Source organism: Trachurus japonicus, chromosome 11, assembly GCF_045865225.1.
Source record: "Trachurus japonicus isolate A0001 chromosome 11, Traja_1.0".
Taxonomy (NCBI): domain Eukaryota; kingdom Metazoa; phylum Chordata; class Actinopteri; order Carangiformes; family Carangidae; genus Trachurus; species Trachurus japonicus.
The window spans coordinates 11,515,563-11,586,738 of record NC_140917.1 but is presented as its reverse complement, the minus strand read 5'-3'; the positions used below and the strand labels follow the sequence as shown (position 1 = coordinate 11,586,738).

Genomic DNA, 71,176 nt, shown 5'->3' with positions numbered 1-71,176 from the left:
TATTTTTGAAACCACACTCTTTTGGCCTCCAGTTAAAAATAAAAATCCCGTCTACACCAACCGTGTGATAAAAAAATATCTCTGTCCACATGAAACCACAAAATTTGCCGCAAGCAATGTCATGCACATGCCAAAGCAGTAGGTGGCGATATCACTCCTAACAGAAAGGCCATTTTAGCCAATCACAAGGCTGGAAAAATTCATTACCGGAAAAACAACAATGGCGAACCGAGGCAGGGCGTGTCGTGTCAGTCCAAGTACGGCGATATACAAGCTCTTTTTATTGAGCAGTTGGTCACGTCCACAAGTCTCTGTGGATACACCTAACTGTTTACCGTCGCACACTGTGACGTCAAACAACGGCGACAAGAGATTCATTGCGGTTTTCCTGTCCACACATGACTGTTGAAACCGGACTTTTTGAAAAAGTTCACCCTGGACTCAGGTTACAAAAAACTCCGGTTTCAGGAACCCACAACTGCGGTTACGTGTGGATGAAAGGCCAAACCGTGCAGGAAAACACACAGTTTCAAAAATACCCGTGTTCATGTGGACGGCCCCTTAGACTCCTGGTCATTGATCCTGTGACTCAGGTGGATTTTCCATTCAAGTACAGTGAGGAAGGAAAAAACAAACAGTTTGGGTAAACCAGGAACTCAAGGGCAGAGTTCAGCTCAGAAGCGGCGGCAGCCCCTGAAAGTTTTAACAACAAACACAGAGAAACACACAGAAAGGAGAAAACCAGTCCCGACTCCCTTTAAAGGGTAAAAAAACAGCAGCTACGCAGCCGCTGGAGATTCTAATCCTATGTAAACAGGCTTAGTGTAAGGCAAGGAGGAAGAGGAGGAGGAGGAGGAGGAGGAGGAGGAGGAGGAGGAGGAGGAGGAGGAGGAAGGAGCTGGAGACAGAGGCTGAAGTGAACTTTAAGACGAGGCAGACAAGGAGGGATGAAGGTGTGGGAGGAAGACAGGATGATGAAGAGGATGAGTAAGCAGAAGGAGGCAGACAGGCGATGAGGAGGAGGAGGAGGAGGAAGAGGAGCAGGATGCAGATGGCTGAAAGGCAGACAGCAGAATTAAAGGGATCAGGCTCAGATACAAACTTCTCCCGAACACTTGAGCCGACAGTGAAACGCCTCACTCAACAACAAGCTGCAACCAGCTGTCGACTGTGTTAGTTTGTTTTCTTAAACATAGTAAATTGCGAACATACTGTCTCCACACTTAACACCCTGTGATCAAATGACTACGAAATGTAAAACTTATGAAATAGGCCCTACATTAATATTTCTTTCTTTTATTACTCCTGTTTTCCTATTTCATAAAATAAATAGGAATATTGTTATTGTGTTATTGAGATCACGAAACACATTTAATGATAATGAGAAAAGTTTTTCTGAAAAATCGGGGGATGAATAGTTTAAAAAGTAATTTAAAATGTAACTCAGCTCTCTCAAATGTCAATAATTTAATCTGTGATAATTTTTTTTTCAAAAACAAGTTTTCAGTTTGAATACTTTATCTAACATCAAACAAATATCATTAATTCAGTCCGTTATATCAATAATTGTATTCTTAACAACATGCGAGAACAAAAACTTGAAATTGGGCTTTTTACATAAATTATGTTGTTATAATATGAAAAACACAATCAAAAGTAATTTCTAGATTTTCAAATAAAATGTTTTTTTTCATAATTAGAATCAGTGAGATTTTCCAATTTATTTTAGAATTTATGAATTCATAATTTATGATGTTAAAAGATAATGGGCCCTAGTTTCCTCGACCGGGCGAAGTCTAAGTTCAGCGCAGCTTCGCCACGCCAACTAGGCGTGTCCAGGTCCATTTCGCAAGTTTGCTGGACAGCGCAGTCCGACTTACGCCAGCGCAAGCCCGCCCCTCGTCCCTCCTACCGGCGCAAACGGCAAAGGGGGAGGAGAGAGGGCGGGAGGGAGACAGGAGGAGGAGAAGTGGGATTAACACAGCCGATTCGGATCTTCACCAATCAAATGAGCTCCTCTCCTCACCTTTAACTGCGCAGCGGGCGATGCGCACTGCAAGTTTGTCATTTTATACTTTGACATCGACGGAGGAGACAGCGACGCCAGAGGCCGAACCTCTCCCAGGAGGAAACAGCTGTTTTGGTCCGGAGGTCCGAGCTCAGAGTGACCAATAATGAGTTTACTAATAATAATACTAATATCCTTAATCAGGTTTGATCTGATACACTGAGAACCCCTGCCCAATGTAAGAAACAACAACTAATAAACTAATAAAGAAACTCACATTTATTCAAACCCTGTGTAAGCAAGATGAGAGGTGTACACTAATCACAACATAAACAAACACCATGCGGGATGAAATCAGCGTAAAGGACGCTCTCTCTCTCTCTTTGTCCTCCTCTCTTTTTTTTCTGTGATGAGAGATGCTGAGTATAGGCTATACTGACTATCTGACACAGAGGCTATTGTGGTGGGCTAAGAGAGATGATGATTTGTGTTTTGTTTTTCATTACGGCCGCGTGACGACGTGGTCGCTCGCGCTAATGAATTAATAAGTAAATAAATAAATAAAGCGATCATCACAACGGCAGTCTCAACACGGCAGCGACATGCAGTCATCCACCCTCAGTCCTGCTTGGGACATCCACAGCTTTTCAGTGCCAGTTCGTCCCTGCTGTGTTAATTCAGGTGGAGCCATTGATCTCTGCTTTGATCTGACGTCAGATGTGACGGGACAATCTATAAAGATATAAATTCACATGTTGATTCCATTAGTTGCATTAAATAGTGGTTATTGTGGATATTTATTGCATTGAAATGTGTCTGGAACTGTGGAGATCTGCCTGTGAGGTCTTGGTGACGTGTGTGCACTGCAGGTCAGTCAGCCAAACTTCCACTGCACCTGCTGCGCTCCGCCCTGCGCTGAGAGTAGACCTGGTTGGAGGTGGCGAGCTTTCAGCGCAACCTCGGCGGGACATTTTCGCACGAAACTTCCACTGCACCAAGCTGAATCTGTGACGCCTCCCCCTGCTGCGCGGCCACGCCTATCTCAGCGCAGCGCGATCTACCAATCTGCCAATCTGACTTTGCGCTAGGCTGCGCTGGTCGAAACTTGCATTAGACCGGCTGCGTTACCTTCCGCCACCTGCGCTGCGCCACCAAACTAGGGCCCAATGTCTTTTAAAACCTTTTCAACAATTACATTTTTTTTTTGACAGAAAGAGTGTTTAACGATTGATTTCATGTTATTGGACTTACTAACATGTTTATTTCTAGATTGATTGAATCTAATACCTGGTGCGACTTGAGTTGAAATTGTTGAAAATCTCATAAACAAGATAGACTTCTTGTAATCACATTCAAAGCTGCAGATCTGGATTAACACCTGTTCCAACATCTCTTTGTGTGAATCTTACAAAATAAAAGCCTACATCACATAACATGGCCTCATGTTTCTTCCTTCTGTGCTTGTCTGGTGTTTGTGGTCAGATTTGTCTCACTCTCCTCCTGTGTGTGCCCATGGTTACTGAGACACAGCTGTGTGTTTTCCCTCTTGAGTTTGGCCGGATATATGAAAGCAGCTTTTCTCCTCTTTAGATGTTTTTCTGCTGCATGGAGTCAGACTGCGGTTCGACCTTCTGTGTTTAGCCACAAAGGCTTAATTGATGTCTCGCTTTCTCTTTTCTTTTTGTGTCTCGTTGCTCTCATGTTTATCTTGATGGATTTGGTTAAATTTTCTTACTTCTGTCTCCATTGTCTTGCAGATTTACAAAGAAAAAGAGACTGAAGAGGAGGAGGAGGAGAGGGAGTCTTAACCAACATTTTTTCTCCTCCACTTGCTAGTGGGTGGACGGAGCTTGTCTCTCTCCGTCTTGTTTCCATTTGTCCCTGTGTGCTCTTAAAGCAGGTGATAATTAAAGCCATCACTGTCGTCCTGGGGAAACAAGCTCCATTAACACACAGCAGAGTCATTTAGATGTGGGTCTAATGGAGCTGTTAAACCTCAGACTTAATGATCGCCACCTGTTGATGAAGAGCAATTTGTACTGGCTAAGCCCTCTAATATTTATAGCTAAGATGGCTGAAATTGAAATGCTACACTGCTGCGTTAGCTGTAGTGGCATCAGTCCATGCAGGCAGTGATTTTATTTGTCGGCCCTTTAAAATATCACGTAGGCATAGGGATCAGTGGAATTAAGTTTGATAAAACAAGAATACTGAATAGCAAATAGATTTGTTTTTCAGTTGGGGTTTTAAAACAACTTCACTCATGCTTTGGGCACAAACTAAATTCATCATCAGCTGGCAGAACAATTTGTGTACAAACTGTCCTCAAAAAGGGTGAAAACCGCTTTGCTTTAGTTAAACTAAAGTTCACTTCTGTTGACTGTTTAAACTTTTCTCTGTATGATACTGTACAGCCTTGACCTTACTGAGTACAGTAGCTTGAGATAATGTATAGGGTGACTCTACGCTCTATAAACACGGTACAGTAGACCAGAATCGATTTTTCCAGGTCTCAAACAAATTTCTTAGTATTTTACTCTGCTTACAGGACTTTACACTCTGCAGCATATAATAATTAACATTTTAGTGAGTTAAAGTAAGCCATAAATTAAGAAAAACAAACGTTATCTTACAGTGTAGGTGGATATTAAATAGCCACGGATTGTTACACACAAGGCTGACTTTGATAATGAGACAGTGCATCAAGGCCCTGTGCATCATTTGATTGATTAATTGATCGATCACGTCGGCGCACCTCACAGTCATTAATCAGACAGTCGGGACCTCACAATGTCAAGTAGAGACGGAAACTCAGTTCTTCACAAAGGAGGAGAGTAGAGATAAACAACCCAATCAGTGGAAATGCTAATGAAAACAAAAAAACAACAACAAACCACCACCTCTGCTAACCAATTTCCTGAGGGAAAAGTTATTCAACTTGTTCACCTGTGTAGTTGAAAAATAAATGTTGATCTGTTACTCTGGTTCTTCCATCTAAAACATGTTCTGCAGGATAAATTGTCTTTGCAGTGTCAAACTTAACATGAACATTTTCAAGTGTACACAAAATGAGATATAATCTACTTAGCAGCATGAAATTTAATGAGCACCTTCATGCATCATCAACCTCATTTTATTGCCCACTTGAACCTCCCTCTTGCACCACCTAGTGTTCACTCCTCACAGAGGCCCTAAGAAATAATAAACCATTCCAAAACCATATTTTAATCTCGAAGAAAAAGCTTACACTGCATTTACTGTCCCTGCATTGACAACAGTCCCCATAATGTGGTGCATAAACCGTGTCCCCGCGACGTAGGTGTACCAGAACACCGATGCAGCTTTAAAACATGGAGGAGTTTTTTTTTATTTTTACCCACCACTTAACTTACTACACTTACTACTGGAAGGCTCTAAGAATAAAAAAAACTTAAAGCACCTGAAGGAAAAACTAAAACTGCCTCAGGTGGCAAGTGTGTCCCCCACAGAGTAGGTGTACGAACTTTTGTGTGTCCTCACAGTTAAAGACTAAAATATACACACCTGTCCGCAGCCTTGACGCACAAGCTGCACCTTAAATAACAGCCTCTGCACAGATTTCCTTTGCCTCCTGCAGCAGCTGACAGCAGAGTAATGAGAGTTTTAGCTCTTCCAGGGAGAGACGACGAGCAAGAGAAGAACTGAAGAGATAAGACAGAGTGAGACGTCTTACTCTCAGAGAGCTCCTCTTTATTGTTCCCTCCTCTTTTATCTGCAATTTTCCTTCTTCCTGTGCTTTCGCAAAAAACAAATGTATTTCACCTGTCAAGCCTGTGAAGCTAAATTAAATTTAAAAAGCGCAGAGATGTTGGAGAGAGAAGTCTAGAGAGATAAAGTGAGTGTGAAAGACAAATGGGGGTGGGGGGTGTGGGACGTTGAGGGAGAGGTGGACTGGGTGAGGACAAGAAGAGAAAAGGGGGGATGTCGGGTGTAAGTTCGGCAGTGAGCTGCTGGGAGTGTTCGACAGCCAAGTGTTTGTGTGTGTGTGTGTGCGCAGACATACAGGGAGTGTGTTCACTGCATCGCTATTTTCACTAAGCAGTGTGTGTGTGTGTGCTTACGAGACGTGCATATGAATACAAAGGCAGTAGATGTGGTTACACTGTTATACTGTATATTAATGTGTGTGTGTGTGTATGTGTGTGTGTGTAATAAACAGGAATGTTGGTACTTTTGTCTTTGTGAGGACAATGAGACTGAGAAGAGATGAAACCAAACTCGATTCCTACAGAAAAGCCTCCACCTGTCTGATACGTCCCAGGTGGGAGGTGAGTCCCAAACCAGATACAACAGGTAACGTGGAAAACAAAAGAACATGTAGAAACCAAGGACGTTTTTTCATTTTTCAGAAAGAACAGAGAATAGGATTTTTTTTTTTTTTTAACAAAAGTGAAGACTTTTCAAAAATGTCCTTGGACATGTCCTTGGAAGTCATTTTTAGAAAGTTTTGAAAAGAAGACGAAAACACAAGACTTTGTGTATTTGAGAGGACATTTCAGAAAAAAAAGAAGACAGTTTTGAGTACAGGGATTTTTAAAAGGTCAAAATGACACAATCATTTTCTACCTTTTTTCAAAACTGTTTTTTTTTTTCTTCTTTCTTTTTGTTTTGTGATGACCCCCGGGCCGAGTTGTTGCAGATTAATACTGTAATAGGGAAATGCCGTATGAACCTCACAAGTACAGAAGTATACGTATGTGTCTGTGTATGTGTGTGTGTCAGAGTAGACTTAACATTCTCGGTATACGATCAGAGGATCTTTCTATCAGACGCTTCACTTCACACTGATCGGTGAAGACGACTGAAGAGCAGAACAACCTGAACCCGCTGACACACGCCGGGTGTCTCAGCCCGTCACACGCGGTGACTGCTGCTGCTGCTGCTGCCTGCAGGGCCGTTTTCAGCTCCAACCATTTCCTCCACATTTACACAGAAGAGGCAACGCCTCAGTGGAGCTGAAGTGGAGCAGGAAGCAGGGCAATTTAGAAAACCAGATTTAAACAGAGAGAGAGAATTTGACACAGTCATCGTCTAGAAGAAAAATGTATATGTAGCTTTATGTCATAATGTGTGTCACCATGAACAGTGGGGAAAATTTCAGGGGCAAAGTTTTTTTTTTTTTTAAAGCCAGATTTAACTTAGCCCTAATTTTTAAATTAAAGTTGGTTGGAGGCTGAGGTTTTTTTGTTTCATTTTAAATTTTTTTTTCTAATCACAACTTTTCAGGACTTTGATTTGGAGCCAAATTCATATTTTTAAGCTACACTTAAAAATACAGAACACAGAACAAAAAAACACATTTTCTTTTCCTTTTCCCCAGAGTTGAGTTTGTAAGCCAAATTCACATTTAAACAAAAAGAAAAATTGGTAAAAGGGCAAAAATTATCATTTCTTTTTTATTTTTAATCCAAAATATGTTAATTACATTGAGATTATTTTTTATTTGAGAGGCTCCAACCAGGTTGTGTGAATATTAGTGAAGGTTAAATAACACTGTGGCTCCATCAGATCTCCAAAACCAAGGTGTGAGTCATGTGGAGGCTCAAACATCCATCCATGGAAACTCATATTCAATATGAACATTAAAACCAGGGAATTCTCCAGCAGGCAACTTAACACTGACAAAACCTCTATTAAGAAATGATGAAAAAAAATAAAATAAAAAAAAACTATAAAAAATTCAGTAACTCTGTAATTAGAGATCCAGAAGTGGAGAGTATGTAGGCAGGCTGGATGTGTCATTATGGAAATGAAGCTCTTCAGTGATCCTCATTCTCGTGCTGATTGTGTCCTACTGGGCTAAAAACCAAAACTGCTTTTTCATTTTCAATCTGTGATGTGGGAGAGTCCCTGCCCAGGCCTGGAGTGCCCCCCCCCTCCCACCCCGTATTTAAAAAAATAAATAACCAAAGAAGGAAAAACAAAACAAAAAAACACTCCACAACTTTAACTAAAAAAAAAAAGAAAAAAAAAAAGTCAATATAAAGTTGCATTCATTGAGATTTCAAATCCACCTCCATCCAGCTGTGCTCCATCAGCATGGGGCTTCAGCGAGGAGGGGTGGGGTTGTGGGGGCGCAGAGCAACAGTCTGCTTCTGCTTCAGGAAGGAAAAAAAAAGAAGAAAGAAATAAAGAAAAGAAAGCATCTTTTTTTTCGTTTTTTGTTTCTGTGAATGTAATTCTTTCCCTCAGGCGGAGATTCGGTCACCCTCCCTGCAGAGACGACCCCTCCGGTGAGCCTGGAAAACTTTTAGATTCACTGAGCAGAAGATTCGGTCCCACTGAGGAAGAGGGTGGAGGAGGAAGGGTGATGGAGACTGATGGAGGAGAATATGACTTATCATTTGGTATAAAGCCCCTCCCCCCTCCTCTCTCCATCGCTCCCTCTGTTTCAGCATTCACACCTGCCTGCAGCAGAAAGCCCAGAGGAAAGAGAAAGAGAGAGAGAGAGAGATTTCATTTCGAAACATTTCTCTGCCTTCGGGGCGGGGGGTTTAGCTCCAAGGTTCAGACTCCCCGTGAGGAGTGCTGCTGACAGGAGAGACCCCCCGACCACATGGACGCCCATTACAGCAGAGTTTGTGCAGGTCGCCTGAGGGGCTCTGCTGCAGCTGCCGGAGGAGAAGTAACACAGACATGTCAGCGCAGCTCTGCTTCGTTTTTACAAATGTCGACACCACCAGATGTGTGATTTTAGATTGAACCCCACAGAAAACCAACGGTTATCATCGCTGTGGACATCGATGTGTGGGTTTCCTCTGATCAATCAAAATCAAAATGTCTGGCAACCAGACAGTTAATGTGCTGCTGCCACATGCTCATTTGATCTGCTGGCAATGCAATTATATTGATAGACTACAGGGCTGCAACAGCTAATCAATCAATCAATCAATGAAAACTCATGACCAATTGAAACTGGTTGCAGCTTCTCGGATGTGAAGACCTGTTGCTCTCCTCTGTCATACACTGACATGTTTTTGTTCAAACTAAACTCTTTGTGTTTCTTTTACACTGGTGACATGTTTTTTGTTTTTAGCTGTAAATCTACTGTCGGCGAAGATAAAAGTCTTCATTTGAACCTTTAACTTGATTTTTTTGTTTTTGTTTCATTTCATCAGGTGAATCTTCTCTATCTTTACTCTGGGATTTCTCCTGAGATAAAATCATGTCATGTCATGTTTGTCGAGTTGATGTTGGACAGACGACGACAACACTGAAGCCGTATAACAACACACCCACCTGTGGATCTGGCAGCTTCCACCACCAGCTCCGAGGTTTAGTCAGAATCCAGCTGAAGAAATGGTTCCCTCCTCTTTTCCTTCAGAGCTGCGACAGAGCTGAGTGCCGATCGGCTGCGTGGTGAGACGCCCGGCATTTCAGACATCAGCTGGCGCTGAAAGGACCAGTTACTAAGCAACGGCTGGGTCGGCAGGACGACAGAGAGTTGCTGGAAACCGACTTGTCTCGTCTCTGCAGTCAAACCGATTCAACACAGCCTCGCTCGTCGTTCGTCTGCGCTCCTGCTTTCAACTCTCCTGGGCCTCCTCCTCCTCCTCCTCCTCCTCCTCCTCCTCCTCCTCCTCCTCCTCCTCCTCTTCACTCAGAAACAACACTGCATTGTTCACCTGTTCCCTCAGTGAATGAGCAACTTCTTAAAGTCTGTTCATAAAAGTTAACAAAAAAGTTAAAACGACAAAAGGAAAAGCATCTTCTCCCTTGAGAGACAGCGACCCTAACATGCTGCCGTTGGGTGGCGGGCGGGCAGCGGGGGCAGGCGGAGATCAGAGACATCCCCCCTCACCTTTCACACTCTGACATTCACTCCATGTTCTCGCTGCATTGCTGCTGCTGAAACCTGCAGTGCTGCTGTCAGAGAGCTGCAGGGTGGAGGGATCTCTACAACCTTCACTGCTGAAAGATCTGGGCAAAAAAAAAAAGAAAAAAGAAAATCACAGCTGCTGCAGACAGGAGAGTGGCCTAACCTCCATGGCTGCAGTCGGAGGATTTTAACTGTTCAAATAGATTCACCGTCATGTTTTGTTTCAGTCTATTCATTTTATGATGAGGTTATTCCCTCTCCTGTCAGATCTGACACCAATCAAATCAAACTCCCAGTGAGTTTGTGGCCACATGCTGTTATCTGAACGTCTACTGATTTGCTTTTTTTTTTTTTTTTCTTCAGGTAATTGATTTTAATCACTGTCAATAATTTCCTTTTACACTTTTTTCCCCCAATTACACAGATTGTCATGACAGATGTTGTGTTTTTTAAATTTTATTTTGCCCAGATGTTCTGCCTGCCAGGCAAACTGAGGCGATGATCAGACTGACGACAGTAAAAACACAACGCACTTTTCCCACGCTGTTGACCTTCACATCTAAGCACGGACTCTCTAATATAACAATGTATATTGAGGTCAGTGATGCTAACAGTGTGTAGTGGTAAAAGATTCAATTTGTGAAACACTATTTCAACCTCAGACCAGTAGTTGTCAGACTAGGATTTATCAGGAGGGGCTTTTACCATGGTGATCATATTGGGGGTTATTTCTATTAGCAAATTTAATGATCTAGCAGCTACTAACCACTAAGATAATGTTATGTAGTAATGTAATGTTGACTTTCGGTTGCCGGGCCCCTCCTGTCAGCATGTGGGAGTGTTTTTTTTGCCTCTGGTGGCTGGAACAATGTGTGTGAATGGGTGAATGTGGCTTGTAGTGTAAGAGGTCTATTAAACCTTTAGGAGGAAATCAGCTCATCCACAGCCACAATGATAAAGTGAAATGACAAGTAGCCTAATTAAAAAGTGGTGAAGTTAAGATGTGAGTCTAGTTTTATTTTTGAAATTACCAAATTCAATTCTTGTTTTGTCGAGGCTAAAGTGTTTCTGTCACTGTTGCTGGGTCAGAACAGCTGGAGAGGTTACCGACTACAATCATTAGTTGTTATTCGCCAACCTTGCTGTCTGCTGGTCTGGTGTCGCTCCTCCAAAGGGAAATGTGCGCTCGTGTTTCTGCTCTACTCCGTCGGTGAGACCATCGCCTCGGTTTTACCTACTTCTTGTTAGGGTTGCTGCCTCTCAGGCTGCCTGTCAGGAAATTCGGTAGTCAAAGGTGTCCTTCTCCATGTAGTCCGTCCAAGTGGAGGAGGGCATGCTCCGATACGGGTCCAGGAGGATCCTGAAGCAACGGACGATCAGCAGGCCCAGGAAGATGAAGAGGATGAGGACGAAGACGAAGGCCGCCCTCTGTTCGAGCGTCAGGAAGGGGGCCGACGGCGAGGAGGAAGAGGAGGAGGAGAAGTCTGACTCAGAGGCGGAGAAGGTGCTGCTGTAGAGGTCGTCAGCCATGTTGGGATGGAGAGGGATTGGTCAGTTCAGACTGTCCTGTTCTTCTGTCCATTGAGAGACGATCATGTTTGTAGCCGAAGGTTGCTGAAAAACAAAAAAACAAACAAAAAAAACAACCACAGTTAATAAAAACACAACTTCTTCTGTCACAGTTTTATACAGGGAGGTGTACAACAGATTAAAAGAGGCACAAAGCACAGCAGAACACAACGGATGTGACAGAAAGTTGATCACCACGACATATTTTAATACTCGATGACTTAAGGAAAGATGGTGACGCTGTGAATATGGTCAACTTGAAGGCCATGAGATGAGGTTGAAACAAGGGGGCAGTTGTCGGTCTGAGAAGTGAAGCTCACTTCCGCGTTCAAAAAACTGCAATCCCCCCGGCTGTCGCTGGGGGCTGGCTCCAGAAGGGAGCAACTCCAATTGAGCCCCATGTTAAAATAGCCGATTTTACAGCTTTAAAAAACATATTTACAGCCTGGTACATTTCATTTTTTTGGTCTCAACCGATAGTTTCTACCCCCGCACACACTCTGAGGGGGGTGAATTTTTTTTAAACTCTACTGTTTTACTGTTATTAGGTTTAAAGTTCTGGCCAATTAGGGCGCAGAACCGTTGAGTGACAGGTCCGGCGACCGCTGCTACGAGGCCAGTGGGCGGGCTCTCGGCCGGCCAACGGCCGCACCGCTCCAAATATGGCAAGTAGAATCCAACATGGCGCGGTTCAAACCCCCGTAGTAGCGGCACAAAACAGACTCCCCCAAACCAATGGGTGACGTCACGGACGCTACGTCCATTCTTTTTACAGTCTATGGGTTGAAAGCTCCTGATAGAGACCGTGTTGTTCCTGAGGTCAGGGACACACCGTTAAAGGTGTACAGAAAAGAAAATTGAATTTGAGTCCACTCTGGGTCATAAAATTAGTGTAATAACTCATCTATGAACGATGTAGCCCAAACTTTGTGCAAAATTCTATTCTTGAGTAAATCCGGGATGAAAGGGTGGAATTTTTTTCTCGCATTGGATAATCAATTAAACATATCAATTAAACGTCTGAGACAACACACACACACCGAGCTCGGTCTTGCCCCAAGCTTTGAATATCCCGCCTGCTCGATAACGACCAATCAAATTCGTTTTCCTTACTCGGGTAAACTCGTGCGGCAACTCGTGACAACTCGGCACAACAAACAGGACAAATGGCCATTTCTGTACACCTTTTATGATTGTTTCTGTTATAAACCTGAACTGATGGTTTAGACCTCTATCCTGTGGGGAGCTTGTCTTTATGCTAATGCTGAAGTCGCTCTTTGTCTCAGTATTTACTGAGATGTGCTGTATTTGTCCACATGGCTCCTTGTGCTCAAAGCTGTTTCATAACTAAACGTCCTCAGACTCTGTCTAACTTCATTGTTCTCTCTCTCTTCTTCTGTTGTTCTGGTGCCAGCGGCCCGTGGGTGGGACTGTGGGAGTCGTCTCTTTTAAACACATCGTTCTGGATGAAGCTCTTCATTTGCTTCCCACGTGCAGATTGAAGCCAAACTCAATTGGCTTCAAACGCTGACAGGTCGTTTTCAGTCGTGTCTGTGAGAAGTTACATTTGGTGAAAATCTGCACTCTTCACTCTGAAGTGAAACTTTTCATTTCAGTATTGATGAGGTTTTACTCTATTGTTAAATTATGAGACTATAACATATGTATGATCAAACATCGATTTACTTCCACATCCAGCTGTTTCAGATCAACTGGATCATTCATCTTGACTGGCATTGCTGTCACTCGATCCATCTCAACTCATTATTATCAATCAATAGAATAGACGCTTGTACCTGGACATGAACTGACATCAGACTAAGTCGTGCAGTGACTGAACAAAACTAATTTGAATGTGTTTATCCAGCGATGAAAGACAGAGGAGTTTGAGCCAGCAACAGATGGATCATCTGATCATTTATCAGTCTGGAGATTATTCATTCTTGATTCACCAACAAACAAAAATATCTCATCCATGTCGTCTATTCGGTCCAGTGTTCTCTCTTCCTGTCAGGTTTCCCACCAGCCTGAGCTCGGTTTCTACAAATTGATGTGATCACAGGAAATAAAGCATTCCTCATACATTACATGTCATCTATAAACACAGTTATAAATGTTTAACTCTTGATTATAAGCTCTTCAACACACTCACAAGTCTAATCATTGAATGTACAAGTGCAGCATAAATGTAAATCTAAGTAGTTTCTTAATTAATTTACTCACACTTTATGAATGATCTTAGGAACCACTGACATCTAAATAACTGGTTAGTAATTGATATAATATTTGATTAATGATTGTATTTTCATATGATAAATGATGGGTTAAGGGTTTAACATTTATCAAACACATTATAAATTAGCTAAGTCATCCAGAGACATTAAAAACATTTACAAATGTGTTAAATGACATCTAATTAGTATCAATGTTGGAATAATTCTTTATAAATTATGACTTCATGACCAACTTAACTAATGCTTAACCTAATAGTGTGTTACCTATATAGTAAAGTTTGTAAATCTGAAATCTAATCAGTTTATACAATCAATAAATCACTGTCATCTACACCCAGCTGTAGATTTTGGTTTCTAATGGTCAAAGGTCATGCTCACAATGACCACATTTTTGCCATGTGAATGAAATTCCAGGTTCAGATTTGGCACAAACATCCATGTGGACTCAGTTCTGTCTGTGTTTATCACTGTTACTAGGACAACTAAGTGTCATTACACCTGCAGCAGCAGCAGTATTTCAGGGGACACTCAGGTTGGAGGACCAGCTGATTTTTTATTTATGTACATTTAACACATGGATACAAATTCTGGTATACAGAACATTTTTGTTATAAAAAATAATACACAATGTTGTTTTAGCAGCAGCTCTGTCTTGTGCCAGATCTCCATCATGCAGCATTGTCTGAGCTTCGACTGGACCTTTTAACCACTAGAGGTTTCTAGAGAATCAGCTGCACGATCTTCTACCTCTATGAAACATTGAAGCCTCTTTGTCCATCAGCAGTTGGATTTTCCTTGGTGTTATGTATCATCCGTGTTGCTTCCTCCCTCTGTCCACAGCTGGAGAACTGATAATAAAACCTGATGAACTGTGGTGATCGGTTGTAACGAGCCGACCGCAGGACGTCCGCGGAGGATCTGCTGAGTCTGCACACTTAAACTATCTCCTCCCTCCCTCTTTAATATTTCACTGCCGGTTTTCTTCTACATTTTTATTCAGTTCAGCTCCAGTATCTTCAGTCCTGCAGCAGAAAACCTTCCTGCAGAGTTTAACATGCAGCTTGTCCCTTTCCGTCTGGCCTGGAGAGACATTAATCCCTTAAAGCTGCTGTTTATCACCACTTATTATTTACAGATTAATTGGGAACCATTTTAAGCTGATTCATCATAGAAAAAAAAGGGGGAAAGACACACACACACCTGAGCACACACACCAGACACACACTGAGCAGTGCGTTCTCCTTTCTAATGCAAGAAATAAAGTCTCAGGGTCCCTCCAGGCTGCGGCTGCTGCCTCTGAAAATGCGTGAAGGTCTAAAAAAAAGTAATTAGATTTGATGCAAAGTGCGGAGCTGACCTCGGAGGTGTCAGCCTCGCTGGGAGAAGTCATCGCAGCCACCGGACCCGAGCCTTTGAAGAGAAATCTCCGTAAAATCAAAGAAATGTGAAAAGTTGAAGGGAGAAGTTTTCCAAACTCGGGCGATGTCAGAGCTTCGTCCGTGAACTCCTGTTTGTTGTTTTCGCTGTTTCACTCAGTCAGACAAAGAGGTGAAGAGTTTCTGCCACAGTCTGAGTCACTAGTAAAGGCTCACTCCACCAATTTCACACACAAATATCGGTTTACTGTTGTTTTAATGTTGTTGTTGGTGTTTATCTGTGGCTCTGCTGGAGCTTTGTCTTTGTAATGAATGAGCCACATGCAGGAAACGGTTCACTGGTTCAGGTGGAGATGTGAGCTGCTCCAGCGTTAACTCTCCGGCCGTGCTGCAGCTCTGTGAGGTTGACGCTGCAGGTATTTGAAAATGTTTGATCATTTTTTACTTGTTTATAAAGCTATTACTGGTTTGGGCCCAGCTCAGCTCAGCTCACACTCTCAGATCTTCTTAGATCCTCCGCTCCAGGCTTTTTAAACACACACAGTTTTATTTCAAACTCGGCTCCAACTCTGCCGAAAAACCCTCGGCCAAGACGTGTGGGCTGAAAACCTATTTATTTGATTTGGCTTTTAATCAAATCTCCCATATTTCACTATTCTAGCTGGTTCTGTCTCTAATTTTCTTTTGCATATTTTTTCATGTTCTGTCTCCCTATATTGTCTGATTTCACCGTCCTTAAATCTTTGCTTTGTTTTTACAAAATGCTATTTTATTTTTCTTTCAAAACATTTGACCTACATCTCTTGATCGATAAGTGCTCTATGAATTACCCAAACCCTATTATTATCATCATTAAAAGTCTGAACCTACATAGAAAACATATTTAAGCATCAACGTATTGTTTTTTTGTTTTGTTTTTAAATTCTGTCATGTTTGAGGGGAAAGAAAAACATGGACCCAAATGCAGATGGAAACGGAAAAGGGGTTTTCAAAGTCCAACGGAAAATAGCAAAGTAGGGCTTAGTCCCGGAAAGGCACAAGGAGGAATCAAATGGAAAATAACAAAGAACAACGCAAAAGCCCGAGAAACACAGAAACTCACTGGGGAACAAGAACGGAGGAACACCAAGCAGGAACACAAGGCTGGGAAACAGGGTGAACACACAGATGAGCAGATAGAGGACAATACGGAGGTAAAATGGGAGGAGGAGGAGTAACAAGGTACAGGTGGAGGAATCAACACAAGTGAGACACATTAGGTAGAGGAATCACAGGAGGAGACCACCGAAAAAAAAAAACAGGAAAAAAAAACAACTGGAACTATAGTAAGGACCAACCATAACAAATCCGTAATATAAATAGTTTGTGTGATTATTAAATTAAAATGAAGTTAAACATCTTAAATTTCACCTGCACAGGCGCTGCAGCAGCACCAGTCTGATTTGTGAAAGTGAGGATTTACATTTCAGTTTGATTCACAGCTGCACAGATCCTCACGAACAAACACACAATAACAAATACACACACTTGTACACACACTCATGTGATCTGTTTCCTGTTTCAACCTGTTGCTGCCTGACTGAGAAAAACATCTCACTGCTGCAGATCAGCCTCTCTCTCTCTCTCTCTCTCTTTGTGTGTTGATATTAATATTCAATCTAAAATCATCCACTACCTAATGTGTTTGAAGAGCCACTCTGTTTTAAGTCGTTAAGTCTCCATGAACTGATGAAAGTCAATGAAATGTCAAAAAAAATTGTGTGTGTGTCTATGTGTGTGTGTGGACCAAAGTGACCACTGTGCGTGATGTGGTTGCCATGGTTACTGAGGCCTCTCTCTCTCTCTCTCTCTCTCTCTCGCTCTCAGCCTGAGGACTGATTAGACTATGGAAGTTAGCAGCCGTCACCATGGCGACGCAGCACCTGATGTAATTGCACCATTTATCAAACTCAAAGAGGGTTTCCATCACAGTGGTCCAGACAAATAAAAACAATAATGAAAATTAGTGAAAATACAACTTTTACAGCAGGAAAACACACAAAAGCTTCTTCTCCTCCTGGTCAAAGTGGAGACTAAAATAAAAATAAACTTTAAAAAGAGGATATTAGGATATCTGAGGGGAGGAGTCTGATTTACTCTTGGAACTGTGAAGAGTATTTTTCTTATTTTAAATGGATAGTTCAACATTTTTGGCAAATTGGCCAATTGCCATAATCCCTATAGTCGTATGTGACCTGCACATTCACCACGCTGTGAGATGATAATGTAACGTTATGAGACAGAGTTGTTTTTGAGGTAAATTCATGCAAAACCGCTGATGCGCGGTCCCGTCAGGGGCAGTTTTCTGGCAAGTAGTCTCTGCATTTACCTCTAAAACAACTCCGTCTCGTAACGTTCTGTTATTATCTCATAGCGTGGTGAATGTGCAGGTCACAACTTGTCCACCAGAGCGTTTTGGAGTTGTTGGATTGAGTTTGATGAGGTAAACTAAGAAATCCCATTAGCCTCCGTAGCGTAACTCTGAGCAGCTCGCGGCTCTGCTCCGCCGTTGTAAAAATAGCTTGCACCAACAATTAATGGTAATGAACCCACTGATATGACTATAGGGATTATGGCAATGGGCCAATTTGCCAAAAATGTTGAACTATCCCTTTAAAACATCTGCATGTTCACTCTTACATATTTTTCCTGTCCACAATTTGAATGGTTTTGTTGCATCTGATCATTAGAGGCTTAGCTGGTGTAAATTAGAAATTACACAGTGACTTAAAGCAGAAGTAAGTGATATATTTGTGTTAATATCGTTTTTCCGTCCTGTGAAGTTGTATCAGTTCGATCTGGTACGAGTTCACGGGTTGGAAGTTACGAGTGGCCGTTATAGTGACTTTCACCGGTAAAACAGGTCGGAAAATAACGAGTGGGTTGCCTGGAACGCTACAAAGTCGTAAATTGTGACTTGAAGCTGCAATTTACCATTTCAAAAGCCTGCCTCGAACGCAGCATTAGCGAAAACGACCGGATCGCTTACTTCTGCTTTAAATGTGAACAGGCTGTCGGCGCAAAATTTCAGGTGGGAATCTCCGATCATGCCCGAGTGTTTTTACCTTTTGAGACCTGTTCAACACACTGTGAGCTTTGCTCATTAGCTGCTAATCGTAGGACGACTGCTGTGGCCTCTTAAGTTTTCAATGCACAAACTTACAATTAAACCTTTCATTTTTATTCTAAACTTGTACGAAACATTTTCACTTTTCAGAGTAATTTATCCTTGACACAAGAACTTACTCAGATGGACACTCATTATTTATTCTTATTGATGATCTGTCTGCAGATCTCAGATCGTGTAACTCTAGAGTTGTTATTAATGATTAATGACAGACATGATTAAAACTGTACAAATCATATGTGCGATATGGAGATGTGCTGCTGCTTTCAGTGCATCGTGGACATATAACTAATCGCCCTCCATGTTTTGTTGCTTAAAGAACGTCTCCATGCACCCGTCCCTGTCTCCTCAGTAACGACTTGTTGCTGCTTCACTTTATACAAAACAACAGTGAATGTTGTTTACTGTTGCATAAGATGTTTACTGTTACTGGAGGAGGAGAGAAGACACAGAGAAGAGTCCCGCTGTAATATGTGTTGGTGTAGAGAGAGTGGAGGAGGCAGAGTGGGCGAGAGAGGAGGATGTCAATCTGTGTTCGAGGGAGAGAGGGGGTTCTGCAGATTCTACATTTTACATGTTGTATTTTCTATTCTATTATTTCTGACATGCTCAGTGAGAAACATCGAAATAAACTGATCTGAACTGATGTGCTCTGATTTTCAAATCCTTTTTGAGCTGCAAATAATACCATGTTACAAACTACAAACTAAATTTCAGTTTCCTACCTAGCATGGAGCAGGGAAAGTCAGACAATAACAGAAAAAATATTGATCATACAGCCAAGAGGGGAAACAACGACAGCATGAAAAGACAAGACAAGTGGTCAAGTCAGGTTTCAATACATGTTGTGTTTTCACATGGAGGGGCATTATGAGACCAAGTTGGATGAAGCTAAGGCTAAATATGAGTATCCACACCCAGTTGATGCAAAATGATAAAATATTAATATGATAATAATCATATAGGTGTGAATCTAAAAACATAAAGTGGTGCAGACTCACTGCCCTAAAACTCCTCCCAGGGAGGAGTGCCAAGTCTCATCAGAGTCCGACTGTATCCCAGCCCTCCCTTTTTTTTGTTTGTTTGTTTGAGGAGCCTTCTCAACTCCTCCGTCGTCCTCCAAATCTAGCACTTTAATTATCAACTCCAGCACTTTACTGCCCAACTTTAGCACTTTAACCTACCACCTACTTCTGTGTCTACTGTAAATCACAATTGTCTTATGTTGTATTACTGTTGTATTATGATTGTGTTACTTTCTTTTTTTTTTTTTGATTGTTTGTTTGTTTTTTCCTTTTTATTCGAAAAAAAAGGGCACATGCCCCATGGTTTTAAATATTGTACTTAATGGGTATATTGTGTCTCCTTTAATCTGTTGCTTTTATTTCAGTATAGGGGGACTATCAATGGAAATTAGCCGTGTGGCTAGAATTTAATGCATTCACACTTGGAGTGTTGTTGATGTGCACTGTCCCTCTTGATCAAATATAGGAAATTGAATTGAATTGAGTATCAGGTGGTAAACTCAGGGCGTGTTAGCTTGTTAGCTCCAGGCACAGTTCACACATACACCAATCTTCAGTGTAGACGCATCCACAGCAGTCCTGTGACCTCTGACCTTTTTCTTTGGACATTGTGAGGCACCTTCTTTTGTGATGCACTCTGCATTATGAACTTGTTGTGAACTCGTTGTAGTGTTGTGTGTCCAGCAGGAGGCAGAGACTGTGTCTGCCGCAGAGAGCTTCACCTGCTGCAGCAGCTGATTCTCATGCAAACAGCAGCAGCTGATTCTGATCCTCAGACCAAACCAACCGGCCTTCAAGACCTTCAATACTGCCTCGGGCTGAACAGCCTCACTGTGACCGTATGCACGCGCGTGCGTGTTTGTTGAACTCTCTGCAGTTAAAAGTTGGATTCAGGCATCAAGCAAGGCATCAACACTGTCAGAGGGTGAGAGTGAAAATCCCAGAGGGAGAAACTGAGTTCATACAGTTCATGTTGTTGGAAAAAGATTCAGCTTCTTCTCTGTGTTATGGGATAAAAAGAGTTTCTGTGTTATTGTGTTTGACAGAAACACACTGAGTGAAAACATCTGCAGCCCCCGGTAGTACAGCAGTAATAAAGATGATGAATAGTTGTTTGAGACAGGATGGGACTCTGACATCTGCCATCACCGACTTTATTATATTTTATAGCTGCTCACTGACGATCATCTGCAGCTGTTTGATTTGACTGTTACTGTTGACTGAGTCTTAATTGTGTCCCCAGTTTGTCCACAGGTCTTATTTGTGGGAAATAGGTTGACATATGGAGAAAAAATACAAAACAACACCATGATTTGTTGTGTTTATGCAGTTTTTGTTCAGATTATTCTAACAGACACAAGAAGCACAAGTTTACAGCATCACTTTTGACACACTGGACCATTGCACCCTCTTAGAACGACTCGAGAACCTCTCTAAAACCACCATTATCTAACACCAGATATGGCGTTCCACAGGGGTCAATGCTTGTGCCACTGCAGAAAAATATCTTTCACTAATAGTCAATGAAAAACTACAGACCTGTGTTATCGTATGTGCAATACATTACTAGATCTGACAATATGATACAAGAAAGTTACTGTATTTGATTCTAGTCAGTAAAAAAAAGGCGGTCAAAATGTGTTATTCCAATACTTGAATATTGAGACTTAAATGTTGTTCATGTCTTTAGACTACAGCCTTTATACGCAGCAGTGGTTTGTTCTTCTCATTGTGGGGACTGCTTTCACGCAGCTGCATGTTGGGAAGCTTTATTTCACAGGTCTGCAACTTCCTGATAAGTGTCCTGAAAAAAATAAATAAAAAAAGCAATGTGATGCTACACGTTGGAGGAGAAATACAGACAATGTGAGGGGCTGCAGACAGATCAAGTTTAAACCTGTAACACAACATTCATATTCAGATGTTGTCTGTGAGGGTCTGATTTGCTGAACATGAGTAAATCGGCTGTGACAGCTTCATCCATTGTCACATGAACCTTGACAACATGTAAACTGTAAAAAAGCTGAATGGTGCCGCAACAAAACACAAAATGAAATTTACCTTCATTTTAACATGCAATGGATCCATTTTAATGCCAGTGTCACATTATTTGCAGACATTTCACATTAAAAGCCTGCACCCTTGTCCTGTCCTGACAGACTTTAAATGTGAAACATCTCTAGAAAAGGGTTCAGTTAAGTAGGAGTGAGTAGATTTATATCAATGGATCCAAAACAGATTTTGAATGTGTATCAGGAGAGCTGGATCTGATGCTGATCCACTGACAACTCCATTTCCTGATGATATTAGTATATCTTTACTTCACGGCATTGTGATGTATTGCGATGATTACTGTAGTTACTACTGAAGTAAATGAATGATGTGACTATTGATGATAATGGTTTAAGCAGCTGCAATGTTCTTTGTGTTTTGTGCTGCTGTGTTTTGTAGAGCCGTTGCTTGTTTCCCCTACAACTAATAAAAAAACACACTAGCGCAGGTTATTCTATCTCCTCAGCCATAATTTAAATATCAGTTTTCCTTTGAGAATTTCCTGTTCATCATCCATATTCACTTCATTCCTCCATATTCTTGTCCCCCCCCCCTTGGATCAGCAGCTGTTTTATCTCATTTCTAGGAGTTTTTATTCATTTAGCAGCAGAGCAGCTTCTGTTGTTTCTCAACAGATATTTGACTAAATTATTGATTATTTCTTCTGGCGTTTTTTTTTTCTTCCCTCACACAGACAAGGTTAAACTAAAAACAAGCAATGAAAAACAAGCTTAAACCTTCAGTGATCAACACGTACATGTTAAGTTTTGATTGATGAAACTGAGACAGCAGGTACATACACCTGGAAAATTAAACTTCTCGTTTCAAGGACTGTCTGAGATCTTTCCAGACTGTTTGAGGAACTTTAACAGCTGTTTCCTCTGAGGCCTCTTTGGACGACTGAATCACCAAGAGGCACAACCAGAATCTGGAGCTTCACACTACAGATGTATTTGAGCCTGAGCAGCCAGAGCTGCTGGAGGCCAAACACTCATCACACACAGCTGGATCATTCACAGTCAGCTAATTAATGAACCTGCCCCCCAAAAAAACAAAAAAAACTGCAGCACAGTGTCAACAGATCCCGAGGGAGTAATAAACTCGACCCTCCATCAACAGGAGACAGTTAAATGATCACCCCGCTCCCTGTCTGTTTCAGTCCTCTAAATAAAAAACAACCTACTTCCTAGTAATGTTGTTTTAAACCAGTTCAAATCCATCAGAAGTCACTGATATAAGACGCTTCATTTCAGATTATTTCCTGTGTCTGTGTCACATATGGGTTTTTCCACTAAAAATAAATATCAGAACCATTTTTCACAAGCCACAGATCCTCCAAACAGTTTTGTCAGAGCCATAGATGCAGAGAAAATTAACTATTTCTCATCTGCTCCTGTCTCCCAACATCTCAACCCTTATCTATTGGTTTTGGTTTCACTGCTGCAGTACGCTCATGTCAAACCATGAATTTAAAATGTAAACTGAAACAAAACTATAGCATTTCAATTCTTAAAGCAACTACAAAGAACTTTCAATTTGTGTTGACTTTGGTGACCCCTGTGGACAAAAGCGGTAGTGTTCTGCATTTCCCATGAGTTGTAGCGCGTATTGTCGTAAAGAGGCTTATCTGGTTCGCATGTGCCCAACCACTGCCTCCTGAATGTATAGAGCTAAATAGCTTTTCTTTCCACCAATGGCCTCATTTGCTGTTGGAGGTCACACAGAGACGTCAGCAGAAACGAGAGCCTTTTGCATATCCAGTTAAAAGTTCTTTGTAGTTGCTTTAAAAACATTGCTACTCTTATGATCATGCAGCCTAACTGATTTTGGAGGGAACACATACGTGTTATGAGACTGATTGCGTTAGTGACATGCTGTAAATGAATTTATGAATTGAATGAATGAATGAATGAATGAATGAATGGATGAATGAATGAATGAATGAATGAATGAAATGTATAGTATTCTATAAAGCCAATCAAATAAATATGAAATCTGACATGATATACAACAACCTTCATTGCTGCAAGCTTGAATTGGACATTTTTTACGACCATTCACCTGTCACTATTTCTTATGGATGGTTTTAATCAGGTTGTTTTTTACAACAGTGTTTGTACTGGTCTCTTTCATTTCAGTTCATTTCTTTGCCTCAACAATGACTCTCCTTTCCTGTTACGACTTGAAGCAGTTTTGTTTTGGTGTCAAATTAGGGATGGTTAAATTGAGATGCATACTATATACGGTGGACCTGAGGGTTTATAATACATTACACACACAACACAAACAAACACAATTGTTTCCAGTCGACACAAAAAGCTGAGAGACTCGGTCTATGTAAGAAGACACTGTGATGAAATGGTGTCGGGGTTTATAAGGAAGATTTACAGTTCATATGATTATGTGTGATTAACAAACTCTTGCTACACGATTGGTTCATAGATCGGTCAACTAGAATCAGGCCTCATGTCACAGATCTGTGATTGTTGTATATTTTTTAATACTGACATTCTATCTTTAAACAAATTTGTCATCATCTTCACCTTCTGACATCTCAATCTGCGGCTGTTTGACTTTTCATTTTGGGGGGAAACTGAGATGTAATTCAGCAGGATGAAGAACAATGAGCAAAACTCTGGATTATTCATGCCGTCAATTTACTGCTCCACTGTCCTTTCACAACAGGGAGTGTGTGTGTCTGTGTGTATGTGTGTGTGTCCTGCTTTCATGCAAGACAGAATTCAATTAGGAGATGATGTAGCTCCACAGAGTCTCCAGTTTGGATTTGACAGTAGAGTAGATGATGGTGTTTTATTCATGCAATCAATTTACTCGCTCATCACACACGCACACACACACACCTTGTACACACACACTTTGTGCACGCACACCTTCAGCTTAACACATCACATTCACTTGTTTTCTTTGAGAGAAAGCACAGCGAGTGTCACTGATGAAACAAAATGGAGACGTTCACATTCAATTCCAGTTCAACCAGTTCAATATGAAACAACCAGTTTGATTGGTTAATGGAGACTGTTGTTGTATCGTGACTGTTCTTCATAGCCGTACAAAGACTCATTTACTTTGCTTTTCACAGCTTTCAATCACGTCTCACTGCCTTCTTCAGCAGGTAGCAGCTTAACATACATTTCTAATTGTGCTGTCAATAAACAGTCATGGAGCACCATCTCCATGACAACTGAGCTGGCCCCACCCACTGAAAAAAGGCTAGTAGGTGTCCCTTCACTTATCCTGTTATGTTTATATCCACTGTTTGTCCTGTTTATTTTCAGTTCTGATGATTTTTTTTACTTTATTGATCCGGTGACACAGAAACAGTGACTGATGACTGATGTTTCAGTGAGAGCAGAACAGAGGGTTGAGTTTCGAGGAGAGAAATCCAAGCTTCCCTGTGCCGTGTGAACAGGAAAACATTGCATTCGATCCGATGTGTAAGCAGTGAACAGTTACCACACTGATTAACCATTCGTGAAAATAAATAAATATAAAATAATAGAATAAAAAAACAAAAAAAAACAAAACAACACAGCAAAAAAGATGCATGCTCTTTGTGATTTGTTGAATTGATATTAATCATTATATAGGCTACTGCTATTTCAGTCTCAGTGTTGGCCATTGTGGCCTTCTTATGGTTGTATTGTTCCAACGGTTGTTTGTCCTTTGTTTGTTTTATTGTTGCTGACTTCTTATTTTTTTTGTTTTTTTTGTTTGTTTTTCTTTATTGTTGAGAACATGTTTGTTTGATGAATTCATGTTGTCTGTATGTTTGGACCCCCTCGAAAACGAGATGGTACATCTCAAGGGGTTTATCCAAATAAAGAAATTTCTGACAAAAAAGGAAAATTGATTTTTTTTTCTCTTTCTGCTAATTAACTAATAATAATAGATAAAATGAAGCTAAACATATTCGAAAAGGTAAAAAACGTATTAATTCCTACCCCCACTCTCTATTTCATTATAATCATGTATAATACCAATTATTATTTCATGTGAATATCTATTTCCCACCGCAGTGATATTTTCAGAATAAAGTTCAGCCCTCCGTCCTGCACAGAGAGAGAATAAGTCCTGGTTGTTTCACAGTGAGAGTCTGAATAAATACTGAGTGTACGGACTGTTCCTGGATCAGTACACAGCGTGCTTTTACAACTGTGTGTGTGTACTGTATATTTCCCAATATATCACTGTATGTGTTTGTTTTGCCTCACGGTGAAATCACTTCACACACTGTTGGAATATGTATATACATCCTCCTCTGAGTCTGTGTGTGTGTGTGTGTGTCTGTGTGTGATGTTCTTATTACAGCCTCGAGTCTGACAGTTGTTGTTTAGAGCTGCAACACTACACACACACACACACACACACACACACACACACACACACACACACACACACACACACACACACACACACACACTCTGCAGTGCGGTGAAGGTGAAGGTCCTTCTGCTTTACTGAATCTCCTCTTATTCTGTCAGTCTATAGGAAGTTGTCTAAACTTTATCGATCAGTGTTCGCGCTGACAGAGTCTCCAGGTGGTTTTTTAGTAAAGAGCTCCGCCCGCTACATGAAAGCAGGCGGTTCCTCACACAGCTGCTGCTGACAACATCTGGATTGAGAGCTCAACTTATACTCATCAACATTTAAACTGATGCATCACAGAGAAGCCAAAGGTCGTCACTCACTTGTCTACAGTCCTGTCTTAAGCCGATATAAAACCCAGGGGCAATGTTTTGTGCCTTTCATTTAGACGGCGGCGGCGTTTTTGGGGCTTAAAAAACACAAAAAAGTGAAGCCACTCTCTAGAGTGGAAATCTTAAAGGGATAGTTCAACATTTTCTAAAAACAGCTTGCACCGACAATTAAAGGTAACGAACCTACTGCTATGACTATAGGGATTATGGCAATGGGCCAATTTGCTAAAATGTTGAACTATCCCCTTAAAAACGCTCCACCATCGCGTTCCCGTCTACAGGGAAAAAAAAGTCTTGCTCCGATCTGCTCACGTTGCGTACGGGTTTACATCACAGGCATGCGTCAGCACAGGAAAATGACAACAAACATGTTGGAAACTTTTGCGTCACCGTATACAGTACTCGCAGATTTCCCCCCAAACAACGCTCGTCTAAATGCAGAATAAAAAGTGAGAACGCGACGCCACTTTTGCGTTTGCGGAAGGGTTTCTAACCCGAAACGCTACTCCCCTTTTGGGTGATAATAAATTATTGCTCTGGAGCTGTTGTTGGTGTGCGGACTTTCCTTTTTCTTATCATTTACCTGTGTTGTCCGGCGTCCAGCGTTAAGACTTGTGCGTGCTTTTTCGATTTCTTCTAAACTTGAATTGAGTTAAGCCTCGATGATCCAGAAACAAACTCAGACGTGAACATGTTAAAATCTACACACACTGATTAAACCTTTGATTTTAAACACAACACGTCCCAACTACCATCTGTCATCATCATCATCATCATCATCATCATCATCATCATCATCATCATCATCATCATCATTATCATCATTATCATCATCATCATCATCATCATCATCATCATCATCATCATCATCTTTCATTGGCTGCAAACGAACACAGCAACTTGAACGGCTTCGGTTCTGAAGGAGAGAAACTGAACATGAACTCTTTCTCACTCTCTCTCCCACGCACACATGCACGCACGCACGCACACACACACACACACACACACACACACACACACACACACACACACACACACACACAGAGATTACACTGAGTTTTTCAGGTAAAGCATCACTTCAGCACCATGTCTGTTCACCTGATGACGTCATGACCCAATTAGCATATCAAACATAGTGATGTGCTCTTCACTGTGTGTGTGTGTGTGTGTGTCTGTGTCTGTGTGCGTGTGTGTGTGTCAGAGAGATAATCGCAGCAGAGATTAGTGAAGTGTGTGTGTCTGGTTTGTCAGCAGTTGACACATGAACTTTGCTCGTCTCCGTCGGGAGAAGTCGGATTTGTCTCCGTCTGCTTCTGACAAATGGGAGCTGAATTTTGTTGAGGTGTGTGTGTGTGTGTGTGTGTGTGTGTGTGTGTGTGCATTAGACATTAGTTTACAGGTAGAGGAATTAAAGAAACATGAGGTTGTGTGACACTATGACGATTCATATTATTTACACAACATTATTTATGTGAACTCTCACAAACTGAACATGGACACATTCACCAGACACAAGGGACACACACACACACACACACACACACACATACAACGTCATCTGCCAGACAGATTGTAGCTCAGTGCCGCTCACCCACCTTCCTGCAGAGAGGGAGGAGCTGTGAGTGTGTGTGTGTGTGTAATGAAATCATCATCATCATCATCATTATCATCAGCGTTTGGGTTACGTAACTGTCATCGTTTCCTTCTTGTTACTGACAAAAACAATTTTCTGTCTCTGAGTGTGTGTGTGTGTGTGTGTGTGTGTGTGTGTGTTGGCGTCCAGCCGGCGCCTGGTTGATCACGTCAGACTGATCAATTGCAGGCAGAGATCAGAGATGTCCACAGATCAATAACCATTACTAACTGCCTGTGTGTGTATGTGTGTGTGTGTGTGTCTACCTCTTCTTTTGTTTTCTCTCTCAGATAAGACGGACAGATCACAGTGTGTGTTTTCACTTCCTGCTCATTTTGTGGTGTGTGTGTGTGTTTGTGAACAGTCAGTACGTTTACATGACACTTCAGAAAACCAAATCATTAACTTAATCTGACTATAACTGGACAACTGAAGTGCATGTAAACGCGCTAGTCCGACGAATATCGGAGTTCTCCAACCTGTCACCCAGATGATGCGATTGGAATTCAACTTTCTCCGGCATGTATACGACTTAATCAGAATTTAACTAGACAACGCATGTGTGCATGCTCCACACGCCTCGCGCTGGCGTAAGACCCCTGAACAAAAACATCCAAGAAAGCCGGTCGCAGAAGCTGTTGTTGTAGCGTTACGGCGTTCTTGTCTGCCTCTAGAAATCACCATGACCACGAGGGATATGGTGCACCTTATCTGCACAATAAGTAACGCACACATTATGTACGAGATGAACAAAGCTTAATGATTAACCGCCTCGCTGTTGTTTGAAAACGCCGGTCTGCTGTCTGGCTAATAGGTCAACTGGTAAAGGCGCCGTGTTAACCCGCTGGAGCGACGCATCATCGCCACCTGGTGTTGAGGAGGAGGACACGTTCCCGTCAGTTATTCCATTTTCTCAGTTGCATGTGAACTGGGAAAAGGACAGAAGTCCGATTAAGGCTCATTTATGCTCTACGTACGGACGAAATTGTATGCGTCCGTTTCAAACGTTGCTACCGTCACTGCTCACATACTTCCATGCGTCCTTTACGTTGGCATGGATGTTATCCAATACATCCACTAGGGGGCAGCTCAGAGTCAAAAGTTTATGACAACAAACATGGCGACTACGGAGGAGATCTTGATAATGTACATCATAAAAGAAGAAAACGGACTCGTTATGTGATGCGATGGTCGGTGAGCCCGTTAAATTAATCACAGCTGGAGGAGGAGAATTTTTTTCTCTCATTCAGCCGTCGTGTCTTCTTCTTCTTCTGTCTCACACTGGCTCTAGGCTCCGTATCGGGTTGTGACAGCAACACCGCCCCCACGGTTTCCGGTGGTACTGCTCCGTTTGGTGCGTATCCGTAAGCTTTGTGGAAATGGACGAAAAACGGACGAAATGAACGCAGAGTACGGACGAAAGGCTCCGTCCGTATCCGTATGCGTATTTAACGTTGAGCATAAATGGGCCTTTAGATGCCAAAATCGAATTTTGAGCACAGCTCGATTAAGCTGTGCATGTAAACGTACTGAGTGTGACTACAGGATGGAAAAGAGGCGGAACTTCTTCATCGTTTGTTCCATCAGAGGAAGATGAAAAATAGAAATCCAGCTGAGTTTATTTATACACAGTTTAAAGTTTTAGAGAAGACAAGCAACACACCAGGTTAAAAATGAGTGTGCATGTGAAATGTGTGTGTGTGTGAAAGATTTGTATTTGTCCTAATTAAACTATCAAATATTTATTTGCAGCAGTGTGAGTTCAGAGACGTCCTCTCTGTGCAGAGTCACTTCACTCCGACTCTGAGCTGCAGCAGAAACATCTCAGTCATGAAATCGAAACTGTTTCTATGACTCAACCTTTCGGTCTCTGGACGTTTGATGGCGACGCCTCCGAAACACTGACTGATCAATGGCTTCTGGACGACGGCTCACTGATGTAGAGACAGTGTTTTCTTAGGAGAGGTGGATGAATCAATCCCAAAATATCAACACTACAGATACGAGGATTTGTTTTTGAAGATGGATCCCAGCCTCAGTTTTTTTTTAATGTTTTATTATCACAGGCACAAACACATTGAGTGCCTGACATGCTGCGCATCCTAATAGAAGTTGATTGATTTATTGGTGGCACTGATAGGGCATTATATAACTCTTGTTATCGGCTGGCTGATGGTTGGCTACGTCGTATTATTGTACCAGATTCAGGATAAGAACCTGAAGTAATTTATATTTAAAGGGATAGTTCAACATTTTGGCAAATTGGCCCATTGCCATAATCCCTATAGTTTTAGGAGTAGGTTCGCTACCTTTAATTGTCGGTGCAAGCTAGCGAGCTGCTCAGAGCTACGCTACGGAGGCTCAGGGGATTTCTTGGTTTCCCTCATCAAACTCATAACGGAACGTTACGAGACAGAGTTGTTTTCTAAAACTATAGGGATTATGGCAATGGGCCAATTTGCCAAAATGTTGAACTATCCTCCAGCGAGAAGGCAATTTTAGGAGCAATGTCTACCGAGGTGGGTAACGTTAACAAGAGATTACGGATTACAGGGCGTGTTGGGGGTCGTAATGCCGTAAAGCAGTCCATGTTTCTCGCAAGACGAGGCGCTGATCTTGCAAGGTTGGATTTCGGGCAAGAGGTGGAAGGCAGAGAGCCTCCATTTTCCCCGTAACAAGTCATTTAACCAACACGATTACTCCAAAGATGTTAAATTAAGGTGCAAATCTTGCATAGTTCCTCTTAAAAAGAACTTGACATTGACATCATTTACCTGTTAAACTATACACAAACTAAATTATCTCTTATATTGTGGAAGCGGCACTCTCTACAGCTTCGGGTTGTCATGGTCTTTTCAACAGGGACAAAAAAAGGATCTGATTGAGTTGGGTGATTAAAATGTGTTGCATCACTCCTCTCCTCTCCTCTCCTCTGAACTGACTGACTGAAGTGTCTCTAACATAGAAATGTGGGGTATAACAACTCAACTCAACTTAAAACTACTGGTATTGTATCGGCCTTTAACAATCCACCACACCAAACCCACAGGTGACGTCCATTGATTCTGCCGCTCCATTGAGTGATTGCAAAACCCTTGTCAAATCATGTAGAGATCAATAAAGATTTAGTGCAGTGTCTGTATCAATACTAGTGATCCCGACCCTGTTTTACTTGGTACCGATCGATAGGAAACTGCAGCATCGCCCACCTCGACTTTTGTCTCATTCTTGTTCCAGATTCCTGCAGAGAAACAGGATCCACATCAACATCCAACGAGTATTTAACGACTCAGATATAAAAACACTCGATGAAAGAGCAGCAGGGAGTTAAAATGCTGCCATCATGACAATATGACTTTATCGCCATCACGTTCAACTTTAATCATCATCTTGAACCAAACACTGTGGCTGATGTGAGGTTTTCATGCTTGTTTTGTTTTTCTGTATCTTTTGTGTTATCACTTAGATCCATCAGAGTCGAGAACAAAGTCATACCTGTGTCCTCTGTGTCTCGTCTTGATTCATCCATAAAAAAAACCCCCAACTTTGATGACGCTGTTCAGCTCTAATCAACCGACTCTGAAGACTTTAACGAGAAAGTTACTGTCACCCTACAAGCGACTGGTTCCCAAAAAAACCCCTTTCTTGTTCATTCTTAACATGGCATTATTTTGAGAAATGTCTGCGTACACCCTTAACTGAAAACACTGTAGTACAGTACATATGCCAGGCCTGTAACGCCGACACACAAATACACAAAAAATGGAGAAGAAGATGCAGAAAGCTTGCCCACTGTAAAAACACTCCAAACTTTACTGTACTGTATTTTTGTTGTGTTAAAGGGATACTTCAACATTTTGGCTAATTGGTCCATTGCCATAATCCCTATAGTCATAGCAGTAGGTTCGTTACCTTTAATTGTCGGTGCAAGCTATTTTTAGAACGGCGGAGCAGAGCCGTGAGCTGCTCAGAGCTATGCTACGGAGGCTAATGGGATTTCTTGGTTTCCCTCATCAAACTCATCAAATACACAATCCAACAACTCCAAAACCTGCACATTCACCACGCTATGAGATAACAACAGAACGTTACCAGACAGAGTTGTTTTCGAGGTAAATGCAGAGACTGCTTGCTGAAAAACTGCCCCCGACGGGAACATGCATCAGCGGTTTTGCATGAATTTACATTGAAAACAACTCTGTCTTGTAACGTTCTGCTATCATCGCATAGCGCTCCCATGGCCCCCAAAAAATGCTGTTTCCATGTGGACGAAACACTGAAATGATAAAAAAACAGATCCTCCTCAACCCGTATCTGTGTGACTGGCCCAAAATGACTTCAGGTTATCACTGTACAGATGTGGTTTGGACTAAACAGCTGATACCATATCTAGTCTGTTGTAAAGCATTAACATATGGAAACAGATCCGGGAGCTACATTAAAACCACCTCTGCTGATGAATAGATGTTTCCTGACCTGTTTTCAAAGGACCACGAAGGTGCTACTGAGCCAGAGTTCAGCCAGATGTGACGCAGCTGGACCAGGTAGAAGCTGTTACAAAAACACACACCTGAACAGTTTGGGGTGTGTGTTTTTTCTGAGGGAAGGTTAATTCTGTGTGAATGAACAGTGGTCTCATCGATCCGTACAACAACAACACCACCACCACCACTGTGTCTGTTTCCTAACGAGGGAAAGCAATCGTTGCCACGGCGATGCCTGACAGGTCATCAATAAGTCATCTCAGCAGGTAGGCCGCTGGACAGCGACGGTGGAGAGACTATCACTGACCTCAGGAGAGAGACGGAGAGACAGAGAGAGGCTATAATGTTGAATATTTGGACCTTTTAAGACATTTTTATTTCTTTTTTACATATTAAAAAGTCTAGGTTCAGCTTGTTACAGACGCCACGCAAACTGTTTTTCTAATAGTGGACAGAAACTGATGATGATGATGAGTGTCTGTAGATGTTTTGGTGTCTCTCTCTGAAGCATCGGGTTGAAAGGACTTTAAAACCAGAACTCTTTGATAGTGTGAACGGCTAAATATAAAACACAGATGTGAGTTTTCAAAGATTTACAAAGCCCTTTAAAGACGCTGAATTATCTGTGATCAGCTCCTGTTTGCAGCATATCATGGGATGTGCAGACCAGACAACCATCATCACTGCCTCATTGTGATGAAGAAAAACCTGAAGACAGCAGGAACCTGCACGAAGAGCGGCTGCTTCCTGTGATTTCTCACCAGTTTTATGGGATTTCACCTGCGATGAGCATCACATCTGATGATGATGATGATGATGATGATGATGATGATCTTCAGGAAGTGTGAATCACACAGAATAAAATAATGTGTGTCTCGTGTCTGTGTCTTCAGATTTGACTTGAGTGTGATTTTTCACACAGATTGTGGCAATAAGCTGTTTTTAATGACACGTCCTCACACACAGTTTGCTATACGTCCTGATGCTAAATATACACTAACAACTATAGATTCAATTCACACATTTAACTTTATCTATTATTTCATTTTTTTGAGCATTAAATCTATTCATTAATCTGTTTTTCTCTGTTTTTGTAAAATTAAATCCAACCGTCTTTGAGTTTTGGACTGCTTTTCAGACATAATGAGAAATTATAACAACAGACTTCTCAGACATTGTTTTAATAAACAGTTTTAATGACAATAGCAAAATCATCTGTTGCAGCTCTAATTACCTGCGTTTGGTTTTAAGTGATTAGCATCTCTGACTACTTCTTTACTTTTTTCCTCCTTTTTAAAAAAAACTATGAATTCAAATTTTCCCAGACGCTTTAATTCCCATTTAAAACTGTCAGTCATGTTTTTTTTAAACAAGTCTCCGGACACCAGGATGCTGCACAGCTGAATATGTAATGCTGACATTTAAATACCACCTGTTTAGATTTAGAGGTGGTTTGAATTCAAATGTTTTTTTAATTATATATTTTTAGGGATCAAAAATTTAGATGAATAAAAAAGACATGAAAAATTCAAAGTCTCTAATCTGGGCTGCATCGATTTGGAAGCCGAACAGATTTTATATACTTTATTTTTATAGTAGCCTACATTTGTAATGTTTTGTGTATGATGTTCATGGAGACTCATTGTGATTGTCTGTCTCTGTGGTTGTTGTTTGATCTGGTTTCAGTTTGATGAACCAGCTTAATTTCCCTTTACTCCACTTTACTGTGATTACTTTCTCTGTCTCGTCTCCCTGCTGATGAAATCTTTTCTTTCTGATACCAGGAAGTGTAGAACGACTCCAACACCTCCCTTCCCTCCCTCTCTCTCTCTCCAACACTTCCTCTTCCTCTTCTGTTTTATTTTTCCTTCTATTTTAGGTCCTGTTGTGTTTCTCTGTTGTGTCTCCAGCCTCACTAAAACTAACCCTATGGTGCACAAGTCAATTTGTGTCTTTTAATTGTCTCATTTTGTGTCTCTTCATGGTTGTTTTGAGTCTCCCCCTTGTAATTACACTTGTTTCCATGCATCCCTCGATTAATGTCTGTGTGTCTGTCGGTTGCTTTGTCTCTCCAAAAGGCCGCTTTTGTCTCTAATTAAATACTGTACGGACACACACACAGATCCGTTTATGAGGGATCTAAATATAAATGGAGTTAAACAGGTCATTGTGGATATAAATATTCTGACAGCTCTTCACTCTCTCTTTCTTTCTCTCTCTCTCTTGTCTTTTTTGTCTTCCCTCCTTCCTGTTCAGTCTCAGGTTCGCACTGAGCGCGTGCGGCCCGCGCTGGGACTGCTCAGGAGGAGACGTGTCGACAGATTTAGCGTCGCAGCGGCTCGCCTCCTGTTTGCAGTCGGCCTGTTTTAACACTTTCACCTCTGATGGTGTAAAAAACATTTCCGTGTCGTCGTCTCGTGTGGCGCGTGAGGGAGAAAAGAAGAAAGCTTCTTCAACATCACAAACATCAACTGAACTCAACATGACACACGTCTCAGACCCGGGTCAGTGGAGAGAAAACCTGAACCTCTGTCACACAGATCAAAAAGGAAGACGTGAACGTGCTGATTCACTCTGAGTTTAAAGTTCACGTCTGCAGACAGAAAACATCCCGTCTTCCTCTTTTTTTCATTTCTCCTGATCAGTAACTCATCTATCAGTCTGGTTTCCTCTCCTCTTCAGGTTATTCTCTCTCTGTTTCCCCTTTTCTTGCCTTTAAAGTCGAGCTCAATTGTTCATCCTGCTGCATTTCATCATATGGCCTCACTATCTCTGATAGAGATTCAGGAAAAAGAGGATTTGGCCAAAATGTGTTTTTTTCCCCTCTTTTTTGATGAAACTTTTCCTTTCATCTCTTTCATCAGTGAGTGTGTGAAATTTGAAATTGTGAACATGAAAACCAGTGATGGAAACATGAATATTGAAAAAAATAAAAATAAAAAACTGTCACAATTTCAACAAAAACATTCAACTCCTCACATGAGGAGGTAATATTCTGCAAAACTGACATGCAAACACTTTTTTTTTTTTTCCGTCACCTGACGTTACACCTAAAAGATGGACTGCTGGAAATCATCGATATTTCAGTGACATACAGTATATATCATCACTCACTGGAAACAGATAATTCACATTTGTATTCGGGCAACTTTTCTAAAAAACGATAAGATAAAAATGAAAAACCAAATGTGTCTATTTTGCACAAACATGCAATGGCAACTTGTCAACTGTGTTCATCAATCCCCTCCGTGCATGAACCACCAGAAACCAGCAGATGATCATGTTTATCACAATCATCAGATGAGTCACAATCTAAAACCCCCAAATAATCGATTTACCTTCACTAAAGTCTGAGAATTAGTCCCGAGTCGTCCCCTTGAGCCTGTCTCCGCCCTGTTTACCCCCACGACCTCACTCCCAGAGACAGATCCATTAGTTCTACCACAGTGATTATGTTAAGAACCAGTTTATTAATAGGAGTTTGCTCCAGATGTTCTCCAGCTGTTTTCCAGAAGATCAGTGATTCAGTCAATTAGAGAGGAAGAAGAAAAAAGTCTGCAGGAAGACGGCAGCACAATGGCTGTTCTGATTAACGTCTTGATAACTGATAGATAAAGCATCAGTGCATCATTAATTAGCGTGAAACTGGATCTTGATATAAAATCTGAAGTAAAACTGATCATCAGACTGAAACAAACCCAACATGTCAACACCCCAGTCTCCAGATTCACAGAGGAAATCGAGTGACAAACACAAAACGTCTGCAGGTTCATCACGTTGAACTTAACACAACACAGATCTAATGCCTGTTTCATCCATCACATGAATGGAAAGCAGGTACAAAAAAAAGAAAAATCATTTACCAAGCTCCTGAATTTTCTGACAGTGAGCAAGCCTCTCTGCTGTGTCTGACAATAAATAGTAAAATACCAATAATCAATCATTCAAGCACAACCTGGGCCTGGAGTGGCAGCAGAAAATGGATGAGTGGATTATTCTCATTTGATGGATTCCACACTAGAGGATCTAGAAAAACAGAGCTGGACGTTTTCAGATAGTTTCCACTGAAACCTTGAACTAAAACATGACATAAGTGACATTACAGCCGACGGCAGGTTAGAGGGAACACACTGGAAGACGTGCGTGACGGAAATTTGAGACTTTAAATTCCTCTTTTTTTGTGAAGAAACAAACTGCTGATGCTCTGAACAAAGACTGGATGTCTTGAAGGGATGAGGCCAGTCAGTTTTTGAGTGAGAAATGTGAAACCTTCAGTGTGTAAAAGACGCCATCACACACACACCCATCACACACACACACACAGAGGTCTACGACATGGTTTACCTCCCTGCACCACCCTGAACCCTCACAGTCTGGACCCGCCGGACGCCTGACAGACATGATTCAGGGAACACGAGGGAATCAAATTAAAAGGTAAGTTGGGACTCACCCTGCAGCGGCGGTCTTGGTGCGGGAGGCGGCGGCGGCGGTCTCGGTCTCGGTCTTGGGGGGCGGGGGTCACTGCCTGCACTCCCACACGGCCGAGCACTGAAGCAACACTTTCCTGGAAGAACAAGTTGTCACCATCCTCTCATCCTCTGGTTTCCTCCACCTCCTCCTCAGAGGAGGAAGCAGCAGAGACACCGGTCAGTGAGAAGAATCCAAGAGTCCAGGATCCACAATCCGCTTTTTCCGCTTTTATTTTTTATTCTGTTGGTTTTATTTTGGTGAGATAAACAACGTCTTCCTCTGCTGCTCTGCTCTGCTCTGCTCTGCTCAGCTCAGCTCGCGCCGCGCCTTCTCTCTCTGCCTCTCGCTCTGCCTTTCGACAACAACTGCGAGGAGGATGCTGCCTGGTGCTGGCTGTGTCTCGTCGCCCGTGGCAACCAGTTGCTATAGCGATGGACCCGAGCTCATTGGGAGACGGAGGTGATGATGGAGACGTGGGGAGACCTATGGAGGGGTGGAGTGGGCGACGCTGGGTGGGTTTACTGGGGAAGTTCACTGAAGGAAGGATGGACTGGAGTGTGTGTGTGTGTGTGTGTGTGTGTGTGTCCATGTTCAGTTTGTGAGAGTAAACACAGTTGTGTTATTGCGTCACAATAGCCCATGTTACTGTAATTCTTCTACCTGTAAACTAATGTCTAATGCACACGCACAATAAAACCTAGTAATAAAAAGGTAAACACATTATAAACTTCACCACAACAGCTCAGACTGAGGGTCCGACACTGGAGTCAAACTGTCCCAACAACAGCAGCCAAATCAGTCGTCACCCCTAACCCTAACCCACCTGTTTGCAGTGCATCATGGGTGCTCAGATAATTATCCATGGATCACAGTTATGTTGAGACCTAGTTATAAATATTGTTATTTAATTTACATTTTAATATTTTACATTTAAAAGAGATCCCGAGGAGTTTGCCTTTGGTTATAAAAAAGTCTCATATTAATGTGGATGAATCTACATTACCCACTTAATGGGCCCATTTTTGATAAATATATCATTTTGTCTTTATAATCATTTTGATATTATTTAGTGGTCGACTCACCCAGCATTTCCTAGTTTCGGTTTCTCGGATGCTGCCAAATTGCTAGTTGGCATCGTTTATGGTCGGAACAACAGCGGTATCTGATCGTCTTCGAACCTCCGACTTTCATTCTTGATCAATGAAAACATTCTTAGCAAATGTTTTCGCTTTTGTCCGTCTTGCACCGGTCCAAGAATTTCACCATGCGCGCGGAGGCTCATGGGAAATGTAGTGTGAAAACACTCCCGCTTGCCAAAACTCCTCGTTGTCTCTTTAATAATTTATATGCCAGTGAGCCAAGAACTTAAAAAGTAAATACTCGCTATTTAAGTTGTATTTTCATTTTGCCTATATTTTTTGGATTGAGGTCGGAGTTCATGTGCTGTGACAGAATTGTTTTGTTTACATGTGTGCCACGAGTCTGTGTATGCCTCGTAGAAAAAGGAAATAGAACCGGGACAAATAAAGTTGCCAAACTGTGAGACGGTGTGTCTACTTGAGAGTGCAACAGTTATACTGAGTAAACCTTAAAAACAATAGGATTCTGGGTGAAGTTCTGCAGATACTAATGTTTTCTATAGTAAGTCGATCTGAGTTATGACCGCGGCTTATAGAAACACCTGTGTGCACCTTTGACATTTATTATGGACACTTCCTGTTCCACAATCTAAATTTAAGATGATTAAATGTTGTCAAACAAGTCTAGCAACTGTAGGAAACGAATCACAATAAAAACTTCAGACACACAACGGATATATGGCTACTGTAAATAAGTTAAATTAAGACTCAAACTGCTCTTCACTGTCGTTTCCATCAGACAAACAGGAGGAAATTGCGAAGCCGGTCCTTGGGACATTTGTCAGAGGTGGATTAATCCATATGTGGTGCTGGAGTGTGTATTAGGGCCAGCATTTGTGTGTGTGTATTGTTTCTGTGTAGCCTATGTGTTCATGGTGATGAAGGGAAATGACACAGTGAGACTTACTGGCGTTTTTTTTTTAAAAATAGTTTCTATAAACAGTGGAGCTCTGAGGCTTGGAGGAAGAAGATACCTGATGTGTGTGATCAGTTTGAGCCACAGATGATCTGACACCACTGTGACGCACAGCTGATTGTTATTGTCACGAGAAGTTGGGTTTTTTGTATGAATGACTACAGATCACAGCAGTGACACAGAGCTGTGTTAAAGCCTTTGTGTCAGAGCCCTCTGCTGGATAAACTCTGTAAATGCAGCTTAGACATAACTTTGCCACTCATAAACTTGTACTGATTTATCTGCACAAACATAACTTAGATAATAATAATTATAATATCAACAGTACAATGTTGTCACTGAACTAGAGTTTCACATGCTTGAAGTTGTTGTGTCGTCTTCTTAAAGAAAGCAGAGACACGTGACTGTAATCATTGCAAACCTGATATTATCCCAAACACACACCCAGTGTGTGTGTGTGTGTGTGCAGCTGTGTTATTACAGGATGTAAATGTTAATGCCTGCAGTCCTTAGTGATGGAGGCATCATTACAGCAGCTGCAACAAGAGAAGATCACAGCTCCAAGCATGTGTGTGTGTGTGTGTGTGTGTGTGTGTGTGTGTGGGGGGGGGGGGTAATTACCACCTGCTCTGTTGTGTGAACTGCAGCTTTGCAGACAACAGAGAGGAGGCCACATCTGATTTTACACTGAGAACAGAGTCTGACTGACAGTTCATGTATCAGCTCAGAGAGCAGCAGTGTTGGGGGGTGGGGTCATTCAAATGTTAACTTGTTGGTCACTGAGGTCAGAGGTCAATTTGATTTCTAATGATCAGGTCTTGAAGTTGGATTTGAATATTTCAGTGAGCTTTGAGCCACAAGCTAGCCTCGTAAACCAGCCGCTCCCGGAACTGCATTTCATTTCATTCTGAGGGAGAGTCTGGCCTCATCCCCACTCTAAGCGTTTGGACTGAAACCCTCAGAAGGCCGAGCCAATCAGCGTCGCCCGCTGTGATTGACACAGCACGTTGGCCAATCAGGGACCGACTGGTGCAAAGCCCCGTCACTACACCAACTTGCGGATTGGCTGAATGGGGTTGTCTGTCAACGCTACTACCAAAGATATTAAACCGTCTTTGCTACTACTCCCGCCCTGCTGCCGCCCACCCCAGACGCTTAGAATGGGGATGAGGCCAGACTCTCCCTCAGAATGAAATGAAATGCAGTTCCGGGAGAGGCGGGTTTACGAGGCTAGCCACAAGCAACTTGAATTTAACTTTGGAATATTTCATCTTAGCTCATGCAGTGAATAATAGAGGTTGAGATTTAACATGAACATATCACATGAAGAATTTCAGATGACTTTAAATGTCCAGCTATTTTCTTGAAGGTTCAGAGTTTTCACACAGACAAAACTGAAATTGTGATTGTTTAAAAAGTATTTCTGTATGAATAGAAATTATTTGCTTTTTTTAAATGTGAAAATCATTTGTTAATAAAGTCCATTGAGACAACAAATAAAAAGCCTCCACCTCTGTCTTTCCTGTATATTTTCTAGTTCAAAACTGTTGTAATGTAATGAACTATGAACTTTCACTGAAACCTGTCTGATGCCACGGTTGAGCTGAGGGAGGGAAGTGAAACACTGAATTGAAATGTTTCATCTTATCTGAGGACGACCAAGACAGACAGCATCCTCTGCTTCAACCAACAGGGTGGAGTTCATTTATTGTCGTATAAACTTGCCCCCTCCCCCCAGTTGGTCGAGTGGCCTCCACCCAGATAATTTTGACTTCCTCTGTTCATAAAAACCATCTGTGTGTGTTTTTTTATAAAGAACTTAAACTCGTGGTTGTTTTTGGAACAGAAATATTCAGAATCTTAGGGCCATGAATACACAGTCGTGTATCATCAGCATAGAGGGAAAACAATAGTATTTAAAACAATAGGAGTCTGGAAGTTAGTGTGATTCCAAGATGAGATGAGACCAGCTGTGGACAGTGCACAGAAATCAAGCAATGCAGTATTGCATGATGCAATATTTAGTATTATTGAAAACGAATCTGTTTGACGAGCAAGAGTTTAAAGGGATAGTTAAACATTTTGGCAAATTGGCCCACTGTCGTCATAGGAGTAGGTACGTTACCTTTAATTGTCGGTGCAAGCTATTTAGAACAGCGGATCAGAGCCGCGAGCTGCTCAGAGCTACGCTACGGAGGCTCATGGGATTTCTTGGTTTTCCTCATCAAACTCATCAATTACACAATCCAACAACTCCAAAATGCTCTGGTGGACAAGTTGTGACCTGCACATTCACCACGCTATGAGATAATAACGGAACATTACGAGACAGAGTTGTTTTAGAGGTAAATTCATGCAAAACAGCTGATGCGTGTTCCTGTCAGGGGCTGTTTTTCAGCAAGCAGTCTCTGCATTTTCCTTGAAAACAACTCCGTCTCATAATGTTCCGTTATTATCTCATAGCGTGGTGAATGTGCAGGTCACAACTTGTCCACCAGAGCGTTTCGGAGTTATTGAATTGTGTATTTGATGAGTTTGATGAGGGAAACCAAGAAATCCCATTAGCCTCCATAGTGTAGCTCTGAGCAGCTTGCGGATCTGCTCCGCCGTTCTAAAAATAGCTTGCACCGACAATTAAATGTAACAAACTTACTCCTAAAACTATAGGGCCTATGGCAATGGGCCAATTTGCCAAAATGTTGAACTATCCCTTTAAAAACATATTTTTTTTATTACACAACTGCCTGCTGGATTGGTGGACCTTTGGTATAATATCTTTGCACATTAACTAGATGTAGCACTTAGTATTTACACTCAGCTTGCACTTAATGCTGTTGAATGATGTACCTCATTTGTACATCTCTTTGATTAAAAGTGTCTTTCAAATGGATACATGGAAATGTATTATTTATGGTACATTGATCCAGTGAGATCTGCATGTAAGAGTTTCTCTCTGAAGTGCTGATGAAGCTCCATTAGGAAGTGACTGAACCTCCCACAGGAAACACGGGTCTGGACTTCTTCTCATCTCATTTCTCTGTCTGAGAATAATTAAGAAAACTTCTGAGGAGAAACCACCAGCTGTGACAAAAAGTGTAGTTTTGACTCTTCTGCAGCAGGTGTCAGTGTTGGTTCAGTGTGTAGAGTCAGACTGTCATTAAAGTGACTAGAAACTCATAATAAACAGATTACAGGTGATTCTCTATTTCATTGATTGATTATCAGACTTTTCTTTTCTGATATTCTCCATTAGTTTCACCACCATCTTCACAAATATCTGTGTATTTTGCTGTGTTACTGTTTTCTGTCTCAAATTCGTCATTCCTTTTTTTTTTTTTTTTTTTTTACAGTTTTTCCCGATTGCTAAAACACATTTCTCGAAAGCTGCTCTCCTTTTCTCTAAGCTGTGAACACAAACCCCAATTTTCAAGCTACATTCACAAAACCTCAGACTCTTCTTGCAAAACCAAACTTTCACATCAAAACAGTTCAATCTGTGCTCAAAACTGAACTATGTTGTCAAATCGTGCCCCGAGTCAATCAAAATTACAGTAAAAACACTACTGAGCAGTCACTAAACACTACCTAGAACACACCACCTAGAAAAACAATGCTCAGGACATGAAGCTGTAGAAATACATGTTTATTGTTCACTGTAGGCTAAATGCATGTTGCAAAACAAAAAACCTGTGCATTTACAGTACAGTAGCACTTCTCTCCTTCCCTTTCTTTCACCCTCCTCCCTCCCTCCTCACGTCCATTTCATCCCCTTTTCCTTCCTTCTTCTTTTTTCTTCCCAGTTCATCCCTCCCTCCCTCATCCTCTCTTCCTTCACCCTATCGTCTCTCATCTTCTCCTCTTCCTCTCCCTCCAGTGCATATAGCACTTGTACATAGTACTGTGTAAAAAAAAAAAAGTGCAAAAAATAGAAATCCTGTGCATTTTACACGTAGCACTTGCACAGTACAACAACAAACAGAAATCTTGTGCCTTTAGCACTTGTAGTATGCAGTAAGCCTATGTAAAAATAAAGTACAAAAATATACAAATGAGAAGTGCATAACTCAGCCACAGCGTAATTACTCCATACTGGGTCAGGCGGGCCACAGGACTTCATCCTGAACTGGCTTATACAGTATAGTATGTGCCCTCACATCATTGGACACAAGTGTGATCAATTTTGAGTTGTTGTGTTCAACCGGTGAAACCTGTGCTTTAGTTGTGTTTGACTTTTGCCACCTGTGCTCAGCATTATGCAACACAGGTGCATCACAATGAAAATGTGTTGGTAAGTTGTGTCTAAACAGGTGAAAAGTGCTGATGGTTTTGCCAAAAGAGTGACTGATTCAATCAGTGGGTTCAGGTAACTGAGAATTTGGTTCAGACCCTAGCAATTGAGAAAAACTGTAATGTGAGTCTGGTTTATACGTGACTGGCACCACTGGGAGGCGCTGTTGGTCTTCTCCTGTTATTGCAACCTGGAGGCAGAGAAGAGGAGACACAGCCAAACTCAATTCAGTTGATTTCAGTCATTCATTACCTCAACAAAAAGAGGCAGTTTTCACCTTTGTCCTGTTTGTTTGTTTGTTTGTTTGGTTCATTGTTAGCCGTATTATACAAAAAGTAGTCCTGAACCCATCTGCAGCAAAGATAGTAGTTCATAAACCAAGAGAAAGCCGGTTACATTTTGGTTTCAGAAGCAGTGAAAGGAGTGAGACTTCTCTCAGACTGAGGATCTTCTTCCCCTGAGGACGACTGACAGCAGACCGACTGCTCACACACAGAGATGTTCCTCTGTCTCCTTATTTACTGTCTCTCTCTCTCCGTCTCCGCCTGTCTCAGCGTGTCAGTGCTGCTGTCAGTCATTCAACCAAAACACACACACAAACAGATGAGTATATGTGTGAGTGTGCAGACCCTCAGCAGGAAATGATTGTTGTTGTTTTTTTGGTTGTCGTTTTTAAATAGCTCCTGTATCAGCACAGAAATCTATATTTTTTCTGTGGAGATTCCTGTGATAGATGCTTATAGGTGTTTATATTTACTAACTTTGTTACTATGAAGGGATTATTTTACACACGCACACATCATCACAAGAAATCATACTGAAAGGGACTGTTGGATAGAGGACCAGAGGCCCATGGAGTCAGACGGGCCTCTGTCTGAAGTGAGTGACATTGGGCTGGGTGGGGCCTTTTATATCTGTGCCCTGGGCCCCAATATCTCATGATTCACCCATGACTGATTGATCAGACAGAACAAGGCATTTAAATGGCAACTTGGACTCTGGGGGACCTGCAATGCATTTTCCACTGTTGGTTAGAACAGAGAAAATACTTTGCACATTAGTTGATTTTTGCTATTTTTAATCTCATTTTTCACTGGACTTGGACACTCACACACCACACAAACACAACCACTGAGGCAGCTCCAAAACAAACCAAAACAAACCAAAGTCAATGGAATTTATTAACATAAAAAAACAACCAGGAGACAAAATTAATATTTCAAGACACAAAATCAGAACTCAACAGAAACACAATCTCAGACAGAGACTCAGCAAGAACCACAGTCCCTATGCCTTGAAGCCTCTAGTGTTTAATTCCTTGGCCAGGTGCAAACCTACATTGTTCAGGCTTGATGAGGAAGCAGCATAGCTTCGTCCAATCACCAAATTTTCACCAACATCATTATCACGAAGGTCAAATCGCACTCAAGAACTGAGCCTTGTGATGTTACATAGATTATTATTGTTACTGTATAGTCATTTGACACAGACTTAAACAGCATTAGTGAGGCCAAAAGGAGTTTACTGACGTTAGTTTCACTGTTCACGGATGAAATCAGCTGTTAGAAGAAGTAGTGAAGTGATGTTAGAGAAAACAGACAGTAGGTGCTTTCAGTTTGTTCTCAGCTGCTCATAATTGTAATTAGGCTTGAAAACAAGTCAAAACATGTTTTATTTCAATGAAAATGTCAGTTGCCACATGGGGAGGATGTTTGTGTTGTGTGGAAGCTGAATCGTTCTGTCATCACAGCGACGATGTGACATTTCAGGACAAGAGGCTGCAGTTTGAACGATTTGGTGTAATTACGGCATCAGGAGGAGACAGGAGACGCAGCGGAGGTGAAATTGCCTCTGAGCTGAGCAGGTGAGGGAGAGGTTTCAGACGAGGCGTTCAGGGTCCTCCTATCTGTCAGGACAAGTGGAAATTCCTGTAGATGTTAATTTTAGGAACAAGAGGTGAACTGAAGTAGACATCATCGCATATGATTGGTGATCAAATCAAGATGGTTTGAGTTGTGAAGGAAAAAGATGAGGACAATTTACCAAAACTGTGGCTTTTATAGAAAATATTAAAACCATAAATTGGAACTGCGCCGGATTTATTGACTTTAATATTGGAGGGAAACATAAAATTGGCTGAAGGAGATTCTCTCTGGATCAGTGAATGACAACAGATTTATTTTATATCAATAGATTTAATCAGTTCAATCAAAAGTTAATGACTGAACTTCCGTGAAAATTGATTAGATCTGAGATCACAGACGGACACTGCATCAAAATAAATGTCTCAGAGGTGACAAATAGGTCCCATTTAAACTGGGGCAGTCTGGTCTGTCAATATATGAGCAGAGAGGAAGTGACTGTGCAAGTGAAGAAGAGAATAATGAGGAAGTTGAACTCTAACAAAGGCTGTCGGTTTGCCGGGATCTTTCTAAAAGTCACAGTGGGAAAAAATAGAAAATGTGAGGAAGACAAATCAATTGTATGGTTGCAAAAGTCCCCTCTATATCTACAGTGGAGGACAACTCTCAAATCCAGAGAGGACGTCATGATCTGAACCATGACCATAAACCTCCAAACAGAAAGACAAGGCTACAGTTCATTAAACCACACAGCTCTACACCTATCAAAATCAAAACTGGATTTTCCACTGAATATTATTACTAATTTATTGTTACATAATTATCATGCATGTTGTTTCAACGTAAATTCAACTGTGACGGCTCTACCACACTGACCACAAGCCATAAATCCAACTATACGACCCTATAGTGCGTACAGTAATAAACATGTGGGGTGTAAGAGCAGCATACCCACTTAATTCGCCATGGTATACTACAGTCATGGTTTGGTTAGATTGGGATAACAATGATGGCAATTTGGGATGAAATAATTGCTTCCTCAACACTTGACAAAAGTGGTTATCCCTCTGTTTTGTTGAGCCAACCATTCACCATCTCAATAATCATCTCTTTATATTAAGCCACCGCACTTTTCCCTTCGCTCCTGTCATAATAAGTACGGCCAGTAGATGTCGCCGAACAACAAAATGCAACTATGAGTCCTGGCAAACTGCTGCACAGACAACCTATTGCCTCTCAGGACAGTTTCCACAAACCAACCGCTGGACAAGACAAGTGTGTTTAACCCTCAGTCTTTGTTTATGTGTTGTTTTATTTGGATCTTTGCAAGTAGCCTACTTTTGAGTTCACAACACCCTTAAAATACACCAGAAAAGTAGCTAATGTAGTACAAAGGGCAGTAAACAAAGAGAGAGGAGTTTAGCTGTATTAGTTACATGATATTTCATGTGTGTTTGTATGTATCTGCTGTAGTATTAATGAACAGTGTAATAAAGCAGTGTTTCTAGGGAGCCGACCGATACCACAGTCAATAACCTCCTCATCTCCACAATAACAACAACAACACAGTGCTGTTATATCAACACTGAGCCGGACACTTCCTGTGTCTGCTGGATTATTGCAAGGTCTAATGTCTAGTGTTTGTTGTGGCTTCAGGACACAAAGCAGACACGGCTTGAAAGTCTGAGTGAACCATGTAAGAAGAATGTAGGCCTTGAAGAAAAGAAGGGAACAGCAACTTTTCCAAGCACAACAAAAAATATAAAGGGGAATTCATTTCCTTAGTAATCCATGGTGAATTTAACATCCTGTGCTTCATGTAGCACAAATGACAGCGATGTTCAGACTGCAGGCAAAAGGCCCAAGTTGGATTTTTTGTGGGGGTCAAGTGGCCTTTTCTTCTTCTTTTTTGTTGCTCTTGCCTGCCTGGATCTGATTTTTTTTCAATGTGACCACAGTGTGAACAACTAAGGCAGATTTGATATGACTTTTACTTCACTTTATATCGACATTTGTCACAGTTTTACTGTCCACATCACTGTCCCACCACTCCTGGCTTCATAACCGCATGCACACAGACCTGCAAAACGCCAAAACACAATGCTTGGCTCTCTTTTTTGTCGTTTGTTTCCTCCTCAGCACCTGCTGAGATGTTTTTGGGCTTCCATTGCACAGACATGTTGAAATAAAAGCGAAAATGCTAATTTCATCCATGTTTCCTGAACAACAGTGTGCTGCGCCTGACCTCGTTGTTATTATTCTTTTGCACATGTGGGCCAGTTTGAAACCACGAACAGTTCATACTGGAATCTGATATAGGTCACATTTTAAAAGCTAACGTGAACACCAAAAAAAATTGAGCATTAAGACTTGCAGTCTGAATGTAGAGGTGTTTCCATGTGACTCAAAACAATATTACACTTGCAGCTTCACACAACTTCACACAGTTGCAAAACCAAAATGATATGGCCTCTGACAGATTGTCACATTGCGTCACCTGTCTCTGCCCTTACCACTGTGTTGCAAATGCTGCTTCTGTAGTAACCTTGACAACAAGTAAAACTTGAGATTTTATGGTCTTAGGTTTAAAGAGGAACTTTTAATTATGAAGCCTTTCCAGAAATATGTAAACCTGTCCCACACTCGGGCTTTTCAGTCTATCAGCTTTTACCCAGATGTGATTTTGGGTTGACATTTTTCTGATTATCTCTGACAGTATCATCTTTAAATCTCTGCTCTTCCTACCCAGACAGCCTTCATCTTAATCTGAAAAAGAAAACCGTGAAATATAAAGTGATTTATTGTCTAACATAAAGCCCTTTGCAGTGGCAGCACACAGATTTCAAAACACAAACACTTTCGAGTGTCTCCTCCATTTCTGTCCATCACTCTAAATTAAATCTAAAGTCGTCTTTGACCTCAGTCTTTGTCGTCTTCTGCTCTCTCTCTCCTCCATCTGTCGTTCTTCTCAGTAAATTAAACTCACCTCCTTCACTTTTATCTTTCAAGTCCTCGTCCTCTTTGAGTGTTTTCTCTGAGCTGATTGGCTCTTCAGCAATAATGTCGCAGCAATGTGTTCAGATGTTGACTATATAGACGATGAATGCCATGACTGTGATCAAATGTAGATATTTAAAGCTTTCAACAGTGGATTAGAAAATGTGAAGTGAACTGAAGGAGAAATTCAGCGTCCCCCAGTGGTCAGGAGGTGTCAGCATTTTGTTGCACCATCATCAATCCTGCTGCCCCTGATGCTAATAGTAAAAGTGGTTTCAAAATGTTCTTCTAGTATCCTTAACTTCACATCATCAGTTCTCAGCTGAGAGCCTGGAGCTCACCTGTTTCACTTTATAAATGCACAAATTAATGAAAAGTTACAAGCACTAAGTGCATTTTATTTTTCTAACTTTAATAACGTGTTATTGCATTGTAGAAGTGAGATTTAATAAACTAACCGAGGGAGGATGTTTCCAATTTGTTCATGTCACAGCCAAAGTAAATAAAGTGCCTGATAAATAACTTAGATATGCTGATTTCTGTGTGTGTGTGTGTGTGTGTGTGTGTGTGTGTGTGTGCATGTTGATAGAGTCATAAAATAAGATGGCTGATTGTTTTGAGACATGATGGTCTCTTATCAATCTATTCCGCCCTCTCTCCCCCCCCAACACACACACACACACACACACACACACACACAGCAGAATTCAGTATATGAATATACTGACAGACAATTCAGGGACACATCTCTACTGTCCAACATTTATACGGTTACTGAATTTGAAAAAAAGGAAAAGCTTCAGAATGAGAAAACAGTTAAATGTTTATATCCTTTTATTCAGAAACCACAGGGACCTTTAATATGACTACAAAGCAAATAAAGACTTCAATATTACACACTGGAAAAGAAGCTCATGAGCCAGGTTAGGTATATAGGTTATATTAACAAAGCAGAATAAAAGTCTGATCATCAATCAGGACTAGAGAGGGAGAGAAAAAGAACAAACAGAACTACTTTTATCTTTCTACTACAAAATGAAATATATGTAGAATAAAAACAAAAACAAACAATACTGTACTGTACATGCATACATTTCAATATACAATAATCTTTTTTTTTTTTTTTGGGGGGGGGTTAATACAAACACAACGCAGTATCATGGATGTTTATGTTTTGTGATATAACCATCAGGATTTTGAATGAAGTTCTTCATCTCTCTCAATGGACACATTTATATTCCTAGGAAGTGACATGACAATATCAACAAGTGCTTCATGTCCATTCAGATGTCAGTGAGTCAGCAATCAGTTGAAATATGAAAATTGCAAATGCTGAAGGACCTGACTCAGAGAATCTGATCTGCTGCATACAATTTTCTTTTTGCTTTTATATTTAATGACACGACCGGTTCAGTGCTCAGCAACCTGCAGGTCCAGTTAGCGGGTCTCTGGTCTCGGTGGGAGCATCTCCTGTCTCCAGCGCTCTTTGTACGTTCTGCCAGAAGACCCCTGTGTGCTGTCCGGCCTGAGGCCAGCTAAGGTAGGTGCGTTTCTTTACCAGCTTCCTCATGCGGTGGTAGGGAGACAGCTTCCGGGCCGGGATCTCCTCCAGGAACAGCAGGATCAACACGTCCTTCTGCTCGTCAAACAGACGGAAGCTACAATAACAAACGCAGACCGGGAGAAGACAGGACAGACCAGGTTGGACCAGAACAGAATAAAAGTTAGATATGGGTCATGATAACCTGCATAAGTTTCATTAGGATTTTGTATCAGCCCCCACCTGGCCAACTGGATCTCTCTGGAGCACCATTCACTTTGCAGGTAGCGCTGGCTGATCACACAGATGGTCTTCCTGCTGTTGTAGATGGCGTCTGTAATGTTCTCTATGATGGGCTTACCTGTCGGGACAACAGTATGTAGCCGTCATCTGCGAATTCAAGGAACAGGGCTCATGGGCTCTAACTTTAAAGCACTAACTCATAGACCTGATGCTAACTTCATTAGCTACAGCAGATTAAATCTAACAGTAGAAGGGTTCCCCTTTTAGAGAAACACAACATCACGTCAGACACAGAGCCTGACAAATACTGGTAATGTTCATCAAACTGCCTCAAACACAGTATCAACAGAGTAAAACCGACCACAGCCTCAGTTCTGACCAGACCACTGAAGCCAACAGCTAATCCCGCCCCCTGAGCTGACAGAGATAATGAACATATCTCTCTCACTAGTTGTGTTTGAATTGTTTTCTTAAAAGGGATGTGAAACTCCTGACATTAAAGAACCACATGAAAAAATAACTGTGCTCTGCATTCACAATGTGACTGGCAGGAAGCAGATAAGAGTTAAAATAACAGGATGAGAGAAACGTTAAATGTTACAGTTGGAAGGACATGAACAAACAACTCAACAACAACCACTTAAGAAAAAATCTATTCACCTAAATTTAAAGACTATTACACAAAGGTTTCACACAGATTTTTGATTTATCGAAAATTGAACCTACAGTGCATCAAAATGTTTGACTGTAAACATACTGTATACTCGCACATTCTTGCTAAATACATTTTCAATGTTCATAAAAAAAAGTGACAAAATTTTGGATGTTGCATGACCAAATAAAATATCTGTATGAGTTTGAATTTTGCTGTCATGCGAACAATTGGGAGTCAATGCAAAAACTGACTTTTTAAAATCAGTTTTTCACTTACGGAGCCAATAATTCATTGTTGTGTTGATGTGTACCAACATCTCTATGCTGTCTAGATGCAATTTGTGAATTTTTGTGAAATTTTTGTCGTAATAACTGAATTTTTGAAGGCCATTTGAAATCTGCCTTTTCATGCTAACAGCTGCTTTCACACAGGTGATTGACTGGCTTAGTCAATTTCTGAAGCTACATGTGACATTTGAACTTGCTAATTATTGCAGTGAGATAGAGGATGGTTGTTGGTGTTGACGATTGTTCAAGCCTCGTGCAACATTTCCATATGAGAAATACTTTTCAAAAAGGTCCAGTCCCATGCCAGATGTCCTCACCTGGAAACCCAAGAAAATAGTCCTGATGGCAGCACTACAGCAAGCCTCAATTACAAAACTTTGAAAATTCATAACAAATCAACCCTATGTGCTACTGCTTTGGAACTTTCACTTTCAAATTTCCTAATTTTGCCTAAAATTGCCCGGCCCCGACCATTGTTGCACAGCAGCTATAATTACCAATGTTTTTGTTCAAAGAGATTCTTAGAGCTCTGCACTTACCAACTTAGTGCAGAATTATCAGTTATTGTGACTTCCCTACTTCTGAGGGTTTTTCGTGTTGTGTGTCAGACAGTGTTGTTTTCGTTAACGATGACGATGACGAAATATTTTCGTTGACGCCCCTTTTTTTCATGACGATGACGAGACGGTGACGAGATAAACACGGCTCTCTGATGACGAAAACATGACGAGACGTGTGAGTTTTCGTTGACGAGACGAGAACGGACGTAAATGTTAGTGGTAGGGCTGTGATCGCCTCTAAATTCCATACTATGGATTGTCATTACTCTAAGCTTCACATGATTTAGTTAAAAGTAGGACGACGCTGCTGAGACGAGCGGGCCCGCGGTGCGCCCGGTGCTTGTGTTTAGAGCGGCAGAGAGCAGCAGGTAGTGATCAGCTGCTCTGGTGACCGCGGTGCAGCCGCTCCGCGGCGCTGACGGGTGGATGGTCAGACGTTCAAAATGCACGACATTTCTGCTTATTATTCAATTAGAATCAACAAGTATCTGCAAAGCTGCTGCATCCTTGTGTGGTCACACCACCACCTGACATGCAGCGCATTCTGCTCAACACACCTGCCGTCACTCGACCAGAAGATATATGGACGTATTTTAAATATAATCCAGCAGAAAAAAAACTGAATGCACTACTGTTACCACTTTATCTGTGTGTAGGCTAATGCATAATCCTTAGACCATAAAGTATTTGCCATTGGGTGGAAACATTATGTGTAAAACCATTCCTTTATTGAATTAATTTGTTAAGACTTTTTTTTTTTTTTTTTTTTACCAAAACGGACTAAAACTAGACGAAAACCTTGTTGAGTTTTCGTCGACTAAAACTAGACTAAAACTATCACACATAGAAATGACTAATAAGTATTTTCGTCAAAAAGACTAAGACTAAGACTAAATCTAAAATGCCTGCCAAAAACAACACTGGTGTCAGACAACAAGCAAATACGGAAACTTGAGTTTACCTGGTTGGAAGTCTCTGTGGTGCAGACAGAGTCTCCAGCCCTGCTCACCCTCCAACACTGGCAGCATCTCTCTGTAAACCCAGTCCTCATCGTGAACGTTGTAGGAGATGAAGGCATCATAGTGATGTGGAGCACCCTTCCTCTTCTTTTTTGTGTCATAGAGGAAGGCCTGGAAAAGGTGGAAGGTGTAGACTATCTGCCACCGCAGAAAGTGGTAGATGAAGGATGAGTGCAGAGTTAGAAGCACCAGACAAGTGCTGGTAATGAAATAGAGGAAGCTGTAGTCTATCCAACAGGACTGGATGTCAAAGTCCAGCAACTTGTTTCCTTGTTCAGCCACAGGAAAAGAGCACATGTACTGGAAGCCATTAACAACCTGAGTTTGTTTGTTGCTCTTCACCCATTGGATGAATCCAACATTAGAGCAGTCACAAATGAATTGATTACTATCCAGATCCAGATATGTCAGCGAAGGTAGGAACTGGAAGACCGTCTCATTGATGACTGTCAACTTGTTACTGATCAGGCTCAAATGTCTTAGTGCAAACAGGTTGGCTTGGGCCAGAAAATCCAAAGATTGGAGATTATCGTAAGAGAGATCAAGAACCTGCAGGTTTGGGATTTGCAGAAACAATTCTGGGGTTAAATCCGACAAATCAGTCTCCCTGATTGTTAGATTCTTGAGCTGGTGGTTGTACCAAAATGTGTTTGGATCTAGCGCAGCAGTGTAGACATTTACAGCTGTGAAGACCTCCAAATGTTTCATGGCCTGGAACATGTTCTCAGGGACATCAAAGGGGAAGCCATAGTGATAGCCCTCACATATCACTGTGAAAACTTTTAAATTGTTTAAATTTCCAAACAGTCTTCGATCACTTTGAAGAGAACTGTTGAAACTGATACCGTCAGTATTGAAGTAGACTGTGAGGTTTTCCAACTGATGCAACTCACTGAATCTGACTTCATACACCAATGGAAGGGATACTGTCAGACTTCTCAAGTTCCCCATTCCGTCAAAAGCACTGGACTTCACTCTTTCGATGCTCTTGGACACCACATCTAAATATTTCACAGACTCTAAACCTTCGAAAACCCCTTTTTCAAAGATAGATACAATATTTTTGTTCAAATACAAGACTTCGAGCCTCTCTAGACCTGTATTGAAAGCATCTCCAAATGTCCACAGAAGATTGTCACTCAGATCTAAAACTTTTAGCTCAATAAGATTTTCAAAGGTACACCCGTCCAGTGTGGAAAGGCGGTTGATGCTGAGATCGAGATATGTGAGGTGTGTCGTGTTCACAAAATCCTCACAGTCCAATGTGGTGATATGATTACCATGGAGATAAAGGGTCCTTAGAGAGGAGAGGCTCCTGATGTCATTGGGCACTTTGGTGAGTACGTTTCCGTTCAGATTCAGGGACCTCAGTTGTTGCATTGATTGTATTGAACCGTTAGACAGTTCACCCATGTGCATACATGACAAGTCAAGGTCATTGAGCTGAGAACAAGTCATAAGTTTGTCACCAATATTAGGAGCATAATTGTAGTACAGCTCCAGCCTTTTCAGTGTGGGTATTTTGCAGACTGTAGTTAACAAACCCTTTTTGAGCAATTTATCCACATAATTTAGTCTAAGATGCATGAGAGAGTCAAGACTCTCCAGGACATTTTGAAAGTCTTTCAAAGGCAATGCAGGTCTTCCAGAAATCAGCTGTGTGATGTTCCTCAGTAAACTCTTGTCAGGTATGTCCCATTTCAGTCCAGTGTCTTGGCCAGAACTGGAAATGTCTATCATCTCAAGGTGGGGAAAGATTGGTGTTGTGATGCTGAAGGTTTCCATCTTATAATTGTAAGAAATATCTAACACCTTAATGCTTGAGGGCACATTTAGCTGCAGATCTTTGGACTGAAAAGAGTAAAATTGATTGTAACTGATGTTCAACATCTGAAGGTGAGGTAGCTGTAGGATGGGCTGAATGTCAACCACTTGTTGCAGCTTGTTACTGTCCAATATCACAGTATGTAAATTTTGCATGAAGCTAAAGGCTGAGGGATGAATAAACTGAATTTCGTTGGATGCGAGGTTAAGCATGGTGAGGTTGGACAATCCCTGAAAAAGATTTCCTGTCAGTTTCGTGAGTTTATTTGAGTCCATGCTAAGTTTTGTCAAAGCCATCAAATGGATGAAAGATCCATCATCCACATGAGCAATGCAATTAAAACCCAGCTCCAAATATTTCAGCTTTGACAGGATGCCAAAATCCTGTTTGTTGATCTGCTCAATACAATTGAAGGTAAGTTTTACTGAGCTCACATTTCTGGGGATGTCATCAGGGACAGATTTGAGTTTATGTTGTAAACAGTCCAAAACTACATCAGCTAAGGGATCTTGAGAATACTGGATGTTACAGCCTTTCAGAAAATAAGCTACATAAGAGTTAAGATTAAGCAGGACAGATAGAACTAAGACAAGCTTCGTCTTTGTTAAGTTCAACGACAGACTTCCCATTGTTGGCGTCCTCAGGGTCATCATAGGAATATTTGTTGAGTCACAATGAAGTGTTTCTGTTACTATCAATGTTGGTCAAATCAGCAGATCTGCAGAGTATAAACATATATACGAGAGGTTTAGGTTATTTTAGCTTTGAAAACAGCTAACCTGCCCCAAAATACTTACAGACAGGCTTACTAACAGTCATTTTCATTACTGATTAATTTTGAATTATTAGGTTATATAGTGGTAATAATAAATATGAACATGATAATGAAAACAAACATACAGTATATGTATAGCACCTCATTATCATTATCAAAACATGTGTAGAGCATTACTGTAAAACTAGGTGGGAGTAACAACATATAGGATAATTGTTGAATATATAAATGCAATTCTGCTATCTAGTAAAACTTCAGGGGCTATGTTTATTTCATTTATTCATCAGTATTTAGAGACTTGACACACCTGGAGTGGACTTTTGCTATACTCAACTTCTTTTGCACAAATATTTGCAAATATTATAAACAACTGGGAACAAGAAAAATAACTATACATCAGTATGTCAGCAGTTCCCCCCTCTACAGTAGCTTCAATTTTATCTTCATATTTAGTGTCAGCAATGCCAAAGGTTAATAAATTGCTGGTAATACTCACAGTTCATCTTCAGAGTCGGTGCTGAACACATCTCCTCCTCTGAGAGCAGTTAGTGAATTGAGAGGAAGAGTAACCGTCACATCGGATGTCAGCCATTTCACTTCCTTTACATTTCACTTGTGTCCTTAGTCTTAAAGCCAGCCTCTGTCACTGGATAGAATAAGTCATTGTCTGAGATGTTAGAGCAGACAGACTCAGAACTGCTCACAGATTTCTTCTTCAGTGCTTGTGGTGGATCAGTGGCCTTCAGTACAAAACAGAACAAGAATGAGATGCTTCTAGTCTAATTTCAATACTAACAGGAAGGAAATAAATAAGGGTTGAACTGATCTGAGAGTAACGGAACTGCTGTTCACACTTAGATATTTTAGAAAACGTGTTAAAGACTGTGCATCTGTGTCAGTGCATCTGGACAAACCTTGCAGTGGATACGCTACAAAGACGTTTAATCTTGAAATCGAGATGATTCCTATTAATGTTCAATCTTTTTTAAGCCCCAAAGAGACTTACTGTGATCTGGGAACATTGCTTTACAAACCAAAGAATGTTATAGGCAAGTATTTTTTGGTGGGTTTTTTTTTTGGCCTTTTTCTCTCTGTCTGTAGTTGTTTCAGTTAATTGTATCAGGACCATCCACCATCGTCACACAGATTTCAAACCCCAACACTTTCAAATGTTGGAAGGGATACTGTCCACCATTCATACCATTACTGAGGAGTACAAAAGGAAAGGCTTTAGGATAAGGAAACAGTTAAATGTTTTAATCTTTTATTCATTAATAACCTTTGATATAATTACTACAGCGCAAATAAAGATTCCAGTATTACACATTGGAAAAGAAGCTTACAAGCCAGGTTACTACCGTACCTCTTTCTATCACTAAATGATATGTAGAATAAAACAAACAAAACAAAGTAAAACAATACATAGGTTACTTTTACTCTCCAGCAATTTGTTTGTGTGGATAAAATTCATATAAACACAACAGTGTACCGTGGATGCTGAGACCATGTCATATTAAAGAAAACCCCAAACAGCAGGATTCCCAATGAAGTTCTTTTAAGTGGAAACCTGGAGGTTTATTCTGAAGGGCCGATAGAGATAATGATATCTCCAGAAAGTAACATCACAAGATCAACAAGCGATTCATGTTCATTCAGATCTGAGTCAGTCAGGACGAGATAAATCAGTTGGTAATGGGTAAAAATAGAATCTTTACAAATCCTTAAGGATCTGACCAAGAGAAACTGATACATTTTCTTTTTCCTTTTATTTTAGGTGACATGTCCTGTACAGTGCTCAGCAACCTGCAGGTCCAGTGAGAGGGTCTGTGGTCTCGGTGGGAGCATCTCCTGTCTCCAGCGCTCTTTGTATGTTCTGCCAGAAGACCCCTGTGTGCTGTCCGGCCTGAGGCCAGCTAAGGTAGGTGCGTTTCTTTACCAGCTTCCTCATGCGGTGGTAGGGAGACAGCTTCCGGGCCGGGATCTCCTCCAGGAACAGCAGGATCAAGACATCCTTCTGCTCGTCGAACAGACGGAAGCTACAATAACAAACGCAGACCAGGACAAGACCAGAGAGACCAGAATGAAAGTTAGGTATGGGTCATGAAAACCTGCATAAGTTTCATTTGGATTTTCTATCAGCCCTCTGAACTTATTCATTGAGCTCTGTTATAATCTGTGTGAGTGGTGCCCCCACCTGGCCATCTGGATCTCTCTGGAGCACCACTCGCTCTTCAGGTAGTGCTGGCTGATCACACAGATGGTCTTCCTGCTGCTGTAGATGGCGTCTGTAATGTTCTCTATGATGGGCTTACCTGTAGGGACAACAGGATCAGGGCTCACTGGGTTCTGACTTAATAGCACCAACTCATAGACCTAATGCTTACTTTATTACAGTAGCTACAGCAGATGAAATCTGACCGTGACAACATAAGATTGTACATTTTTACATGACCCAAAAGCTACACTGAAGCTGATCAACATGATACCCACAGTTACCTTCACAGTTACATATAAATTACCTGCATGTGTCCAAAACCATCAACTGACAGAGCAGAAAAACACTAACGTGTTTCTGCTCTCAGTATTATTGATAAGAATGGATCAAGAACACCTTTTTTCTTTGGAAAACTCTGAGCAGAACGAAGTGACACATTTCCCATCCAAAGTCTTTCACATCCTGTTCACCTGTCAGTGCAGCTTCTTATCCCTGAATTCAATGCAAACATTAGTCTTGCCAGTCTGATGTTCAGATTATTATATTACCCTTCTCCATACTAGAAGAATCAAGTAATCTCAACATCTAAGATACTTAGAGATCTGCACTTACTAACTTAGTTCTTGTGACTTCCCTACTTCTGAAAGATTTTTGGTGATGTGCGATTCATAATTTGCAGACAACAAGCAGATAAGAAGACTTGAGTTTACCTGGTTGGAAGTCTCTGTGATGCAGACAGAGTCTCCAGCCCTGCTCACCCTCCAACACTGGCAGCATCTCTCTGTAAACCCAGTCCTCATCGTGAACGTTGTAGGAGATGAAGGCGTCATAGTGATGTGGAGCACCCTTCCTCTTCTTTTTTGTGTCATAGAGGAAGGCCTGGAAAAGGTGGAAGGCGTAGACTATCTGCCACCGCAGAAAGTGGTAGATGAAGGATGAGAGCAGAGTTAGAAGCACCAGACAAGTGCTGGTAATGAAATAGAGGAAGCTGTAGTCTATCCAACAAGACTGGATGTCAAAGTCCAGCAACTTGCTTCCTTGTTCAGCCACAGGAAAAGAGCACATGTACTGGTAGGCATTAACAACCTGAGTTTGTTTGTTGCTCTTCACCCATTGGATGAATCCAACATTAGAGCAGTCACAGGTGAATGGGTTACTATCCAGATCCAGATATGTCAGCGAAGGGATGAACTGGAAGACCGTCTCATTGATGACTGTCAACTTGTTACTGATCAGGCTCAAATGTCTTAGTGCAAACAGGTTGGCTTGGGCCAGAAAATCCAAAGATTGGAGATTACCTTGAGAAAGCTCAAGAACCTCCAGGTTTGGGATTGGCAGAAACAATTCTGGGGTTAAATCCGACAAATCAGTCTCTCTGATTGTTAGAATCTTGAGCTGATGGTTGTACTGAAATGTGTTTGGATCTGGCGCAGCATTGTAGACATTAACAGCGGTGAAGACCTCCAAATGTTTCATGGCCTGGAACATGTCCAAAGGTACATCCAAGGGGAAGCCAGAGTGATAGCCCTCACATATCACTGTGAAAACTTTTAAATTGTTTAAATTAGTAAACAGTCTTTGATCACTTTGAAGAGGACTTTTGAAACTGATTTCTGTACTGAAGTAAACTGTGAGGTTTTCCAACTGCTGCGCCTCACTGAATTTCTCTTCATACTCCAATGGAAGAGATACTGTCAGACTTCTCAAGTTTGCCATTCCTTCAAAAGTCTTGCGTTTTACCCTCCCAATGTTCTTTGACACAACATCCAAATATTTTACGGACTCTAAACCTTGAAAAACCCCTCTTTCAAAAAGAGATACAAAGTTTTTGCTCAAATCCAAGACCTCGAGCCTCCATAGACCCGTACTGAAGGCATCTCCAAATGTCCACAGAAGATTGTCACTCAGATCTAAAACTTTTAGCTCAATAAGATTTTCAAAGGTACACCCGTCCAGTGTGGAAAGGCGGTTCATGCTGAGATCGAGATATATGAGGTGTGTCGTGTTCACAAAATCCTCACAGTCCAATGTGGTGATATGATTATCTTGGAGATAAAGGGTCCTTAGAGAGGAGAGGCTCCTTATGTCATTGGGCACTTTGGTGAGTGCGTTTACCTCCAGGTTCAGGGATCTCAGTCTTTGCATTGATTGTATTGAACCGTTAGACAGCTCAGCCATGTTCATACATGACAAGTCAAGGTCATTGAGCTGAGAACAAGTCATAAGTTTGTCACCAATATCAGCAACATGATTATAGAACAGATCTAGCTTCCTAAGCGTGGGTATTTTGCAGACTGTAGCTAACAAACCATTTTTGAGCAATTCGTCCACATAATTTAGTCTAAGATGCATGAGAGAGTCAAGACTCTCCAAGACATTTTGAAAGTCTTTCAAAGGCATTGCAGGTGTTCTAGAAATCAGCTGTGTGATGTTCCTCAGTAAACTCTTGTCAGGTATGTCCCATTTCAGTCCAGTTTCTTGACCAGAACTGGAAATGTCTATCATCTCAAGGTAGGGAAAGATTGGTGTTGTGATGCTGAAGGTTTCCATCTTATAATTGAAAGAAATATCTAACACATTAAGGCCTGAGGGCACGTTTAGCTGCAGATCTTTGGACTGAAAAGAGGTAAATTGATTGTAACTGATGTTCAACATCTGAAGGTGAGGTAGCTGTAGGATGGGCTGAATGTCAACCACTTGTTGGAGCTTGTTACTGTCCAATATCACAGTACGTAAATTGGGCATGAAGCTAAAGGCTGAGGAATGAATGAACTGAATTTGGTTGGCTCTGAGGCTAAGCATGGTGAGGTTGGACAATCCCTGAAAAAGATTTCCTGTCAGTTTCGTGAGTTTATTTGAGTCAATGCTAAGTGTTGTCAAAGTCATCAAATGGATAAATGATCCATCGTCCACGTGAGCAATGCAATTAAATCTCAGGTCCAAATATTTCAGCTTTGACAGGATGCCAAAATCTTGTTTGTTGATCTGCTCAATACAATTGAAGGTAAGTTTTACTGAGCTCACATTTCTGGGGATGTCATCAGGTACAGATTTGAGTTTATGTTGTGAACAGTCCAAAACTACATCAGCTAAGGGATCTTGAGAATACTGGATGTTGCAGCCTTTCAGAAAATAAGCTACATAAGAGTTAAGATTAAGCAGGACAGATAGAACTAAGACAAGATTCGTCTTTGTTAAGTTCAACGACAGACTTCCCATTGTTGGCGTCCTCAGGGTCATCATAGGAATATTTGTTGAGTCACAATTAAATGTTTCTGTTACTATTAATGTTGGTCAAAGCAGCAGATCTGTAGAGTATAAACATATACGCAAAAAAAAGAATAGTTTAATAGTTTTTTGTTGTTGTTCTTTTTTAAATCCATAGCACTAAAATATACATAAAGTGGGGGTCAAAGAGGTCAGCCTAGGTTTAGGTTATCTTAGCTTTGAAAACAGGTAACCTGCCCCAAAATACTTACAGACAGGCTTACTAACAGTCATTTTCATTACTGATTAATGTTGATTTATTAGGTTATATAGTGGTAATAATAAATATGATAATGATAATGAAAACAAACATATATGTATAGCATCTTTCAGTCAAGAAATTATCTGCACCCATTGCTCCTTATTATCATTATCAAAACATGTTTAGAGCATTACTGTAAAACTAGGTGAGGGTATGACAGAATAACAACATAATTGTTGAATATATAAATAAAATTATGCTATCTAGTAAAACATCAGGGGCTATATTTACTTCTGCCGTGGTTACTTAACCGTCTAGCCTATCTATTCATCAGTATGTAGAGACTTGACACATCTCGAGTGGAGTTTTGCTACTCAACTTCTTTTGCACAAATATGTGCAAATATTACAAACAACTGGTAACAAGAAAAATAACTATACATCAGCATGTCAGCAGTTCTCCTCTCTAGCTTCAATTTTAACTTCAAGAGTTTCAGCAATGTCAAAGGTTAATAAATTGCTGGTAATACTCACAGTTCATCTTCAGAGTCGGTGCTAAACACATCTCCTCCTCTCACTCCGCTTTTTTCCCCACAAGAGCAGTTAGTGAATTGAGGTGAAGAGTTATCGTCACATCTGATGTCAGCCATTTCACTTCCTTTACATTTCAGTTGTTTCCTTAGTCTTAAAGCCAGCCACTCTCACTGGATAGAATAAGTCACTGTCTGAGATGTTAGAGCAGACAGACTCAGAATTGCTGACAGATTTCTTCATCAGTGCCTGTGGTGGATCAGTGGCCTTCAGTACGTGACAGACCAAGGTGCTTCTAGTCTAATTTGAATACTAACAGGAAGGAAATAAATAAGGGTTGAAATGATCTGAGAGTAACGAAACTGCTGTTCACAGTCACCATTAGTAAACATTTTAGAAAACAAAGTTACAGCAGGTGTTAAAGACTGTGCATCTGTGTCAGTGCATCTGGACGAACCTTGCAGTGGATACTCTATAAAGATGTTTCATCTTGAAATCTAGATGATTCCTGTTAATATTCAATCTTTTTTAAGCCCTGAAAAGACTTACTTTTTTGAGTTTTTTTTTGTCTGGTCTTAGTCTGTCTGTCTGTAGTTGTTTCAGTTGTGTCAGGACCAAGGGGGGAGTTGAGGGTTCTCCTAGTGAAGACCACTTCCGCATTCAAAAAGCTGCAGTTCTCCGGTGGCCTCTGGGGGCTGGGACCAGAAGTGAGCTACTCTCCATTGACCCCCATGTTAAAATAGCCGACTTTACAGCTTAAAAAAACATATTTACAGCCTGGTACATTTTATTTTTTTGGTCTCTACTGATAGTTTCCTCCTCTGTGGGGGGGGGGGGTAGTGTTGTTTAGGCTTAAAATTCGTACATAAATGGGGGCTGGGTTACGTTGAGTGACAGGTTCGCAGACAGTTACCGGCCGTTAATTGGTTGCTTTGAGTTCAGTGGGCGGGTTCTCAGCTGGCTAACCGCTGCACCTCTCCAAATATGGAAAGTAGACTCCCACTAAAATCCAAGATGGCACAGTTCAAATGCCCGTAGTAGGATCACAAAACAGACTCCCCCAAACCAATGGGTGACATCAAGGTTGCTACGCCCATTCTTTTTACAGTCTATGGTCAGGACCACCTGTCACACAGATTTCAAACCCCAAACACTTTCAAGTGTCTCCTCCATGTTTCTGTGCATCACTCTAGTTCAGGGGTGCTCAATCAAAATTCACTTAGGTCCAAATGCTGAACATTTCCTCAAGTGAAGGTCTGGAAAATATGGTGGCCCCTAAGGGACATATTGGGGAGAAAATGATGGATGAAAAAGAGAAAAGAAATGCCTTTGTTGTTTTCTGTAATGTTTTCTTTTAGGGCAATTTACTTCTGAATCCGTTTGGCCCGGTAACAAAACAAACACAACAAAGAAGTTTGTAGACTTTTATTTTGAGATTGGTGTCAAACATAAAGACATTAAATCAGTTTCACACAAGTCACAAAAGTATACAGTTTCGTGATAGAAGTATTGGATTGAAACAACCTCTATGTCGATGATATGTAGAACAAAACAAACAAAACAAAATAAAATAAAACAATACATGGGTTTTACTTTTACTCTCCAACAATCTGTTTGTGTGGATAAAATTAATATAAACACAACACTGTGCCATGGATGCTGAGACTGTGATATTAAAGAAAACCCCCAAACAGCAGGATTCTCAATGAAGTTCTTTTAAGTGGAAACCTAGAGGTTTATTCTGAAGGGACGATAGAGATAATGATATCTCCAGGAAGTAACATCACAGTATCAACAAGCGATTCATGTCCATCCAGATCTGAGTCAGTCAGGACAAGATGAATCAGTTGGTAAAAATAGAATCTTTACAAATCCTAAAGGACCTGACTCAGAGAAACTGATCTGCGGCATACATTTTCTTTTTCCTTTTATTTTAGGTGACATGTCCTGTACAGTGCTCAGCAACCTGCAGGCCCAGTAAGAGGGTCTATGGTCTCGGAGCATCTCCTGTCTCCAGCGCTCTTTGTACGTTCTGCCAGAAGACCCCTGTGTGCTGTCCGGCCTGAGGCCAGCTAAGGTAGGTGTGTTTCTTTACCAGCTTCCTCATCCGGTGGTAGGGAGACAGATTCCGGTCCGGGATCTCCTCCAGGAACAGCAGGATCAACACGTCCTTCTGCTCGTCAAACAGACGGAAGCTACAATAACAAATGTAGACCAGGACAAGACCGGGCAGACCAGGTTGGACCAGAACAGAAAAAAAGTTATGTATGGGTCATGATGAACTCCATAAGTTAAATTTGGATTTTCTATCAGCCCTCTGAACTTATTCATTGAGCTCCGTTATAATCTGTGTGAGTGGTGCCCCCACCTGGCCATCTGGATCTCTCTGGAGCACCACTCGCTCTTCAGGTAGTGCTGGCTGATCACACAGATGGTCTTCCTGCTGCTGTAGATGGCATCTGTAATGTTCTCTATGATGGGCTTACCTGTAGGGACAACAGGACCAGGGCTCACTGCGTTCTGACTAAATAGCATAGACCTGATGCTTACTTTATTACACTAGCTACAGCAGATGAAATCTGACAGTTGTACTTTTTTTTTTACATGACCCCAAAGCTACACTGAAGCTGATCAACATGATACCCACAGTTACCTTCACAGTTACAAATAAATTACATGTGTCCAAAACCATCAACTGACAGAGCAGAAAAACACTAATGTGTTTCTGCTCTCAGTGTTATTGATAACACTGGATCAAGAACGCCTCTTTTCTTTGGAAAAATCTGAGCAGAATAAAGTGACACATTTCCCATCCAAAGTCTTTCGCATCCTGTTCACCTGTCAGTGCAGCTTCTTATCCCTGATGGTCTGGATTCAATGCAAACATTAGTCTTGCCAGTCTCATATTCAGATTATTATACTACCCTTCTCCATACTAGAAGAATCAAGTAATCTCAACATCTAAGATACTTAGAGATCTGCACTTACTAACTTAGTTCTTATGACTTCCCTACTTCTGAAGGTTTTTGGTGATGTGTGATTCATAATTTGCAGACAACAAGCAGATAAGGAGATTTGAGTTTACCTGGTTGGAAGTCTCTGTGGTGCAGACAGAGTCTCCAGCCCTGCTCACCCTCCAACACTGGCAGCATCTCTCTGTAAACCCAGTCCTCATTGTGAACGTTGTAGGAGATGAAGGCGTCATAGTGATGTGGAGCACCCTTCATCTTCTTTTTTGTGTCATAGAGAAAGGCCTGGAAAAGGTGGAAAGCGTAGAATATCTGCCACCGCAGAAAGTGGTAGATGAAGGATAAGAGCAGAGTTAGAAGCACCAGACAAGTGCTGGTAATGAAATAGAGGAAGCTGTAGTCTATCCAACAGGATTGGATGTCAAAGTCCAGCAACTTGCTTCCTTGTTCAGCTACAGGAAAAGAGCACATGTACTGGTAGGCATTAACAACCTGAGTTTGTTTGTTGCTCTTCACCCATTGGATGAATCCAACATTAGAGCAGTCACAGGTGAATGGGTTACTATCCAGATCCAGATATGTCAGCGAAGGGAGGAACTGGAAGACCATCTCATTGATAACTGTCAACTTGTTACTGGTTAAGCATAAATGTCTTAGTGCAGTCAGGTTGGCTTGGGCTAGAAATTCCAAAGATTGGAGCTTAACTTGAGAAAGCTCAAGAACCTCCAGGTTTGGGATTGGCAAAAACAGTTCTGGGGTTAAATCCGACAAATCCGTCTCCCTGATTGTTAGATTCTTGAGCTGGCGGTTGTACTGAAATGTGTTTGGATCTGGCGCAGCAGTGTAGACATTTACAGCTGTGAAGACCTCTAAATGTTTCATGGCCTGGAACATGTCCATAGGTACGTTCAAGGGGAAGCCAGAGTGATAGCCCTCACATATCAATGTAAAAACATTTAAATTGTTCAAATTATAAAACAAGTTTTGACCACTTTGAAGAGGACTTTTGAAACTGAGTTCTGTACTGAAGTAGACTGTGAGGTTTTCCAACTGATGCACCTCACTAAATCTGTCTTCATAGTCATATGGAAGAGATACAGTAAGACTTCTCAAGTTCCTCATTCCATCAAAAGCCCTGGATTTTACTCTTTCGACGCTCTTGGACATCACATCTAAATACTTCACAGACTCTAAACTTTGAAAAACCCCTCTTTCAAAAACAGATATAGAGTTTTTGCTCAAATCCAGGAACTCAAGTCTCTGTAGACCTGCACTGAAGGCATCTCCGAATGTCCAGAGCAGGTTGTCGCTCAAATCTAAAACTTTCAGATCATTAAGATTTTCAAATGTACACCCATCCAGTGTGGAAATGTGGTTTATGCGCAGAACGAGATTTGTGAGGTGTGTTGCGTTCATAAAATCCTCACAGCCCAATGTGACGATATAATTTTTTCCTAGATCAAGGATCCTGAGGGAGGAGAGGCTCCTGATGTCATTGGGCACTTTGGTCAATAAGTTATATTTCAGATTCAGGGACCTCAGTTGTTGCATTGATTGTATTGAACCGTTAGACAGTTCAGCCATGTTCATACATGACAAGTCAAGATCTTTGAGCTGAGAACAATTCATAAGTTTGTCACCAATATCAGCAACATGATTGAAGAACAGATCTAGCTTCCTAAGTGTGGGTATTTTGCAGACTGTGGCTAACAGACCTTTCTCAATCCATTTCTCCACATGAATTAGTGTGAGATGCATCAGAGAGTCAAGACTCTCCAGGACATTTTGAAAGTCTTCCAAAGGCATTACAGGTGTTCCTGAAAACAGCCGAGTGATGTTCCTCAGTAAACTCTTGTCAGGTATGTCCCATTTCAATCCAGTGTCTTGGCCAGAACTGTAAATATTTATTATCTCAAGGTGGGGAAAGATTGGTGTTGTGATGCTGAAGGTTTCCATCTTAAAATTAGAAGATATTTCTAACAACTTAATGCTTGAGGGCACATTTAGCTGCAGATCTTTGGACTGAAAAGAGTAAAATTGATTGTAACTGATGTTCAACATCTGAAGGTGAGGTAGCTGTAGGATGGGCTGAATGTCAACTACTCGTTGGAGCTTGTTACTGTCCAATATCACAGTACGTAAATTAGGCATGAAGCTAAAGGCTGAGGGATGAATACGCTGAATTTTGTTGTCTCTCAGGCTAAGCATGGTGAGGTTGGACAATCCCTGAAAAAGATTTCCTGTCAGTTTCGTGAGTTTATTTGAGTCCATGCTAAGTGTTGTCAAAGTCATCAAATGGATGAAAGATCCATCGTCCACGTGAGCAATGCAATTAAAACTCAGGTCCAAATATTTCAGCTTTGACAGGATGCCAAAATCTTGTTTGTTGATCTGCTCAATACAATTAAAGCAAATATTTACTGAGCTTACATCTCTGGGGATGTCATCAGGGACATATTTGAGTTCATGGCTTAGACAGTTCAAAATTACATCAGCCAAGGGATCCTGAGAATACTGGATGTTGCAGCCTTTCAAAAAATAAGCTTGCAATGGGTTAAGATCAAGCAGGACAAACAGCAGTAAGACAAGATACGTCAGCGGTAAGTTTGATGACATGGTTGGCGTCCTGAGGGTCATCATAGGAATGTTCTTTGAGTCACAATGAAGTGTTTCTGTTGCTATTAATGTTGGTCAAAGCAGCAGATCTGTAGATGAAACACATATAAAAGACAAAGATAAAAAAAAATATTCATCCTATAAAGGAATAGTTCCATGGCAATCCATTAATTCAGAGTACTCTGATTGGTGTAAAATATAAATATAGTGGCAGCCAGGAGGTTAGCCTATATTATCTTAACAGGTGGTTCAGACAAACTTACAGACAAGCTTACTGACACTCATTTTCATTATTGATTTTGAATTGTGACATATGCTACTGTGTTTTCTGTAAAATATATTTTAAATAATCATGATAATAGTAATAGCATCATTTCATTCAAGAATTGTCATGCAGCAATTTCTCCTCATTAACAGATATAAAATAACTCAAAAATCACGTTTAAGCATTAATGTGAAACTAGGTGGGATGATAATGAAATAACAACATGGGATTAATGGTGAATGTATACATAGAATAGTGGTACATGACAAAAGCTTTATAGGTGCTACCTATGTTGTGGCTTCTCAACCATCTAGCCTATCTATTCATCTATACGTAGAGACTTGCCACATCTTTACTGGAGTTGCACTACTCATCTCCATCATCATACTTCTTCTACACAAATATTTTCAAATATTCTAAACAGCTGGACACATGTAAAATAACTATACATCATCATATCAGTAGTTATAGTTTAACTTCATATTTAGCTTCAACAATGCCACAGGTTAATAAATTCCAAGTAATACTCACAGTTCATCTTCAGTACAAACTGAACGCATCACCTCCACTGACTTCTCTTTTATTTTGTCATAAGCAGTGACTGAATTGAGCTGAAGAGTTATCATCACATCTGATGGCATTCACTTCTCTTCCTCTACATTTACATTGTTTCCTCAAATCCAGCCTCTGTCATTGTTTAGGAGAAGTCATTGTCTGAGATGCCTGATAGCAAACCCTAGCCCCTGAGGGACATATTCGGGAAAAAAATGATGGTTGAAAAAGAGAAAAGAAAAACCTTTGCAAGATTTTGCAAAAATGTTTTCTTTTAGGGTAATTTCCTTCTGAATCCGTTTGGCCCATGGAAACCGGAAACACAACAAATACAACAAAGAAGTTTGTAGAGTTTTATTTTGAGATTGGTGTCACATTCACCCTTTTACACTCACATTCATACAGCACTGCTGACAGACAGGCTTTTTTGGGGAACTAATCATTCACACACATACAAACAGGACAAGTGCGGGTTCAGTGTCTTGCCCAACGACACTTTGATGTGCAGACTGGGGGAGCCGGAATCGAACCACCGACTGTGCAGTGTAGTGGATGACTTGTTCTACCTCCTGAGCCACTGTGATGAGACAAGATGGTCTCTTCTTAATCTATTCAATTATGACACACACACACACACACACACACACAAACACACACACACACACACACACACACACACACACACACACACACACGCACACAAACACACACAACCTTCTGCATTTTATAGTCCTTTATTCATTAATAACAGAGACCTTTGATATAATTACTACTGCGCAAATAAAGAGTCCAGTATTACACATTGGAAAAGAAGTTACAAGCCAGGTTACGTAGAATAAAACAAACAAAACAAAGTAAAACAATACATGGGCATAGACGTCGGAACTAGGGGTGCGGGGGGTGCGGCCGCACCCCCTCCCATCCGCCCCTCCCGCACTCCACCAGCCTCCCTATATCCACAGAATTAGCTTAAAAAATAAAAAATAAAATCTGAAAAAACTGAATTTGTCTGACTTACACTTATCTCATATAACGCAGATCTATGCTTTTGATGTGATATGCAGCCTGCCTGGCTCCATACAGCAGCCTGGCATCTGGCATAGTGGAGTCAGGCTGCTGTAGCGCTTCACTCCCTCCATTTCAGTCGAAAACGCTGTAGTACATACTCCAGGCCTGTGTGGAGCGTGTGTGGCGCTGTAGCGCTGCCACACAGAAAAGAAGACAACAACAGAGAAGAAGACAGAAAGCTTCCCCGCAGTATTCAAACTTCAGACATTAGAAGTGGATTAAATGTTGACTGGGAGTCGTGTCAGTGCAAATATGACGGTCGATAATGATTTAACGGGCGAGATTCAGCTGCAGTGTTCGAGGGACCGAGTTAGTTAGACGCTAAGTTACGTCCATAGCTGTAGGGGGCGCATGACGTCTGTCCGACTACCCATTTCTCCGATCATACATTTCTTTATTTTTGCGTCCATTAGTCCGACCTCCCACTTCTCCGACTTAAGTAGCCCTAACCCTTAACTTTACCCTAAACCTAACCTTAACACTGTACACTGGGTAGTCGGAGAAATGAGCCATTGGACTTTTGGGCAGTCGGACTGATGTATGCTCCCCAGCTGTAGGCTACACAGCGGTGTGTCTCGGTACATGTAGAGCGGTGGGGATATGACATCATCGTTTCAGAAAAGATCCGTTTTGGGTGTTTTCGGACCACAAATGTGCAATGCTTCATAAAAGAAAAGTCCTGGGGTCTCATTTATAAAACTGTGCGTGGGATCGTTACTAAAAGTGTACGTACGCCCAAAAGCCAAGTTTTGCGTGCGCCAGTAAATATTCAGACTTATAAAACCCTGCGTACGCACACTTGCAAGCAAACTTCCCTTTATAAATCACAGAGTTCCTACAAGTGTGCGCAGCTGAATCCGCTTCACGTTCCGCCCTGTACACGCCCTGTTTTAACCGTAGATGGTCAATGCAAACCACCACATGAATGCGATCTGCATGTCAATGAGTCTGACGTGCTGTTGTTCTGTCAGTGTTGTGAATTAGCTGCAGGTGTGAAAGTGGCGACGTGACATGTTGCTGCAGCTGTTAACGGCGTCAGCGGCTCAGAGCGCACGCGGTGTTGTTTTAGTGCGCTGCTCTCTCACATGCTGGACCCGGTTCGGCACATAGTTACAACAATGACAACAGTTCTAATCTGAAACGAGTTATTAACCATTCATCATGGTCTCCCTCCCTCTCCCTCCTTTCTCCTCCAGCGGTGCCGTGGTGCAGAATTACGCACGGGGCTCACCGCTGTATTATTTACAGTAATTAGACTGATCGATAAAACTTTGAATAATTAGCGGAATCAGTTACATTCTGAGGAATGATCAAACATGACACTTCTCTTGATAACAAGAAAACAGAATGTAACAATTGTTACTCCTCCTGCGCTCTGGGAGTGGACAATATGACGGAGAGACGGTGGTGATTAAATATAGAGAAGGAATTTTGATTTTGAATTTTATGTTAGATTCTAAGAAGATGTTTCTGAAACACCAGTCCGATGCAAAATAAGGGCGCTGTTGAATTAAATCACCGTGGCAACATGGATCTAACGCATACGGGTTGAAATTAAATGTGTGACGGCCGATAATAAAAACATAATCGTTCTTCTCAATCATCATTTCCTGAGTCTGACTTCAGTTCACCACCACACCGTCTGTGTCGCCAATTCCCCTTTTCCTCCAAACCATGCGTACGCATGGGTCAGAGTTTGCTTAGGGCTGCGCACATTCTCCCGTCAAGTTAGTTTTTTATAGATCACAACATTGGCGTGAAAAGTCACGTACGCCACTTTCAGCCCCGTTTTGTGCGTACGCAACGGTTATAAATGAGACCCCAGGTGCTTCAGCTGGCCTTTGAGAGAGACTGGACCCGGAAATGTCCAACCCAGTGGAAAGACGCTGTTCTTTAATGGCCACACTCGCCGCATACAACTCTTCTAAAGGTAACGCTAAGCCTCATTTAATGCATTTTGCCTGCCGTGGCATTATTTATATTGTTTAGGCTATATCTTAAAGCTGAGTGTGGTTTTGTCCTGTCTGAATGTATGCTGCATCTGGCTGTGTGGTCTAGTAGCTTCAGTTGTTTCAGTGATGCGCAATGGCTGCGTGCGTGCGTGCGTACAAAAGAGATGGCACACTGTGTGTGTGTGTGTGTGAGTGAACGAGGGAGCGGGGGGGGGGGGGGTAATAACCGACTCTTCCAACAAAAATCCCGCACCCCCTCTCAAAAATTAGTTCCGACGTCCATGTACATGGGTTACTTTTTTTTTTTTTAAGTAACATCACAACAATCGATTCATGTCCATTCAGATCTGAGTCAGTCAGGATGAGATAAATCAGGGTAAAAATGGAATCTTTACAAATCCTAAAGGACCTGACTCAAGAAACTGATCTGCAGCATACATTTTCTTTTTCCTTTTATTTTAGGTGGCATGTCCTGTACAGTGCTCAGCAACCTGCAGGCCCAGTAAGAGGGTCTGTGGTCTCGGTGGGAGCATCTCCTGTCTCCAGTGCTCTTTGTACGTTCTGCCAGAAGACCCCTGTGTGCTGTCCGGCCTGAGACCAGTTAAGGTAGGTGCGTTTCTTTACCAGCTTCCTCATCCGGTGGTAGGGAGACAGCTTCCGGGCCGGGATCTCCTCCAGGAACAGCAGGATCAACACGTCCTTCTGCTCGTCAAACAGACGGAAGCTACAATAACAAACGCAGACCAGGACAAGACCAGACAGACCAGGTTGGACCAGAACAGAATAAAAAGCTATCAGCCCTCTGGACTTATTCACTGAGCTCTGTTATAATCTGTGTGAG

General features: G+C 41.4%; 3 protein-coding genes and 2 pseudogenes across 5 annotated transcripts in view; all 5 read right to left on the bottom strand.

The window, feature by feature from the left end:
* Positions 1-10,631: 10,631 nt before the first annotated feature.
* Positions 10,632-37,072, bottom strand: LOC146978277 (cortexin-3-like). The gene is made up of 2 exons (XM_085790351.1): positions 36,574-37,072; positions 10,632-11,480 (listed from the first exon to the last, which is right to left on the bottom strand). The coding sequence occupies exon 2, from the start codon at positions 11,394-11,396 to the stop codon at positions 11,139-11,141; it is 258 nt and encodes an 85-aa protein (XP_085646477.1). The 5' UTR covers positions 11,397-11,480; positions 36,574-37,072; the 3' UTR covers positions 10,632-11,138.
* Positions 37,073-49,049: 11,977 nt separating this feature from the next.
* LOC146978276 (uncharacterized) lies at positions 49,050-54,553 on the bottom strand. The gene is made up of 3 exons (XM_085790955.1): positions 52,042-54,553; positions 49,579-49,696; positions 49,050-49,453 (listed from the first exon to the last, which is right to left on the bottom strand). Exons 1-3 carry the CDS (start codon positions 54,551-54,553, stop codon positions 49,213-49,215), a joined length of 2,871 nt encoding a protein of 956 aa, XP_085647081.1. The 3' UTR covers positions 49,050-49,212.
* A 1,426-nt stretch (positions 54,554-55,979) lies between these two features.
* LOC146978275 (uncharacterized) lies at positions 55,980-60,216 on the bottom strand. The gene is made up of 3 exons (XM_085790954.1): positions 57,625-60,216; positions 56,894-57,011; positions 55,980-56,735 (listed from the first exon to the last, which is right to left on the bottom strand). The coding sequence occupies exons 1-3, from the start codon at positions 60,155-60,157 to the stop codon at positions 56,495-56,497; spliced, it is 2,892 nt and encodes a 963-aa protein (XP_085647080.1). The 5' UTR covers positions 60,158-60,216; the 3' UTR covers positions 55,980-56,494.
* Positions 60,217-62,591: 2,375 nt separating this feature from the next.
* Positions 62,592-65,853, bottom strand: LOC146978274 (uncharacterized; annotated as a pseudogene). Its single transcript, XR_015037069.1, has 3 exons — positions 63,999-65,853; positions 63,282-63,399; positions 62,592-63,108 (listed from the first exon to the last, which is right to left on the bottom strand). The product of XR_015037069.1 is annotated as an uncharacterized LOC146978274 (transcript).
* Positions 65,854-70,818: 4,965 nt separating this feature from the next.
* LOC146978273 (uncharacterized) overlaps positions 70,819-71,176 on the bottom strand; it is a 3,490-nt pseudogene continuing 3,132 nt past the window's right edge. The window contains exon 3 of the transcript XR_015037068.1: positions 70,819-71,059. The product of XR_015037068.1 is annotated as an uncharacterized LOC146978273 (transcript). The remainder of the gene's footprint in view (positions 71,060-71,176) is intronic.

Coding starts and splice junctions, on each gene's coding strand:
- LOC146978277 (XM_085790351.1), bottom strand. CDS start 11,396: ATGGCTGACGACCTCTACAGCAGCACCTTCTCCGCCTCTGAGTCAGAC.
- LOC146978276 (XM_085790955.1), bottom strand. CDS start 54,553: ATGGGAAGTCTGTCGTTGAACTTAACAAAGACGAAGCTTGTCTTAGTT. Junction 49,697..52,041: donor CCACAGAGACTTCCAACCAG/GTAAACTCAAGT, acceptor TTGTCCCGACAG/GTAAGCCCATCATAGAGAAC. Junction 49,454..49,578: donor AGAGAGATCCAGTTGGCCAG/GTGGGGGCTGAT, acceptor TTGTTATTGTAG/CTTCCGTCTGTTTGACGAGC.
- LOC146978275 (XM_085790954.1), bottom strand. CDS start 60,157: ATGATGACCCTGAGGACGCCAACAATGGGAAGTCTGTCGTTGAACTTA. Junction 57,012..57,624: donor TCACAGAGACTTCCAACCAG/GTAAACTCAAGT, acceptor TTGTCCCTACAG/GTAAGCCCATCATAGAGAAC. Junction 56,736..56,893: donor AGAGAGATCCAGATGGCCAG/GTGGGGGCACCA, acceptor TTGTTATTGTAG/CTTCCGTCTGTTCGACGAGC.